The sequence below is a fragment of the Protopterus annectens genome, chromosome 15.part0, assembly GCF_019279795.1.
Source record: "Protopterus annectens isolate FY-2018-M chromosome 15.part0, PAN1.0, whole genome shotgun sequence".
NCBI classification, from domain to species: Eukaryota; Metazoa; Chordata; order Ceratodontiformes; family Protopteridae; genus Protopterus; species Protopterus annectens.
In genome coordinates, this window is record NC_056749.1 from 850,146,174 (window position 1) to 850,218,262 (window position 72,089).

Sequence of the window (72,089 nt, forward strand, 5' to 3'; positions counted from 1 at the left end):
GATATGCTGACATGCATACTTAGTTCTACTCCATACTTCACCATAACATTCCTGCAAAGCATTATTTCCTACAGTAACAAATGATTTGCTAATATCACCTAACATAAGTTTTATATCCTCCCTTTTACTTATAACATTATCCTCAATTTCTTTCGCAACCAGTAATAATTCTTGACATCCCTCCCCTTTAATACCATATATCATTTCTTCCATAATATCCCTCAATCCTTTCTTCTATTCTCCACTGCATTATTCCCATAAAAAAATACATTCTGTGTAATTTTGTGTGATGGGTGTCAATGCTTTTATTTAATTCTTCAGAGCTTTCTTCCATATAAATGTTAATATATCTACATTAAGAAAATTTTCCTTTAACCATTCACTCAGTACATTTACAAAATTCTATCTTTGCCAATCTATTAATTTCTTCTATAGTCCATACTCCATAAGATATGGGTCTGATGCTGATTCAGCATTTACTTTCCTAAATATTTCATCCAATTCTCTAATACTAACTTCTTTTTTAAATTCCTTCTTAACTCATTCTGGATTTTTTTTACTTTACATTCTATATTATTTTCCTTTTACCCTCTTATACATATTTCCGTATTCTGTCCTATAATACTCATAATTTGCTCTAGTGTTCTTTTTACCTTTAATTTGACTTTTTTCATTTTCCTCATTATACTAATATCCTCCTTTACTAGTTTACTCAGATATGCAGATACCACCTCTCTTCTCACTTTTAAGTACTATCTCTACCTAAACAGTAATGCCTTACTTGATTTTTTATATATTTCTTTTTCTATACCGTAATACTGGTCTATATTAGATAAACGAAAGTTTATCTAATCGAACGCTCACATGAGCGAAAATCTAAGAACTCAAAACTGGAAATATGGGGGGCTGTGCCCCCACATCCCCCGCTAAATATATATTCCAACTCTGATATTGCACTACAGTGAGGAAAGGGAAAATATTCCCATCTTCACTGTATCGCGATTTCACAATTGTGGTTTCAAGTAATGCAATTTTTGCTCATGTGAGCATTTATTTAGATAAACATTAGTTTATCTAATGTACACCCCATAATACTCTCTTGTATTATTCTCTAAACTCTCTAAAACACTTCTATAAAATTTCCCATACTTCACTTTCTTTTACTTCATCCTACCACTGAAAAAAAAAAACACTTTTCAACTTTTTTTAAACTCAGTCTACCACATGGACCCGCTTTTATAGAAGTCTTTCATGGTTATATGATACTTCCATGATTGCTAGAATTCCATCTCTCCAAGTTCATCCCGTAATTTCTCCTTTTTTTCTTTTTATTCCCTTTTCTGTTTTAATACCCTCCCTTTTTTCCATCACCTCCATCCATATTGCTAAGCGGTCTGAAAAACCCATAACAACTCTATCCTACCCCCAGGCCTTCCAATCATACAAAATAATCAATTTCAGATCCAAGTGCCATATTTCTACAAATTCATTGACTTTTGCTCCACGCAGCTAATTTACCACATTTTATCACACCCTGAATTTTTTACATGTTGCCCATTCTTTTTATATCTTCCCCTTAAATCACACTTAAAGTCCCTGCAGTTATAATGTTCATGTTAACCACCCTGTAGTCTCATATTTGCTGAATAGGGTCCAGTTCCAAAAGTCTTGCTGTCAGTGTAAGTGACCATTTGCACTGAGAGCAAGCTGAGAGCAGATTTTTTTGGAATCTGGCCCCCAGTATGAGCCTGTTATAGATAGGTCTTGCAGCGAAGTAAGTAATTTACGCTGAGAGCAAGTCGTTCAGAATCAGAACAGACTTACATAGAGAGCAACTCTTTTGGAATCTGGCTAAGATCCACTCTTTTCTTGCTAGTTATATATGAATATAATACTATAAATCTATAAACATGTCCGCAAAACTTAATCTTCCCATCTTTAGCAGTGCTATATCTAGTATTTCCACTGTTTTGTTTTTTGTTTTTGTTTTTGTTTTTCTTTACACAACACAGCCACTCCAAAACAACTTCACTTCCTAAATTTCATATTATATTTCTGTCACACAGTTTTTCTGTTTGCAATCTTTCTTCACATATCAGGAATCTTACAGTCTCTAAAAATTACATGTATATCAAATTTAGCACACCATTCCAGTATCTCTATCTTTCTTACAGTGTTAATAATGCTTTTCACATTTACTGAAATTGCTGTTTTTTCTTCAGTTTCTTCAGTTTCAAATGTTAAGTCACAAAAGAAGTATAAAAGAACAAAATTATTGAGCTTTAAAACCCATAACAATTATTACATTTTCCCATATATAATGTCTATCTGTTACAGTATCATTTTGTTTTTTATCCTCACAATTGGTCTTCTTTTTAAAAACAGTTTTTGTTACAATTTGTTGTAGCTCTCCTTTTTTGCCTGCTGTCACTGTTGTATAACTTTTAACTGCTGCATTCTCTGCTGCCACACTACCCGGTTTCTTTTCCACATTACCATCCACAGAACTTCCAAAAAAGTTATCTGCCGTCTCACCTCATGAAGCAGCAAAACTGTCCCCTGGATCATCCTGCTCTGTTACTTTTAACAGAACTTCATCTCCAAGCCCTCCTGATGCATTTTCTGTTATCTGCACCACTCCAACAGACTCACCTACTTCCTTCTGTATTGAGACAGCTAAGTGCTGCTTGTTTGTATCATCTACCACAAAGGAATCTTTATTTATACTTTGATATTCCATATTGAACCTTTTTTCTCCAGATTCTTATTTTCTGTTGGCAATCTCTACATTGCTTCTCTCTCCTCCATGCTGCTTATTCCCTTAGGCCTCTTCCTTGCTGCTGTAGGAGTCCTCTGGTGCCATTTTGCAGCTCAAAAGAGTAAGGGAAGTTCCCCTGTGCCCTGGCCAAATTTCCAATAGCAGTATAAATACCACCCTAGATCTCCCCTGAAAAGAAGCCACTAGCCAGTGAGACTAAACAGTTACCAAAGGATAATTAAAAAATTAATACAATAAAATAAAATAATAAAAAAAAGAGACTACCACTTCTATGGAAAAGGCTCCCCGTCAATGTGATGCAGAGTTCCTCCCTAACTCAATTCAAGTTTATCTTGGACAGCTGGATAGAAAACCAGAAATTCCCCCCTTGTTTGGCACCTATGTCTCTAATGGGCACAGGCAGCCTGTTAATGGTTCATCTTCCAAGTCCTTGGTTACACTACCAAGGGTAACAGAACTTGTCAGAGATTTAAAATGCATGGCTTGGCTTAGAAAAGGCCCCAGTGGTTGTTAACCTAGTACAAACCTATGACCTTAGCTGAATGTCTCATGAAACGTAACTCATCTCCTTTTAATACATACTCTGCTCTTTTTGTAGTCTGGATTTGTCCACTTTGTGCATACTTTCATATATTGCTGTACTAGTCTATCTGGCAATTTTAAATTTCCCTTGAAAACACATTTCTCTAGCAGTTTCAAACATTATATTGCAGCTGTTTCACTGGAAAAGTATTGAAAAACATTTAAATGCATACAATATTGGTAACTTAACACCCCACTTCCCATGTACTGTTAGAGTTTTAGACAGAGCCATTTACCTAATAGAAACACTCTTAGTCATTTCCATTTAAAGTAGTATATATATATATATATATATATATATATATATATATATATATATGTACACTTTTTAATTTCGAAATACCAGATTCTCGACTTTCAAAATACCAAAAAAGTCGAGATTTTGGAATCTTGAAATTAAAAAGTGAACAAATAAAAAAAAAAAAAAAAGCTAAAATAATGTTTTTGCATGGGAGCAAGCCCCCCACACCCCCCTACTTAAATATACCAACTCCAGGATCCTGCTACAGTGAAGAGAACAGTGATGCTCCTGTTCCACTTACCATTGTCTTCACTGTAGCACGATCTCGGAGTTGGTATATTAAAGTAGGGGGGGGGGCAGGGGGGCTTGCCCCCTGCAAAAACATTATTTTAGCTGTTTTTTTTTCTTTTTGGTTCGCTTTTGAGATTACAAAATCCCGATGTTTTGAGTTCGGTATCTCAAAACTTGAGATTTAGGTATTTTGAAATTACTGCTTTTAGTCAAATTACATTTGGTCGAAAATTATTTCAGGCAGCCCACTTCACTGAAAGCTCATTAGATTGAAAGCTCATTTGATCGAATTCCATTTGGTTGAAAATGGAATATAGCCCCTCTCCCACTGTAGTGCGACCCTGGAGTGAGAATATAAAGTAAGGGGGGTGTGGGAGTCACAGCCCCCCACATTGGGGGTATCGGGGGGCATAGCCCCCCACATTTTGTAACTAGTTTTTACTGCTGTTATATGTTTTAATGTATTTTTAATGGATAAACATGTATATATTAGTGCATACACTATGCCCCCCATACCTTCCCTTACTTTATATTCTCACTTCAGGGTCGCACTGCAGTGGCAGGGGCTATATTTAATTTTCCACCAAATGGAATTCGACCAAATGGGTTTTCATTGAATTACATTTACGGTGAAGTGGGCTGCCTGAAATCATTTTCGACCAAATATAATTCGACTAAAAGCAGTAGATCCATATATATATATATATATATATATATATATATACATACATATATATATATATATATATATATATATATATATATATATATATATATATATATATATATATATATATATATATATATATATATATATATATATATATATATATAAATATATATATATATATATATATATATATATATATATATAAATATATATATATATGTTAGTAAATTTAAGTTAATTTACCTGTGCGCTTCCCCCATAGACAGTGTTATATACAATTTTGAATGGTACCTTATATTTTACTTTATTGTTTGATGTATTAAATATGTATATATTTATGTGTGTGTATATATACATATATATATATATATATATATATATATTTATATATATATATATATATATATATATATATATATATATATATATATATACATATACATATATATATATATATATATATGGGTTCCATACACTAGATCGAATTTTCACTAATTCAAAATAGTGCATGGAATGCTCACTGCAGCGAAAGTGCACTTAATCGAAAGTGCACTTATGCGAAGTTCAGTACAACGAACGGGTGTTGTATTGAACTTCCGTGGAGTACTCACGGACCTTAGGGTTAGGGCACAGGTCATAGTAAGGGGATAGCCTGTAGTCCGTGATGACTGCAGCGCAGTGAAGGACATAGCGATGTCCTCCACTATGGTGTGGTAGTCACAAACCTTAGGGTTAGGCAATGGGTTAGGGTAAGGGGATAGCTTTACTACCTATCCACTTACCCTATCCCATGCTCTAACCCTAAGGTCCATGACTATCGCACCATAGTGGAGGACTTGGCTTGTTTTTTTTATGTCCTCTACTGTGCTGCGGTGTTTTTGGTGAAGTGCACTTACGCAATAGTTCACTTTCATTAAAGTGAACTTTCGCAGAAATGAGGCTTGCTATTACAAGTTCGAAGTAGTGAACTTTCGTTCTTGTAATAGGAATCCATATATATGTATATATATATATATATATATATATATATATATATATATATATATATATATATATATTATTTTATTTTACATTTGTTTACTGGGAAAGTCCAAATGTCCAACTGGACACAAGTCCTTTTTCAGCGGAGGCCCAGGGAGAAAAGCTCCACATAAAAGTATGCTAATACAACACAGATGCAATTAAAATATACCAAACACAGTAGCTCACAGTTAAATATGCAATGTGAGACATATGGCATAAGTAAACATAGTACTATATATAATTTGTGTTTATATGTACAGTTATTATGATTGAATCCAATATAGTATCAGCATTAGGAACAAGTAGGTTAGTCAGGAGCCATACATGGACATATTCAGTTTTTGGATAGGTGAGTTTTTAGTAAAGGATTAAATTGAGATGAGGTTGTGGTGGATATTATACTGGGAGGTAATGTATTCCAGCTTTTAGCTATAGAGTTGGAGGGATTCCCCAGCCTGATTATTGGCAGTGGAGACTTTTATCAGGGATTTATTATTGGATCGTAAAGTTCTTGTACTGGAGTATGGTTGTAGTAGATTTTGCAGGGCATGTATCTTTTCTTTCTGATGGAGTAATTTGTGGCCCATGATTAGTTGGGTGTAAAGTAGGAGTTGAGGAAACTCAAGCCAGTTAAGCTGCCTGAGGGTTCTACAGTGATGAGACCTGGAGTTTGAGTTGGTTGCAAATCTAGCCATTTTATTATAACATGTTTCAAGTTTTGCAAGGTCAGATTCCCTAAGGTTTGTCAGAATAGGTGATATGTACAGTAGGGTTGATCAAGTGTGTTTGAGCTATTGTGGCTTTTGTGTTGTTTGTGAGGTAAAGTTTATTCCTATACAGCGTATCTGTTTGTGGACTTTTTTATGGTTTGAGATATGTGGAAATCAAATCTCATGTTATTTTCTATTTCAACTCCAAACAGCATATATGGACAGTGGGAGAGACTCTGGTTTTGTTGACAGATTTGATAATGAATGAATGAATGAAGAGGGGACTGTTGCAGGTTTGGTTGGGCGAAATAGCATAAGTTTCATTTTGCTGGGGTTCAGGATGAGGTGGGAGTTTGTTAGCCAGGTTTTGATTGCAACAAAAGAGTTTTGGGTGAGCGCTTGTAATTCTTGGATAGTAGGGGCAGCACAAATTACTGTGGAGCCATCGACGTACTGAATTAGGGATGCTTGTGGGACTGAGATGTGGAGGTTATTGGTGAATAATGAGAAAAGGAGGGAACCTGGTATGGAGCCCTGGGGAACACCTCTGGTGGTAGGTAGAAGGGGTGATAGATCTCCTTGCCATTGAACTGCTTGCTGGCATCCAGTCAAATAGTCTTGGAACCAATCAAGTGCAGATTGAGAAAAGTTTAATGAAGAAAGTGTGGTTAAGAGTTTGCTGTGGGAGACCATATCGAAGGCTTTCAATAGGTTTAAGAAAAAACAGAGGATACATATTTGTGATTATTTCTGTGTTGGTTATATATTATGGGTCTCTCTGGATAGCAGAAACACTTCATATCATGAGGATCAGTTCTATGTTCATAGGTTAGTACTAAGCTGACTGCTCTTGCGAGCCATTTTAAGCCTAGCCAATTATCCCTTGTGAGACTCAAACCCTGCACCTTGTGTTTGTAAGGCAAACACCTTAACCATTAGGCCACCCTCCCACCAGGCAAGTCAGAACTGTGAAAAAAGGTGTATTATAAACACAGTGCAGACCAGATGCCTACCCACAGACTGGCAAACCTGACAATCCCAGATAGGGAATATACCATTTTCCCTGGGGATTATGTGATTTTGGAGTTAGAATATATATAAGCAGAAGGTGTGAGGGTACAAACAATGCTTTCTTTCTATTTTTTTTTTTTTTTTAATTTTGCATTAGCCAAGATTAATTCTCGGTGCAAGGGTAGTAGTGTGTCGACATGCATGACGTTGATCTCTGTGTTTCATCTTGATCTCTTCCTCTCTGAAGTACATGAGTCTATTGGGCTTGGTAGACTCAGAATGTACCCCACACCCTTTCTCCCCCATAAAGTGTTAGCTTATATATATATATATATATATATATATATATATATATATATATAAATGTATGTAGAAATATGTGTATACTGTAAGGGGTAACTAAGTGATACACAAAGATTCAATCCTTGCGCTTAAATTTTCCAAGGTTCAGCTCATCAACAAATGTAGTTCCTCCATTGGAAATCACTTTTGGTGACTTGTGCTTTAAGTGATTCCCTTTTAGGGGGGAATTTCCCCCTTCTTGGAGTTGGTGTAAATATTGAATTGGTATACTTAAGCTTTGGGGGTATGGGGGATCACCCCCACATTGGGGATGTTGGGGGGTCTTGACCCCAGTAAAAAAAACCATTTAAATGCTTTATACAATGTATTTATTTATTTATTTACTTACTTATTTTATATATATATATATATATATATATATATTTGCAAATGCAGTTTGAGGATTCAGTGGATTCACTTTTGTTGGACTCGATGTTAAAAATTATGGTAGCTTTGCATAAACAGATCAATAGAGCTATCAAAATAATATTTCTATTTGTATTGTCATTAATTTTTTTACTACATTTAATGTTAATTATAATGTTAATTTTTATTATTATTTTGTAAAATTTAATTAATCTGTTTTAAAAAATAATATTACTAATATAAAAACTTTAATTTCCCTTATTATTTTTATTTTTATGTGGTATAAAAACAATATTATTGATTGCTCAAAACAAAATTTTTAAAAGTGTAGACGTTATTTAGCATTTTTTATATTGCTTATACTGTTTCATACTATGGAAGAATGTTCACTCGAAATAATATTATTGCCCACTGTCTGTGTTAGTCACATTAAGTAATTTTTTGTTTGTTTATTTTTTTACAGTGGTAACATTTTTCAGTGGTGTGGTTAAATGTTGAATAGCTCCATATACATATGCCATAGGTATATAATTTGTCAATGAGTCTCTAGGTAACTATTTATGGGCTCTGTCTTTGGATGGAAAATATAATTTTAGATTTTAATAGCCTAAAGTCTGTGGAATTTAAGTGATTACAGACTGATTCGTAATATAATTTCTATTACATTTAAGTGCCCTAAAATGCAGTTGTTTTTACCCAGTGATTGCTTTTATACATTAAAGGATAAACAGGTCTAGATTTACAGTTGAATATTGTATTAAAATAGGAAGTCCTATTGCTTTCACAAAATGAAAAGTTTTGGCAATTTAATTAATGCTGCTAAGGTTCATTTTTTTTAAAGAAAACTCCAGTTCTAGAATTATTGGAGGCTTATGATTTGCAGTTGACAGTTAAATACTAAAGTTAAGCCATACATATTTTTTGTACATTTTATCAGTAACTAGAAATAACGGAAATGGGAAATATCAAATTTTGCAATTTGAAGTGCAGTAAATAACAGCTTAAACTCTTCCATCGCTATGTTAACTACATCTAAAACTTTTTTTTTTCAGTTTTAAAAGGGGATTTAACATCAGTGATAATGTACTACTAAACTTGTAGAAAAAAAATAATGTAGATTTCTAATCTTTGTAACTTAAAAACAAGTTTTGTGAAAATTTGCACACTTGCACATGTACAGAATAACTCAGCTATAATCATTTATTTTTATTTAATCACAATATTTTTAAGCATAGTTTTACGATGCATGATATTTCTTCTTTTTTATGAATGAGAATGTTCATGCAGCTGTCTACAAAATTTATAGCATTTAAATTTTCTGTTTAATTTGTTAGCTTATTTTTTTGAGCTTCCACATAATTACATTGAATAATTTTGGTTATCCTATTGGTGGCTGTAGCTTGACCTCTCAAGTTTAAACTAACTGAGCTTCAACTAACCGGCATTCAGACTTTCTCCATAGGAAATCACAGTCAGTGTGTCATGCAAGATGTGATTCCATTTTTGGATAAATTCCTCCTTCAATGAGTAAGTGCAACCTCAGAGTGGGTATATATAAGTTCATGGCGGTGTTGCAAGGGGGTTTGTCACTCTGGAAAAACATTTTAAAATGTGTTTTTTGCCAAGATGTTTTTGGAAAATTCAGTGCCAGGATTCCAGTCTTTGGTGCATTTGCTTTCAACCCCTCATAGTGGAAGAAATGTTTTTTTTTTAATATAGTAACCCTTAAATAAGATGTTACTTTAATTCAAGTATTTATGTGTTGTGCCATATTTATAATTTTCATGCATGGGATTAGTTACTATACACACTTTCACCCAACAAAACATAAATTATAGTCCCATAGCTGTGAGGAAAGAGATAGATGTCTAAATAACTATGATTGCAAAACATAACAGCTGAAATGTATCAAACCTTGACATATGTCTCTGGCAGTGAACTTCTTATGCATACTGAACAATTTAAACGTTATTAATTTGTCTGGAAAAAGAAAGGAAATACATAGGGATGCTACTTTTTTATTTTTGATATTGGTATGTAAAGCACTAAACACCATAAATGTTTTTAGTCAGCAAAGCTAGATTTCACAGTTTTAAAACATCTTTTGTTTGTTAGGTCATTTTTGACTGTAGTGCCCTTCCAACTTATTCATATTAAGTCAATTCCTTTGCTTCCGCCAGATGCAGGTGATCAAACTGTAAACTTTTTTTTCCATGTTTACTGGGTTAACTTTCTCACAGATTGAACAATCAGTGTGCTTCCTGTGCTTTAATTCATTAAGCAATATATTCACTGCCCAGTATATGGGACATTGGCAGTGTTCCAGTTCTTGGTCATTGCTTTTTTAGCCACCAGCATTATCAGGAATAGCAACTTCCTTTGGGTTAAATAAGTTCTTGCAGAGTAGGAATAAAGATTCAGTCATAGGGGTGGTCTGCCCAGAATATATGTTTCCAAGTTCCCTGTCTTCCTTGACCAGACCATCCACATTACACAGGAATCCTAGGAACATATGAGCTATATGAGATGGCATATACAAGTACGTCTAGAAACACTTCCATGCAAATATTTGAAGCTTCCAACTTTTGTAGAATATCAGGACAATTAGCTCCTTGAGCTCTGTGTTTGCTATCTCCATTAGCTGCTTTACTAGTAGGACACTAGCTCTACTGAGTACCAACGGATCTGTCAGCCCAGGTTTATGTGGAGGCCCTGTGGGGAAGACATTTAATTTATGAACTGCAAGAGTCTAACATTCATCTTTGAGTCAGAGTTCTCCTGGTTTCTGTTCCAACCCATCCAGCCATTATGAGTCTTAGTCCGATCTCAAAACTTTATTACTGACTCTTTCCTTCTCAGTTTTTTTTTTAAGTCTCTTTTTCAGGTCTCCCAGTATGCAAACTGTCTATGGAGAGGACACATTCATTCCAGGGACTCATAGCCTGACAGCTAAATAGGTTTCTTACAACCATTTTGGATTGCATGACGAGAAATAGTATCTCAACTTTTCCTAACAGTATTGTTGCCAGTTGTCTGTGGAGATCTTCCTTTGGGAACTTTAAGAAGAATTAGGTGATGGCTTTCCATCTAGCAATAAATGCCCCTGACTGTAACTAGAGCAGAAAGCTCATCTGAATGGCAGATAGGTATCATGCTAGGTCTGGGAGCCCATGCCCTCCACATTCTGTTAATAATAATCTCTGTCAAGTTGCTCTTGGTTTTGCTCCATTTCAGGTAATATTTAGAGTAATATTTTTTGTTTTAGACAGAAAGCAGGAGGGGATCTAATCTGAGAAAAAGAAGAGAATCTATCAAGTACTGCTTGAGGTCGTTAATCTAGATGTAATAATATCATTTTAAACTCAATAACCTCAGTTTTTATTTGTTCTAAAATTACATTTAATGATTTGTTGACTTATGATTAATAGTTGTTACAAATACAGCCAACCCCCTGATATGTAAACATGTTTGTTCTCCATACAGTGGAATATTGAAACTTGATCTGAGAAGGTAGGGAATCTCTACACATAAATACTTTCCATTTGTTTGTTTATTTATCTCACCTTATATCTTGAAAATTGCCGAACCTTCCAGTTAGAGAATGGGTTACCGGCGGTGGGGGGGGGTGTAAGAAAATAAGAACATCATTGTCGGTCTTTGACAGTATTTTATGACTAACTTGGGCAAGGGTACATCCCCAAGTTAGCAACCCCTATGGACTCAGCTAATGGTTCTATACATATCACAAATAAGGAGAGGAGAGGGGAGGCCCCTGCCTCATACCTCTGGAGAAGGAAAATGGAGTGGATAAGCCACATTTTGACTTTATTTTGGCTTGAGATCTCAGGTAAATTGAACATTTAACTCCATTAATATTTTCTCTTGACCAAAACTTTAGCAGGACCAACTTCTAAAAAAAACCAAGTCCACCGAATTAAATGTCTTCTTGGAGTCCAAACTGATCAGGATTAAATCTTTATTAAATTGCTTCTTTGCTTCCAATAAACAGGTAGCTTGGAAAATTATATGACAGGCTTGCCTGCCTTCTACAAATCTTGCCTCATCCTTATTTATTAGTGATTGTGTTCATTTTCTTAGCCTATCTGCCACAATTGCCATAAAGTGCTTGTAATCATACCTGCGGATGAAAGTGGCCTGCAAGAGGCAGCCATTATTTTTTCTTCCCTCCATCAGATACCAAAGGCATTATCACTTCCTTCCAAGAAGCAGAGGCTTCTCTAGAAGTTTACACAAGATCATAAATGCTTAATAATTTTTTTCTTCCCTCCGTCAGATACCAAAGGCGTTATCACTTCCTTCCAAGAATTAGAGGCTTCTCTAGAAGTTTACACAAGATTATAAATGCTTAATAATGCCTCTTATCTTTTTCTTCCACCCAGTTTCAGTGAAAAATAGGCAATCCATCTCACCCTGGCATTATTTCAGGAAGATGTCACCCTGTAGCTCCTCTATGGAAATGAGTGCTGTTTGGCTAAAGGACTCAGACTCCTGTAGATTTAACAGCTGTAAATTTTTCCAAATAAGCAGTAATGGCTGTTTTTTTTTTTCATTGTCATCTTGGGGAGATAAGAGATACAAATAAGTATAAAAGTTTATCAATTCCTAATGAATTTCCTGAAATTTTTTTAATAACCCATGCCTTTTGAGAGACATTAACTCACCCACAGCAGTGTTAACTCTTTCCTGAGTTGTGCTGTTGGCAGTTTCTGATAATGTGGGAGACTGTAAAGAAACAGTTAACTGGTTACTGGTGGTTCTATACTGCTTTTTGTTGCCATATCCTTCTCTCAAAAACTCCCATATTATATGCATTATTATTATATGCATTATTATTATATGTATTATTATTATATGTATTATTATATGTTTTATTATTATATGCATTATTATTATATGCATTATTATTATATGTATTATTATATGTTTTATTATTATATGCATTATTATTATATGTATTATTATATGTTTTATTATTATATGCATTATTATTATATGCATTATTATTATATGCATTATTATTATATGTATTATTATATGTTTTATTATTATATGCATTATTATTATATGCATTATTATTATATGTATTATTATATGTTTTATTATTATATGTATTATTATATGTTTTATTATTATATGTATTATTATATGCATTATTATTATATGCATTATTATTATATGTATTATTATTATATGTATTATTATATGTTTTATTATTATATGCATTATTATTATATGCATTGTTATTATATGCATTTCTGCCATTTGCTCCTCCTCCTTATTTGTATCCACTTGCACATCTGCTGGGACCCCTCTGCTCCTCCTATTATTTTCAAATGTCAAGGAGTTTCTAAGTTGGTGCAAGTACTACCCCTTTCCAGTCGAATCTTGCCCTATGTAAGTTTTAGAAATCCTAGCTATGTTTCTTTCACATTGTTTCCCACCACTCTTACATCTGGGAGCCTTTCTTTTTATTTCTGGATTTCCTCATCCAGGATCATCCTACATGACTCATGAAAGGAGAGATATTTCAAATAAGAGAACAGAAAGCACCAACGTTTTTATAGGGTCATGCTAAAGGGACAACTAAGTTGCATAATTGTCTAAAACAGATGCATATGATGTTACCACTCCTCTTACATAAGAATGAGAAATTGTCTAAAACAAATGTGTGCGATGTTGCCACTCAGCTTGTTTAGTAGTTATCTTTAGAGGAGATGTACTTCCTATCTAATCTAAAAGAAGTCCCTCTTCTAGCCACTACATTAGTGTGCCAGATGGGGCATCTTCCTTCCTCTGAGATATCTACTAGACCAGGACTTCTCAGATAAGCAGCCGCATAACAGCCTACTAGTTGTATCCTGAGTCATCTGGGACCCTTAGAGACAATCAGGGCAATTCAATAAAGCTTACATGAAATTTTTTCCCATGTGTGCATCGCAGTGGGATACGCACATGGGACTGAAAAAATTTAGATTCAATAAACTCTGTGTAGCTGCGAGCAATCACACGCATGCACACACAACTCAAAAACCTTTCATGCAATGCAAATTTTGGCTTAAGTAGCTGAATTTTATGCAAATTAACCAGGTGGAGTGATCCAACAATCCGTAATGCATCCATGTAGACTCCGTGTCTGTGTTAGTAGGGTATGTGGAGATTTTCCACAAACAGGAGTCTACACGAAAAGAAGGGAATGTAAAAGTCCACAAATATGGACATAATTCCACTGAAAAGATAAGATCCCATACATAAATGTTTGATTAATACACCGTGTATGTCTGAAAACAGCAGAAATTATGTCAAATTAATGTAAATTTTTTTTAAAATTCCCACATGTTTGCACCACAAACATCCTTAATATAAAAAATATATATAATAGAACATATATTATACTGTACTCTAGACAAAAGTACTGTGAGACCTTGCATCGGGTCTGCATAACTGTGCTTTCGTATGGTTAAACAGCTTACTCGGCTATGAACCATGTAGTTTCTACGCTGTCAGCATGAATATTATGCAAATGAGAGGTAAATGCCATGTATGTGTTGATTCGGTAAAGGGATTGACCGTGTACAGATATCCACTTCTTGTAGGCTCATACATGGTGTTTATATTCCCACTGGATGTGGATGACATTGGGGGGTGTCATGTTACTTTTATATGTTTTTTGTGCTTAGTGCACATGTTGGCACACCACACCAGTTGCCACAAACAAGGCGTAGCTTAACTTGTTTGTGTGACCAGACCACCCATGTCTGAGTCATGAGGTTGACAGCTGTAAATGGAGACTGGATTTATTCAGTTAGCAATATACAGTTTTGCATAGCTATGCTGCACATAGAGCAGCATCATGCACTAAAATATGGCCTTTAAATCATGTCAATTACATCCTAGGCAGGTGAACTGCATCATAATTAGCCAATCCCACATGGTGGGCCTACAGCAGAACTGTATAAAGTATGCATTCACCCTACATTCTGATTTTCCCTCAATACTCTGAACCATTGGAGTAAAGACTTGGAACTTTTAACTGACACAATACTAGGGGCTGCTGCAGCTATTCTACATCTGTATGTGCTTGAGGCTGAAGTCAGTGCTGCTGGTGCTGCTGATAATAGGCCTAGGCCAAGGAGGAGAAGAGTGTTCAGGCTCAGGCTAACGTTCCAGGTGCAACATGAGCTGGAGATTGCGGAGCACTACATGGTGGACAGTGACATATTACATGAACTTAGTGAGCTCTGCCGCCCTCAACTCAGAGCCGGAGCTAACAGAGGGGAACCCATCCCAGTGGAAACTAAGGAATGTGTAGCCCTTAGGATACTAGCTACAGGTACTTTTCAAAGACCAACTGGGATCATGATGGTGATGTCACAGGAATCTGCGTCCAGGATACTCCACCAATTCCTGGATGCTATGTTCCCACATGCCACTGAGCACATACCATTTACCCTTTTCCCTGAGGTGAGGACCAGCAATATCCAACACTTCTACCATGTAGTACACTACCCTGAAGTACTGGGTGCCATAGACTGTACTCATGTACACATCAAGGTACCACCTGGTGAGCAGGGTAGAATCTACATTAACTGCAAGGGATATCATTCCATTAACTGCCAAGTCATATGCAATGCCCAGGGGATTATCATGAATGTGTGTGCTGGCTACCCTGGCAGTTATCATGACTCCCATATCTGGCACACATCATGGCTGTACCAGATGTTTGCTACAGGGCATCTTATAGGGCCATTTACTGGGGGATGCTGGTTATGCCCTGGAACTGTGAATGATGACACCCATCAGAAATGCACTCACACCCACCAAAGAATGCCATAATGAGGCACACGCACAAACTAGGAACATCATAGAGAATGTGTTTGGACTTCTGAAGTCACAGTTGCAGTGCCATCATATATGGTGGAGCCCTGCAGTATTCTGCATGTACATGTGCATAAATATTCACAATATATGCTATGCTACACAATCTAATCCTGTGGAAACAGCTGCAGCAGGATCAGAAAAATGAAGGGATACACAGCCCCCCCACCAGTGGCTTGGTCACCACAGTCACAGTCACAGGTAATGATGTCCCTGTAGGCATACATAGACATGCTCTGTAAGCCATGAATTTTGCTAAGAGACATGGCATAGCACATTCACTCACAACCTACAAACTGTGGAAAAACACCTTCCTCCTACTCATGTATACTTATTAAAATTGATGCCAGCCAACTCACACAACCTGTCCCTATCCATTTATTGGCTGTCTGCTGCTTACATCAGGCAGAGTCATCCCCGAATTACAGTTGTGTCAACCTAAACAGTATTCTAGTGGATTATTATGATATACCATTGTAGCTATGGACCTGGTAAATTATGCAAGTAACTATAGTGGGCTATTTGGACAGAAATTACATCCACATGAGATTACAGACACCCATTGTACTATCATGTCTCCATTTGTAATCAGTAGGTGTCATGCATGGAATATTCATGCAGTGCTACTGCAGCAGATCACTGGTACATCATTCAAGGGACATGTTAGAAAATGAGGCTAAATGATAGTCAGACAAGTGTGTAGCCAAGCATAAGGTGGCGTTTGTTCCCCAAACCCTCAAAATAAGTGTCCCCTTGTAACTGCCATAAGAATAACTCAGCTATGCTATATGAGCATTAGCCTTTGTTAGTATGACACACAGTCTCAGGACAGTAATATAGAATTTGGTCTTACATTGTATGTGTTAGGTAACTTAGTAATTGCAATGTACATATTTACGTAGGTGACCGTGTGATGAGTGATCCCCTTTGCGTCCAGCAGTTTCTGTGGCTCAAAAGACTCAGGTAGTGAGCTTGTGTGATGGTGTTCAGGGTTCTAACTCTGAGGTATGTAGATGTGCTATACTGATTACTTGTATAGACCGTGACTCTGTATGTACTATACTATTATTAACCTCTTTCTCATATTCAAAATAATTCCACCAGTGCTTGACCAGGTATACACCAAACAAATCCAAAAAAAAAAAACAAGTTAGTCCAAAAGGAAACCACAAGGCAGCATTTTAATCAATCAAAATAAAACAGAGAATGGTTAAACGCTTTCATCTGTCAAATCAGACATCTTCAGAACCACCCATATTAAACTCAAAGTTCTTCTTAAAAGCATTCAAAGAAACACACCCTTCAAAAACAACCATTGCATTTAAAGAAACATGCTTACAATAAATACATATGAAGAATTTAAGATAATTTGAAAATAGTTAAAAATAGTTAAAAACAATTACATTTCCAAAGCCCTTCTCTTTAATTCACTGGAAATAGAAATATTGTCATTTAACCCTGGTGGGTATGCAGCATCAAATTTAAGCTGCCATTTAATTTCCTTCCTAAGTAATTCATTTTCCAAATTTCCACCAGTATCATGAAAATCTGCTGTTCCAAAATTAAAAACACAAACTTATTAAAGTTTAAAAAATATAATGAATGTCGAGCAAGTACACTTTTATTATCCCTTCTTCTAATACTATAAATATGTTGATAAATCCTTTGTTTAAGGGAATTATTGGTTTTACCAACATAAAATGCATTGCATGAGCAACAGGCAGCTAAATAAATAATTATTTTTGTGTTGCAGTTTACAAATGTACCCACATTCCATGTTTTGATCTTACTGAGCACCTCACCATCTTTGTTAACATTAATATATGTACAATATGTACAATGTTCACATTTTCTTGTACTGGGAACCCCATATGTACACCCAGTATTTTCCAATATTGCCTTAAAATTACTTCTGTTTTTATAAGTAAAAGTTGTTCCAGAAATAAATAAGTGACAAATGTCACTACCAGCTTGTAATCAATTCCAGTTGTTAGAAATATTTTTTTCAAAACATCTAGCTTCTACCGTATAATGTATAACCATATTGTTGACTTTAAATGGTTCAATTTCCCAAGTAATGTCCAAACTTTGTAAATTAAATTGATGGCCAAGCCCAAACTTGATAATGGGAGCATATTTGTTTTGTCTACCCATCCAAATTTCATTGCTTATGGAGTCCAAGATGTCAGGTGGATACTCCCTCTCCTTAAACATGTCCTTCACAAAATTAAATTGTCTCAGGCAATCCCCATTATCAGATGTCAGTCTAGAAACCCAGATCAATTGGCTTCTCACAATGCCTGTTTTCCCATGCATAGGATGGCAACTAGTAAAATATATATAAGCATTACAAAATGTTGGTTTCCTATATATTCTAGTTTTTAAAGTACCATCACTTTGTTTAGAAAAATTGATGTCCAAATAGTTAATACTAGCTTTGTCTGCCACATAAGAAAATCTCAGAAAATCAGTACTTTCCTGCACGAAAGTAATAAATTTGTACAAATCATCTTGTGTCCCTGTCCAGATAAAAAACAAATCATCCAGGTATCTATAATAAGTCAAGCAAAACTTAAAAAATGCTGAACTAAACAATAAATGCAATTCCCACCATAACATAACAGCGTTGGCAAAGATGGGGGCACAAGAAGCACCCATAGTCACCCCCTTGCATTGTCTGTAATATCCTCCCTCAAAGTATAAAAAATTATTATTCAACACCAAATCCATAAAAGAAACCAACATTTATTGATTACCTGTTCAAAATCCACTACGGGATAATAAAATATTCTTAAACCATTCAAGACCCAGTTCCTGTGGTATAACAGTATATAAACTGTGTAACTAATAGCACCTCTTGGTGAACAATAACCATCTGTAATTTGTTTAACAGATCCCATGAGTCCTTAAGTATGTGTGTACTGGACTTGAACAAAAATTTCAATTTAGTGTCAATATATTTTGCCAGGGGGTTTGGTAAAGACCCTCTGGATGCCACAATCGGGTGGAGGGGTGGGTCTAGCTTGTTAGAATGGATTTTGGGTATGATGAAAATCTTTGAAATAACAGGTTTGTCAACATACAAAAATTCATACAAAGGTCTGGAAGTAGTATCAAAAAGCAACGATTCATCAAGAACCACTTTAACAGACCTTTAAGAAAGATTCATTTCATTCAAAGACATTTGGTTGTAAACCTCCTCATTATTAAGCAACCTCAGCATCTGCCCACAATAATCATGCGGTTCCATTATAACCAGACCACCCCCCTTGTCTGGTTTCATGTAACTTAAATTAGTGTTTTGTTTTAATTCATTTAACAAGTGAACTTCGTTTGCTGATAAATTAAAATATCTAGTTGTGTTTGTATTCAAAACTGTTCTAATGTCACGTTCACATTGTCTTTCAAAAACATTAATAAGGGGATGTTGTGGTGGGATTAAAGTACTACTATGTTTAAATTCATTCCTAATCATAGTAGGTTGCATATTTCCATTAAACATCACACTAAAGTTCATTTCCCTACAAAACAATCTTAGGTCCAACAAAATGTCTTCGGCATGGGTCTTAGAAGCAGGAATAAAGTTAAAACCTTTTAACAACAATTTGTGATGTTCTGGCCCAACAATCAAAGAAGAAAAATTGTAGATGGTGAAATTAAAAAAAGAAGTGATGTTGACAGTACTTGTTAGACAAGTCCAATGAGGAACTAGACACATCTACATCCGCCTCGTGGTATGGCGGTTGTTGTAATAATCGTTCCTGTACCCACTCCCCTTGTTGTTGCTGTTGTGTTGAGAATGCCCCACTAGCCTCTCCGAGCATCGTGGGGTTCGAGGTCCTAAAGGGACATTTCCTCACGGAACATCTTGGTCCATGTCATAATTAGTACCACCAATATCATTTCTGTATGTTTGTTGTACTTTGTGGGGGGGGGGGGGTACACATTTTTCCTTTTATAATCTTCATCATCCCTCATCAATTTCTTGTCTTTCCTGACCTTAACGTTAATTACATTGTGTTCCACAGTCTCAAAGGTGTGATTATACTTCGATTCATAGTCAGGAAACTGGACATCCACAGTAACAGAATTGACTAGTTTGTCAATGTGTTGTGTAAGTTCAACCATTTTTCTTTCGTTGTCCTTAATCAGCAACCTGGTGAGTTCAAGGCCAGTGCAGTCAAAAAATTCCAATAACTCTAAATGTAAAATAGAGTTAACTTCCAACCCCTGAGGGTATTTCCATAAACGCAAGCCTTTCGGCACATGCTGTCTACGTACACTCTCTTCTAAAAAATAATTGTCCAGCTGCAGACTTGTAAATCTGTACAACAAATAGTCAAGTTTTGAAATTTGCTAATGAATAGTCAAAGGTTCATTGTTAACAGCATTGTCTAAAGTGACACAAGTATTGTACTCAAACTTGGGGGTGATCTGGTTATAAAGGAACCACATGATTATTGTGGATGGATGCTGAGATTGTTAAATGATGAGGAGGTTTACAACCAATATTTTATTATCCCATAGTGGATTTAGTACAGCTGATCAAGAAATGTTTGTTTCTTTTATGGATTTGGTATTGAATAATAATTTTTTTATACTTTGAGGGAGAATATTACAGACAATGCAAGAGGCTGGCTATGGGTGCTTCTTGTGCCCCCTCTTTGCCAACGCTGTTATGTTATGGTGGGAATTGCATTTATTGTTTAGTTCAGCATTTTCTAAGTTTTGTTTGACTTATTATAGATACCTGGACGATTTGTTTTTTATCTGGACAGGGACACAAGATGATTTGTACAAATTTATTACTTTCGTGCAGGAAAGTACTGATTTTCTGTGATTTTCTTATGTGGCAGACAAAGCTAGTATTAACTATTTGGACATCAATTTTTCTAAACAAAGTGATGGCACTTTAAAAACTATAATATATAGGAAGCCAACATTTTGTAATGCTTATTTATATTTTACTAGTTGCCATCCTATGCACGGGAAAAAAGGCATTGTGAGAAGCCAATTGATGTAGATTTCTAGACTGACTTCTGATAATGGGGATTGCCTGAGAGAATTTAATTTTGTGAAGGATATGTTTAAGGAGTGAGGGTGTCCACCTGACCTCTTGGACTCCATAGGCAATGAAATTTGGATGGGTAGACGAAACAAATATGCTCCCATTATCAAGTTTGGGCTTGGCCATCAAGTTAATTTACAAAGTTTGGACATTACTAGGGAAAATTTAACTATTTAAGGTCAACAATATGGTTATGTATTATACGATAAAAGCAAGATGTTTTGAAAAAAGTATTCCTAACAACTGGAATTTATTACAAGCTGGTAGTGACATTTGTCACTTATTTGTTTCCAGACCGACTTTTACTTATAAAAACAGAAGTAATTTTAAGGCGATATTGAAACATTCTGGGTGCACATATGAGGTCCCCACTACAGGAAAATGCAAACATTGTGCATATTGTACATATATTAATGTTAACAAAGATGGTGAGGTGCTCAGTAAGATCAAAACATGGAATGTGGCTACATTTGTAAACTGCAACACAAAAATAATTATTTATTTAGCTACCTATTGCTCATGCAATGCATTTTATATTGGTAAAACCAATAATTCCCTTAAACAAATGATTTATCAACATATTTATAGTATCAGAAGAAGGGATAATTAAAGTGCACTTGCTCGAAATTCATTATATTGTTTAAACTTTAATAAGTTTGTGTTTTTAATTTTGGAACAGCAGGGTTTGCATGATACTGGTGGAGATTTGGAAAATGAATTAATTAGGAAGGAAATGAAATGGCAGCTTAAATTTGATGCTGCATACCTACCAGGGCTAAATGACAATATTTCTATTTCTTGTGAATTAAAGAGAAGGACTTTGATAATGTAATTGTTATAACTATTTTTAACTATTTTAACTATTTTTAAATTATCTTAATTCTTCACATGTATTTATTGTAAGCATGTTTCTTTAAATGCATTGGTTGTTTTTGAGGGGCGTGTTTCTTTGAATGTTTTTAAGCAGAACTTTGAGTTTAATATGGGTGGTTTTGAAGATGTCTGATTTGACAGATGAAAGCGTTTAACCATTCTCTGTTTTACTTGGATTTATTAAAACACTGCTTTGTGGTTTACTTTTGGACTGACTTGGTTTTCTTTGGATTTGTTTGGTGTATACCTGGTCAAGCACTTGTGGAATTATTTTGGTTATTGGCTTTTTTATCTTCAGTGCTTCATGATGTCCAATGGAAGCCTAACAGCTTATTCCTGAAACGCCCTTTTCTCAGGGTGACAGTGCTGTAATCTTACTTTGCTGCTGCAGCAACTGACACAGTCAGTGTTGGTGTTCAATACTAACATTTCGAAATTATGTGGCCAGCAATGTACTACTGACAACCCCGGTGAAGGAACTTCTTATTCTGCAGCTATATGTAATGCCACTACTTTTCGTGGGACTCAGGGGCAAAAAGGTAACAAAACAAATGTTACAGTGTCTAAGGTTGCTCACAGTATTTCTGATGACAACACAAGTGATGGTAGGGATGATGTTTCAACAGCACCCAAAGTGCATGCTTGGTTGGACAAGTTTGAGTACAATACTTGTGTCACTATAGACAATGCTGTTAATAATGAACCTTTGACTATTCGTGAGCAAATTTCAAAACTTGACCATTTTTTTGTACAGATTTAAAAGTCTGCAGCTGGACAATTTTTTTAGAAGAGAGTGTACGTAGACAGCATGTGTCGAAAGGCTTGCGTTTGTGTAAATACCCTCAGGGGTTGGAAGTTAACTTTATTTTACATTTAGAGTTACGGGAATTATTTGACCGCACTGGCCTTGAACTCACCAGGTTGCTTATTAAGGACAATGAAAGAAAAATGGTTGAACTTACACAACACATTGACAAACTAATAAATTCTGTTACTGTGGATGTTCAGTTTCCTGACTATAAATCGAAGTATAATCACACCTTTGAGACTGTGGAACACAATGTAATTAACGTTAAGGTCAGGAAAGACAAGAAATTGATGAGGGATGATGAAGATTATAAAAGGAAAAATGTGTACCCCCCCCCACAAAGTACAACAAACATACAGAAATGATACTGGTGGTACTAATTATGACATGGACCAAGATGTTCCGTGAGGAAATGTCCCTTTAGGACCTCGAACCCCACAATGCTCGGAGAGGCTAGTGGGGCATTCTCAACACAACAGCAACAACAAGGGGAGTGGGTACAGGAACGATTATTACAACAACCGCCATACCACGAGGTGGATGTAGATGTGTCTAGTTCCTCATTGGACTTGTCTAACAAGTACTGTCAACATCACTTCTTTTTTTAATTTCACCATCTACAATTTTTCTTCTTTGATTGTTGGGCCAGAACATCACAAATTGTTGTTAAAAGGTTTTAACTTTATTCCTGCTTCTAAGACCCATGCCGAAGAAATTTTGTTGGACCTAAGATTGTTTTGTAGGGAAATGAACTTTAGTGTGATGTTTAATGGAAATATGCAACCTACTATGATTAGGAATGAATTTAAACGTAGTAGTACTTTAATCCCACCACAACATCCCCTTATTAATGTTTTTGAAAGACAATGTGAACGTGATATTAGAACAGTTTTGAATACAAACACAACTAGATATTTTAATATATCAGCAAACGAAGTTCACTTGTTAAATGAATTAAAACAAAACACTAATTTAAGTTACATGAAACCAGACAAGGGGGGTGGTCTGGTTATAATGGAACCGCATGATTATTGTGGGCAGATGCTGAGGTTGCTTAATAATGAGGAGGTTTACAACCAAATGTCTTTGAATGAAATTAATCTTTCTTATAGGTCTGTTAAAGTGGTTCTTGATGAATCGTTGCTTTTTGATACTACTTCCAGACCTTTGTATGAATTTTTGTATGTTGCCAAACCTGTTATTTCAAAGATTTTCATCATACCCAAAATCCATTCTAACAAGCTAGACCCACACCTCCACCCGATTGTGGCATCCAGAGGGTCTTTACCAAACCCCCTGGCAAAATATATCAACACTAAATTGAAGTTATTGTTCAAGTCCAGTACACACATACTTAAGGACTCATGGGATCTGTTAAACAAATTACAGATGGTTATTGTTCGCCAAAAGGTGCTATTAGTTACATGTGATGTCCACAGTTTATATACTGTTATACCACAGGAACTGGGTCTTGAATGGTTTAAGAATATTTTATTATCCCATAGTGGATTTAGTTCAGCTGATCAAGAAATGTTGGTTTCTTTTATGGATTTGGTGTTGAATAATAATTTTTTTATACTTTGCGGGAGAATATTACAGACAATGCAAGGGGGTGACTATGGGTGCTTCTTGTGCCCCCCTTTTTGCCGATGCTGTTACGTTATGGTGGGAATTGCATTTATTGTTTAGTTCAGCATTTTCTAAGTTTTGCTTGACTTATAGATACCTGGACGATTTGTTTTTTATCTGGACAGGGACACAAGATGATTTGTACAAATTTATTACTTTTGTGCAGGAAAGTACTGATTTTCTGAGATTCTCTTATGTGGCAGACAAAACTAGTATTAACTATTTGGACATCAATTTTTCTAAACAAAGTGATGGCACTTTAAAAACTAGAATATATAGGAAGCCAACATTTTGTAATGCTTATTTATATTTTACTAGGTGCCATCCTATGCACGGGAAAAAAGGCATTGTGAGAAGTCAATTGATCCAGGTTTCTGGACTGACATCTGATAATGGGGATTGCCTGAGAGAATTTCATTTTGTGAAGGACATGTTTAAGGAGAGGGGGTATCCACCTAACCTCCTGAACTCCACAGGCAATGAAATTTGGTTGGGTAGACAAAACAAATATGCTCCCATTATCAAGTTTGGGCTTGGCCATAAGTTAATTTACAAAGTTTGGACATTACTAGGGAAATGGAACCATTTAAGGTCAACAATATGGTTATGCATTATACGGTAGAAGTTAGATGTTTTGAAAAAATAATTTCTAACAACTGGAATTTATTACAAGCTGGTAGTGACATTTGTCACTTATTTATTTCCAGAACGACTTGTACTTATAAAAACAGACGTAATTTTAAGGCGATATTGGAAAATACTGGGTGCACATATGGGGTCCCCACTACAAGAAAATGTGAACATTGTACATATTGTACATATATTAATGTTAACAAAGATGGTGAGGTGCTCTGTAAGATCAAAACATGGATGTGGGTACATTTGTAAACTGCAACACAAAAATAATTATTTATTTCGCTACCTATTGCTCATGCAATGCATTTTATGTTGGTAAAACCAATAATTCACTTAAACAAAGGATTTACCAACTTATTTATAGTATTAGAAGAAGGGATAATAAAAGTGCACTTGCTTGTTTAAATTTTAATAAGTTTGTGTTTTTAATTTTGGAACAGCAGGTTTTGCATGATACTGGTGGAGATTGGGAAAATGAATTATTTAGGAAGGAAATGAAATGGCAGCTTAAATTTGATGCTGCATACCTACCAGGGTTAAATGACAATATTTCTATTTCTAGTGAATTAAAGAGAAGGGCTTTAGAAATGTAATTGTTTTTAACTATTTTTAACTATTTTTAACTATTTTCAAATTATCTTAATTCTTCACATGTATTTATTGTAAGCATGTTTCTTTAAATGCATTGGTTGTTTTTAAGGGACGTGTTTCTTTGAATGTTTTTAAGTAGAACTTTGAGTGGTTCTGAAGAAGTCTGATTTGACAGACGAAAGCACTTAACCATTCTCTTTTTTACTTGGATTTATTAAAATGCTGCTTTGTTGTTTCCTTTTGGACTGACTTGGTTTTCTTTGGATCTCTTTCTCATATTAATTACACATTTGCTCGCTGCGCCACGTGTCTATAATGTATTTAATAAGTCTTAGCCAGCTTGCATGAAGTGCAGAAGTGCAGAAAAAGGGACAGAGGTCAGACTGCATAACACACAAAACTCAGGCTTGGAGTATAGCTAGGTGTGGGCTGGAGTCAATTTATGGAACAGTAAGTCTCCATTGTAAGCAATGCCTATCCCACCTGTGCACTGCTTAGCAATGCAGAAACAGGTACAAAAGTGTCAATGTGCATGCCTATACACTTTGTTGAGCAGAGAAAAATGCATTGTTCCTTGCCCTATTTATTTAAAAAAAAATATAGACATATATCTATCTATAGATATAAATATATATCTATATATCTATATATCTATATATATATATATATAGATTCGCTTCATAACACTGAAAGCTCAAAACACTGAAACTTCAAAATCTTGAAAACTCTAAACACTGAAAAGACATATCATACATATACTGAGTTTAAACAACATAAATCATAGCACTTTACACCAACTGTAAGCTGCACTCCCCCACACCCCCTGCTACTTATATATATCAACTCCAAGATTGCACTTCACTAAGTGCAATCTTGGAGTTGATATATTTAAGTAGCAGGGGGTGGTGGGTGGGTGCAGGGGGGCTTGCCCCCTGCTTACACTTGGTGTAAAGTGCTATGATTTATGTTGTTTAAACTCAGTATATGTATGATATGTGTTTCAATGTTTTGAGTTTCAGTGTTTTGCGTTCTCAATGTTTTGAAGTTTCAATGTTTTGGCCTTCTATATTATGAAGTTTTCTCATTTTCAGTGTTTTGATTTTCAGTGTTATGAAGTAAATCCATATATGTATACATATATATATATATATATATATATATATATATATATATATATATATATATATGGGATCTGTACAGATCGCCGAATGCACCTTCCACCAAAGCAGAAATCACTGAGCATACTTAACCGAAAGTGCTGTTCACCGAAGCAGCACTTTCGGATAAGTTTGCTCGTTGGGCTGGTTGTACTACTGTGCGGATAAGGGAAAATTCCCTTTTCTACAATTGTTACAACCTCTGCGAGTATGGCAGCTGCAGGTTCCTAAAGTCAACAGGATATCAGGCAAAGAAAGAGGACCAGCATACAAGGCACCTTAAATAATATGAAATACTTTATTAAAAGTATTCTGTTCTTAGAACACAGACCGGTTTCGGCACATACAAAATTTAGAGCCTTCTTCAGTGTGTGAAGTACATACAAAAAAGAACCTATATATAAATAATTCATGAGACATGTGATTAATTACATGTGTTCATTGAGACCTGGCTTAAAGAGCCCACCAAGTTTAATGATCCATTTTTTCTCCATGGAATCAAGCAAATCATGCCAACCTAATTTGTTTTGTCTAGATCTCAAGATTTTATCTATGATGGTAAAACTGAAACTGGCCTTTTGATGTATAAGGAAATGTTTGTATAAGGCATTGCTTTCTCTTTTATGCCTAATGTCACTGAGGTGCTCAGATATTCGAAGTTTCAAGGGTCTTGATGTTTGACCAACATAAAATGCAGGGCAAGCACATTTGGCCAAACAAATGACCCAATCTGAAGAACAATTACCAAAGAATTTAATATTAAATACTTCAGGAGTATTCTGGCTGGTGAAGCTGGTGGTTTTAAGTAGTTTGGTGCAATAAATGCAGTGTCCACAAGGAAAACATCCAATTATGGGGTCACCTGATAATGTTGTTTGAAGGGGTTTGTGGTTTTCACTTCAAAATATTTGAAGTGATTGAAAAAATATGATACATTTTTGCCTTTCCAAAAGAAAAAGGAGCATCTGTCACCAAGAATGTCATAAAGTCTGGGTTCACATGTTAATATGTTCCAATTGTGTTGCACAATATTAAGCAATGTGTTAGTGTTACGTCCATATGTTGTAATAAATCTAGGTGGTACAGAATTGGATTTGGACGTTGATTTGTAAAGAAGCAAATCTGACCTTTTCATCTTGTCCACAGTGTGTATAGTATGTAATAACTGGCCCCTTTTATAGCCACGATCATGCAATCTATGTAATAGATCATCCCTGGATTGTATATAAGTGTGCGGATCAGAACAAATGCGTCTGACATGCATGAATTGTGATTTAGGAATGTTTTTGCAAATGTGGGGAGGATGAAAGCTGGTGGCATGGAGCAGTGAGTTATTTTTGGGGAATTTGCAATGAATCTCTGTTGTCAGCGTATGGTCAGATGCACGGCAAACCAAAACCTCTAAGAAAATAATTTTATTTCTATCATAGCTGACAGAAAATTCAATTCCCCATTTATTTTCATTCAAATAAGTGGTAAATTCCAAAAGATATTCACTGTCAGCCCTCCATACCATCAGCAATCATCCAAATATCTACGCCAAACATCCATTTCCTCAATATAAATGTTGTGAGAATTGTCATAAATGACCTGTTCCTCAAAATAGGCCATGAATAAGTCAGCATATATGGGGGCAAAAGAAGCCCCCATAGCTGTTCCCTTGGTTTGCAAATAACATTTATCTTTATAAAATAACACATTTTTGGTCAATACATGTTCTGTCAGACACAACAACAGGGTGTTGAAACCTGGCTTGTATAGTTCAGTCTTGTTAAGCCAGTATTCCAGTGCCTCCAAACCGGCCCAATGTGGTATATTTGTATATAATGATTTTACTTCTAGTGTACAAAGTAACCAATTTGGCTCAAGCTGTGTGTCGGAGATGATCTGCAAAAATTCAGTCGTGTCTCTGATCCTTGAATGGACACATTGCAACAAGGGTTTTAAATATTTTGTTAGAAAAAGGGATAATGGTTCTGTTAGTGAATTTGTACCTGAGACAATAGGTCTGCCTGGGGGATGCTGCAGATCCTTGTGTATTTTAGGTAGAAATTATATGTACTGTGGACAGGGATTGGAAACGGTAAGTTGGGACTGTGTATTTTTGGTGATAATCCCCTCTTCAACAGTTGAATTAAGAAATAAATCAATCTGTTGTTTAAAAACTGAAACCGAAACCGGTCTGTGTTCTAAGAACCAAATACTTTTAATAAAGTATTTCATATTATTTAAGGTGCCTTGTATGCTGGTCCTCCTTCTTTGCTTAAAATTCCCTTTTCCCCACTGTAGAGTGACCTCAGAATGAGACTATTAAAGTAGGGGGGTGTGGGGGGGTGTAGCCCCCCACATTGGGGGTGCAGGGGAGCTTGCCCCCCCTGCATAGAAGTAGGTGTAATGTTGTTTTTTTTAAACATACTTTGCAGTAAGCGCTTTTCGGTGAAAGCGCTTTCAGTAAAGTACGTTTGGTGATAATGGATTCAGACTTTTGATCTTTCGATCAAAAGTCCTAGATCCATATATATATATATATATATATATATATATATATATATATATATATATATATATATATATATATATATATATATATATATATATATATATATATATATATATATATATATATATATATATATATATATATATATATATATATATATATATATATATATATATATATATATATATATATATATATATATATATATATATATATATATATATATATATATATATATATATATATATATATATATATATATGTGTAGATATATATATATATATATATATATATATATGGATCACCTTCCCCACAAATTTCAGGCAGCCCAATTGCCTGACAGTTCATTTGCCTGAAGTTCCTTTGTCCGACAATTAGAGAAATACAAATAAAAGGTATATGTCCTTTGGGTCTACTTTAAGCTCTCGGAAGCAGTAAAACCCGAATCCGAATCTCGCGACACAGAAAGAGCAAACCGTGAATACGTCGAATGAATGAAACCACGAAAGGGGAAATATCAAAATCGCATAGTTGGCCCATCTACGGTATAGCTCCGTAAGGTAAGTGTGCAATAGTTACGAATCTTAAGGTTAGGGAGGGGTTAAGGTAAGTGCATAGGTAGGTAGTGTATGTAAGATTTTGTGTAGGTAATGTATGTAAGGTTTTGTGTAGGGTTTTGTTAAGTGTATGTGTGTGGAATATTTAGTCTGTTTGGGTATATCTCCTTAGGGAAAGTGTGTGGTAGTTATGGACCTTAGGGTTAGGAAGGGGTTAAGTATAGTGCATAGACAGTTGTGTATGTGGGGTTAGTGTAGGGTTAGCAGTAGGATTTTGGTGCTTTAATTTAGGGTTAGAAGTAGGGATTTGGTTAGTGTATGTATGTTTTTTTTTATTGTATTTGGGTAGGTAGTGTGTTGCGGGTGGCGGGTTGGCAGACTATGACGGTTCGAGGTTTACATTTTCGAGCTTTAGTACGTTCGACGTATCCGCAGTTTGCTCTTTATTTGTTGCGCGATTTGGATTTGGGTTTTTCGTGTTTCATGGGTATATGTCCTTTTTCCCACAGTAGTGTAATCATGCAGTTAGAAAACATAGTAGGGGGGGTGTGGGGGGGGGCAATGCGCCCCACCTTCTTTGGTTATATATTGTCCAGTTTGTTTTTTTATTGTTCACTAAAACCAAAGTAGGTGGGGGGCTTTACCTCCCACACCCCCCAGTGTATCCATACACACACACGCACACACACACATACATCCCTGTCCTCGACCTACAGATATATATATATATATATATATATATATATATATATATATATATATATATATATATATATATATATATCTATCTATATGGGTCTCCTGAAAACACCAAAAGTCCACAATGCCAACAATGAGAACACCGATACCGGAAGATCGACAATGGAGATGATCAAAAGTTGAGAATCTCAATGCTGAGAACACCGACATGTTAAGGTAAGTGTGTGATATGGACGGATCTTAGGATAGGGTGTGGGTCAGGTAAGTGTGCGATAGTGATGGACTTTAGATTTAGGGGCTGGTTAAGTGAGTTAGCATTAAGGTGCGGGTAAGGTAAGTGTGTGATAGTGATGGACTTGAGGGTTAGGGGCAGATTAAGTGATTTGGGGTTAGGGTGCAGGTAAGGTAAGTGTGCGATAGTGACAGACATAAGGGTTAGGGGTGGATTAAGTGAATTAGTGTTAGGGTGCGGGTAAGGTAAGTGTGCGATAGTGATGGACCTTAAGGTTAGGGTTTGGGTTAAGGTTAGTGCATAGATAGTTGTGTATGTAAGGTTTAGTGTAGGTTTGTAAGGTTTTTGGTGTGCTTGTGTTGTGTGTGTGTGTTTTTCGGGAAAGGTATTTGTTTTATTGATTGTCAGGATTGTGGTTTGTTGGATATGTGAAGTTTCGTGTTTTTGAACTTTCGGTTTCTTTTGGTTTTGTCGTGTCGGTTATTTCATTGTCTGTGTTTTGGCATGTCGGTGTTATCAGGTAGACCCATATATATATATATATATATATATATATATATATATATATATATATATATATATATATATATATATATAGGTTCACTACATAATCTTGAAATTTTGAAATATCAAATTTCAAAATCTCGAGACTATGTAGCCGAAACCCTAAATGCCGAATTACCAGAAGCATGAAATTCAAAATCCCGAACATACAGCACACACATACACATACACGCAACTTCTCCTACAATCAAACATATCATCCTACACTACAGATAAGCAGGGGGGCAAGCCCACCTGCACCTCCCACACCCCCCTTCTTAGATATACTAACTCCGAGATCGCACAAAAAGATACGCACATTTTACAGTTCCTCACGCACACACATCACAGTCACAACACACACTGACACACACTAAAGCCCCTAACACACTTACACATATATACTTACCTGAACTTCCACCTATCCATCAACAAACCGCAACACCAGAAGCGCTACTTCAGTATCTCCGAACATCGGGATTTTGAATTTTGCACTTCTGGTCATTTGGTATTTAGGGGTTTCGGCTACATAGTCTCAAGATTTTGGAATTTGGTATTTCGAGATTATGTAGTGATCCCACACACACACACACACACACACACACACACATATATATATATATATATATACATATATATATATATATATATATGTGTGTGTGTGTGTGTGTGTGTGTGTGTGTGTGTGTGTGTGTGTGCGTGTGTGTGTGTCTGTGTGTTTATGTGTGAATGTCTGTAGTGCCCAAAAACACCAAATCATAGAGAGTAAAGCTGCACAAAGCCACATAGAATGTTGGCCAAAGGACCAAAAGTAAGGGCTCAGCTTTAGATAATGCACTTAAAAATGTGGAAGTGCATATAATAACATGTGTTGCATTTGGGGGACTATTGGGACATCTGAAGTTCAGGTTTTGGCAGTCTTTTTTCACTTCATTTGTAAATGATGCCACATCTGACAGCAAACCATAATTTAGTGTGAAACACACATAAATATGAGTCAAACCTGGGGACTTGCTGCAAACATCTGGACAGCTGAGATTTATAGTGCCCTAGTATTCAAGACCACATGTCTCCCAAAGTCTGCATATGGAAACCATGCAAATGTATGACACAGTATAAGAACATGCACATATATTGTGAAGCCATGCATTTGTATCTACCCCAGCAACAACACCTACATTCACTACAGCCCCCTATGTCTGCTGGATTTCACCACACATACATCAACAAATGAACAAGGTGTGGAATGTATAATGTTGTGTGCTCACTCATGGACAGGGCAAATTGATTGTGGCCAAAGGCTTGCCCATCCAAATGGAAACAGACACTTATGCTCAATACGTGTACTGTTGTCACATAGCTAGGCTACTAAATAGTTATCTGACTGCTAGGCTACTTGCTGAAGATGACAGTAAGATGCAATGTGATGCTGTAGGCCTCCCACTCTGTTCATCACAGGGCTTGGTTAGATCCTTTAGGATTAGTCCACCTACAGTGATTTATAAAACAGACTTTAATTGTGGTGCATGCATTAAGTACTGTGTTTTGTAGTCTATAAATGTTGATAGGTAGGGGTTTTAATCTGCCTCCATCTCACTTGATGTGTGTGTGTGTGTGTGTGTGTGTGTGTGTGTGTGTGTGTGTGTGTGTGTGTGTGTGTGTGTGTGTGTGTGTGTCTGTGTGCATCTCACTATAGAACAAGTGTGAATTCCGCACTGCCTTCCAAGGTGGCATAGGTTTACACTGTTTTGAGCCTTGTAGTTGATTCAGGCCTGCACAAGGCCTGCTAAAGCCATCTTCTATAAGATTACCTACAGTCATGTTGCTGTCAGGCTTGAGCTGTGGTGTGTGCATTAAGTACTATGTTCTGTAGTTTGTAAATGTAGATAAGTAGGGATACTAATCTTATGTCAGCCCACTTGGTGTGTATGTGTGTGGGTGCATCTTCATACAGAATAAGTGTGAATCCCACAATTGGATGGTTTTGCACTGCTGGGCCTTGCAGTTGATGCAGGCCTCCAAACTGTTGTCCTGTGTAAGGCCTGCTGATGTCATGTAGTATAAGATTACCTAAAGTGACATTAATACCTGATGTGAGCTGTGGTGCATGTAGAAGAGTACTGTGTTCTGTAAACCTAGATAAGTAGGGGTTCTATTCTCACTGTAGCCAACTTTGTATGTGTTGTCCAGTGTTCTGTATATGTAGTGGCACTATTTTTACTGCGATCAACTTGGTGTGTGTGTGTGTGTGTGTGTGTGTGTGTGTGTGTGTGTGTGTGTGTGTGTGTGTGTGTGTGTGTGGATGTTACTGAGAATGTTTTACATCTGCCTGTGGGATGCTGTCTACTTCTCTTCAACAGATATATCTAATGTCATTATCAATAGATTATAACTTGTGTATACGTCAAAAAAGGCCATAGTTACTTAGCGGCTTGACAGATGCATACATGTAAGATGTTATTAAATTTATGGTGTCATTCTAAGGTAAAAAAGTACCTGACAGTGTCGGATAATATGGTGGACTGAGTACGCTGCTTTGCCAGGCATATGGCACTTGCCTGAACCAAAATCCTGTTATTAGGCAGGATTGCAATCAGACTACCAAATGTGACAATATACAAATCCAGCAAAGTAAGGATCATGCTGTTAAACCCTTGGGGATCACAGTGTAAAACCCACCACCCTCTGTAGGTACTCTTTGCAGTGAAGATGTGGATGTCTGTGCAAGTACTTTGGCCTTGCAAGGCTACAACACCTGTCAAACAAACAGACAGCAAATGAAAGTTCTGTGAACTAATGTAGGACTACAGTTATGTTTTCCAGGAACTAAATGTACAGTATGAAATACATAGGACATGGTGGAGAGACAGGAACATCTCACAAAGGTGGACAGTCCTCTGCAGTAGGCCTCACATCCATGTCAAGCAGAGCACCTCCATTACCCTGTTGAAGGGCAGGCTGCATGAATTGCTGTGAAAATGTTATCTAACATGGATCACTTCTACTGCAGACCTTTCTAGATAAATCTTGGACTTCCATGTCATCTGTCATTGAACATTATATTGTGATGCAAGAGCTATGCCTCTAATCAACATCAGGTCACTACCCTGGTCACATCCTATGAACCTCAGAACCCAAGGCATAATACATGCAAAACTGAACTGATTGGTCTAGTTGCTATTCAAGGCATCAACCTGGAAAAAGCTACAACAAGCTTACAGACCCTTGCATCATCTGAGAAAAGACTGTGGATCACCAAACAGGCTGTGGCCTGCTTCTTATCTTGGGATTGGTGCTAACATTTTGTATCTTGCGAGAAAAGAAGCAAAGGATCATTGTAACCCAGCAGAGTGAAGCTGGGGTGAGGCCAGCACTAATAGTAGCCATTCATATGACTCCCCTTTTTTCATCATTCTTGACAAGCTAAGTCTTTGTTTTCAGTAAGCACTGCTTGAGTTGTGTTTAACTTCAGAATATTTTAAATACTTCATCCTTAAATTCTCAGGTCTATGTATTAGTTTCCCCTTAAGTGTTTGGTAGTGCTCTGTACAGACTCAGACATCTTGAGTGACATTTTTCCTGTAGAAGTACAACTGAATTTTCTCCAATACCTAGATGCACACAGGACAACTAGCCTGCAGTGACAAGCACTGTCCCCAAACTTGCAAACCAGATACATGTGACATTGATTGATATTCTCACTACAACTGTCTAATTAATAAAATCGGGTCTGTTGCCATGGATATGAACTTTCCCACTGTGTCCATCATCACCTTGGTGGATATGGGCATCGTTAGGCAATGTAGAAATTGCCTTATGTTTATGGACAACCAGTTAATTCTCAAACATGCTGAAATGGTATGTGAGAGATGTATTTATACAAAGTCACTGGAGGCAAAGCTCTCACATAAAGGTACTCCTAATGTTAATAAGGTAGTCAGTAGTACACATACTGCTTTCATCACACACAAGTCAAAGCAGACATATGCTGAGGTACTTAAATGTAACCTTCCTAAACAACAAAGACCTAGATGAAGTACAAATAACAAAAACCCTCAGCAGCCCCTAATGCACTCTTTCAAAATAACACCCACATCAACACATAGAGCTACATCTCAAGCAGACTCATCCACTGAGCCCATCCGGCAAGCCACCACACAATCAAACATGCTAGTCATTTGAGACTCCATTGTGAGACACACTGATGTGCCTCTCACCAGGCTGAGTAAGGTGAAAGTCACAGTCAGTTGCTTATTCAGGGGCTAGGATCTGCCACATTATGCACACATTGGACCACAAGTACCAATATGACTCAGTCATAGTTCATGTGGGAATACATGTCCTGAGACATGCCTCCCTAGACTATATTAAGAGAGACATCATGGAGCTCTTGGAATATGTGTCCTAGGCCGGTATGAGCCTAACATTGAGCAGTATTTCACCTTCTTCAAGTTTGATGCCACAATACGAACAAAGATGATTGACTTTAATAATTGGCTTCATTTCTGGTGGCATTCTAAAGGGGTGCAATATTTGTCAGCATGGAAGGAGATGGTCAACAGACCATGCTGCTTTGGCAAGGATGGTCTGCACCTATCTCCTCTAGGCTTTTGAATATTAGCTAAAATATTGTGTTCCCCCTTAATGACTTTTTAAGCAATGCCAAACTGAAACTCAAAACCAAGGAAATCTGAAGGTATTACTGCTCAATGCTAGGAGTCTAAACAAAAAAACTCCACTTCCTAAAATATGTCTTCACCCTAGAGAATGCTGATGTTGTGTGGTCACTGAAACATGGTTTAAAGCTGTGGAGACTACATCAACAGTGCAAGGTTATAATGCCTTCCACACATTTAGACCAGCTACTTCACAGGCAAGGACTAAAGGTGGAGGTGTCTCTATCTAGTCACCTCAGTAATGTGTATAGTGTGTCATGTAAATGCGTACTGCTCTAGTATCATAAAGTAGTTAGATAGGGGTTTGAATCCTGCACTTGCCAACTGTATGAGAGTGTGTGTGTGGGTGTGTCTCCCTGGAGAAGAGCAAGCTTTTTCTTTGGGTTGGGAGGGTGGCCTAATGGTTAAGGTGTTTGCCTTGCAAGCACAAGGTGCAGGGTTTGAGTCTCACAAGTGATAATTGGCTAGGCTTAAAATGGCTCGCAAGGGCAGTTAGCTTAGTACTAATCTATGAACCTATGAACCTATTTACATCAGAACTAAATATACTTCAAAGCTGACCAAACAGGACAATACACTTGAGCTGTTCTATGTTCAAATCACGAGAGGAAAACTCCAATACTGCTTCCTTGCAAGCTATTGGCCCTCTCTATGAGCCAGGAAATCTGTACCATGTATTTAAACTTATTAGAAACACTAATCATCCAACCCAATAACATATTCATGGGTGACTTTAATTACCACATTATTAACTGGGAATCCTATACAATACCATGCGTACAGGCACAGAGATCCCTGGATTGTGTAAACACAAACTCCCTAGACCATATAGCCAATACACCAAACAGGGGTGCAACCATACTGGATCTGGTCCTCATTAATATGGAGTGTGATGTACACCCCTACTGTAATGTCTTCCCAGGTAAGGTCAGACCACAAAATGGTCTCCTTTGAATTTAAATAAATGGACCCTAGCTGAACATGGAATATTTAGGAACTACTCTAAGGCTAACCTCCTGTTATTAAGTGATAACCTGGCAAATTGTTCAAGCTCCCATAAACCATAAGAACACTGCGGCCTATGCAGAAGTGTTCATAGAAACCCTGCACAAGCATGTTAATTGCTGCATAGATGCAGCTGTACCCACTGGGAAGAAGTACAGAACTAACTCAAAATCAAGTCACCTTTGTGGAGTCACAAAATCAATATGCTGTATAACAGAAGGAAGAAAATCATCGCAAAATGTAGGAGTTGCAGCACACAGCAAGGTAAAAGCACTCTCATCAAACTAAACAAAAGACTCAGAGGACAAATAAAGTCTACCAAAGCCAAATTTGATGTAAGTTTGGCCTCCCAAGCCAAGGATAACCATAAAGCAATCTTTAGCTATGTCTGCATCCTCAAAGACAATAAACAATTGCTTTCAGAGCTCACTGTAAATGGAGCCACCTATAATGAGCCAGAAGATATAGCAAACCCCCTGGTTGATAAATTCAGCTCTAACTTTATCCTCTCTCCCCCTCAACCTTTCCTCAAGAAATATCATCAGATATAACTCCTCATACTACCACTAGGGAACAGGTCCTTAATGCCCTCTCTAAGACAAAGAACACTGCTTATAGTGCCTACATATTCTAACTGTTTCTTACTGAAATTGGTACACCTTATTTGCTGTAGCATAGACTAGATCCAGGCCTGCTGAATCTAGCTTTATTTGTATGCTTGTTGTTTGTTTATTTCCCTGAAACACTAATTCCACCTAAAATGCGGCATTTAGCACTTCTGTGGATCCCTAGTGATATCTGCATTGCTTACTGTACTTATTTCCTTGTTTCACTTGAAAGAAAGTTACTGTTTGTCATTTTTGCATTTAAGTTACCTGTAACACATTGCATTTAAGTTACCTGGCACTTGCTCACTAAAGCAATTATATAAGTCATCTCTAAAAAATTAAAAGCACTACACCCTCACAAACTCCCCTTGAGTACCTTGTTCCCCATTGGCCCTTTTTTTCAATTATAAAGGAATTCCCAATACTATTCTAGCATGTCCAAAGGTCAGTTGTCAATCTCCTCTCCAGTCCAGCTGGTGAATCTGGGAATCTTGAGGCAATGTTACAACTGCCTCATGTACACAGACAACCCTCTCCTCCTCCCAACAAATTCCAACACATGTGAGAGATGCAACCATATAGCCAAACTGGAGGCTAAGCTCTCTCAACTCAGTACTGGCGTAACCAGTCAGGAGGAGAAGGAAACCACACTCACTACAATTCCAGTCTCACATAGACCTACCATGACAACAAACCAAACACATAAACACACAAAAACATACTCGGAGGCTCTAAATAAAAATCTGCCTAAGCAGCAGAGACCTCCAAAGCAGACACCCAAGCAACCGCTACCCCAAAACAAAACACGTGCAACACATAGCTCACAAAGCCAGTGTGCCAAACAGTCACAGCCCTTAAGGCTAAACAACACACCTGATACACTTGGAGAAGGTCATGGTGAGCTGCCTGTCTGGCGCTAGGATCCGCCACATAACACAAGCACTCAGGTCACTCCAAGGCAAGTACAAATATGACTCAGTTATTGTCCATGCTGGTGTGAATGACCTGAGATGTACCTCCCTGGACTACATGAAAAGAGACATAGAGGAGCTCTCTGAGCATGTAGCCCAGGCCGGTATGACCCTGACCTTGAGTAGCATCTTACCCTCACCAAGAATGATGCCACAATATGAAGACAAGATGATCAATTTCAACAATTGGCTTAAGTGTTGGTGTCATTCAAAGGGGATCCAATGCCTGTCAGTCTGGGATGACATGCTCGACAAGCCACAATGCTTCGCTAGGGACGGCTTGCACCTGTCACCCCTGGGCTTTCGGATATTGGCAAAGGCTCTTGCCACCCCATATTGCCTTTTTAGGCAAGGCTCAAAAGACAAACCCACCTCCATAGGTATCACAAGGGATAAGAAACTAAGAGTAATGCTACTCAATGCCAGAAGTCTAAACCTCAAGATGCACGCACTCGAAACTCTCCTTAGCATGGAGAACATCGATATCTGTGCAGTAACAGAAACCTGGTTCAAGGCTCCTGAGAGCACCCCAGCACTACCAGGTTATACCTCATACCATGCTTTTTGGCCCCAAAACTTGGACCGAACCACAAAAGGAGGGGGAGTATCAATATTCGTCAAAGATACCCACACCTCCATGTTGGTGGCACAGCACGAAGCATCAGAGACTATCCATGTGCAACCAACAGTGGGTAAAACTGCCTTCCAGTTTATAGCCTGCTACAGACCACCCTCCCAAACACAGGAACCCCACTCGGCCTTCCTGAGAATACTGGAAAATATGAAGGTCTCTCCAAACACCATTATATTGGGTGACTTCAACTACCCAAACATAGACTGGGAGCATTACTCTAGCTCCAACACCCTAGCCCAAAGGTTCCTAGAATTTATAAACTCAAATGCTATGGAACAACTTGTTACCACTCCCACAAGAGGGAAAACATACTGGACCTGATCATCACCAACATGGGGACACTATGCTCCAGACCAGAAGTGTATCCCTCACTGGTAAGATCAGACCATAAACTAATCTCACTGGATATTCACATCCCGACCCCACCCCTGCCCAGAAAACCACAGTGAAAAACTTCTCTAAAGCAAATTTCACACGCCTCAAAACTGAGGCGAATCCTTCAAAGCCCCGGCCTGTGGAAAATACGGCCCAGACCGCAGAATCCTTTATAAACGCATTCTATGAACACCTTCAGGAATGCATGGATCATGCAATCCCAAATAAAACCAAGACCCAATCCTCCAAAGGCAGACGTCCTGTCTGGTGGACCCCAGCCATAAACAAACTATACAATAGAAGGAGGAAGCTACTACATGATAGAGCAAAATCCCAAAAAGGGAAGGCATCTCTGATCAGTATTAGCAAAAACTATGGGCACTCATAAAATCATCTAAGGCCAGCTTCGAGAGAAAAATTGCACAGGACACTAAGGATAATCACAAGGCTTTCTTTAGTTATGTTAGGAACCTGGGTGGGAATTCCCAGATATGCTCAGAATTAGCCCAAAATGACAAAAAATACACCGAGCCCACAGACATTGCCAACATCCTAGCTGACAGGTGCAGTGCAAACTCCTCCCTCCCCACCAAAAGGGCAAATATATATCCCAACAGAGTGCTGCCCCTGACATCTCAGATGCTCAGGTAAGAGCCGCCCTCCAAAGCAAAAACACAGCATCAATGGGACCAGATGGTGTCCCGGGCTGCGTCCTACATGAACTCCAAGAAGAGCTAAACCCAAACATAAAACTACTGTTCAATCTTAGCCTTACTACAGGATATGTACCCAAAGAGTGGCGTACAGCAACAGTGGTCCCTCTCCACAAAGGTGGTGCCTCAACGGATCCTGGAAACTATCGCCCCATAAGCCTGACTAGCTTGGTCTGCAAATCTATGGAAAGAATCATCATGGACCTCATAAATAAAGATATTGGGGACCTACAGACACTGGATCCTACCCAGTTTGGCTTTGTTAAGGGCAGATCCTGCCTCTTAAACCTGATCAATTTCTTTGAAACAGTCACCAATGCCATTGACGAGGGGAAGGTGGTCCACACAGCCTACCTGGACCTCGCAAAAGCCTTCAGTACAATACCCCACTCGGGCATTATAGATAAGCTCACCAGCTTAAATATAAACCCCTATGTCACTAGATGGGTTGCAAACTGGCTCAAAGACAGAACCCACATGGTTAGAATTGCTGGATCCATGTCAGACTCCAAACCAGTTACAAGTGGCATCCCACAAGGCTCAGTCCTGGGGCCTCTCTTGTTCGGTATATATTTCTCGGCGGTACAGGCCAACACGGAAGGACTGTGGCTGACCAAGTTCGCAGATGACTGCAAACTGGGCACCATAATTAACTCTCCAGCCAACACAAGCATCCTCCAAAAGGGCCTCATAGAAACAGACAACTGGTGCCAGAGCCATGGCCTCAAGCTAAACACCAAAAAGTGTATAGTCATCCCCTTTGGCAAAAACAAAGTGCCCACAAATTACCACATAGGTGGTAATCCATTAAGTACAGAAGAAGTCATTAGGGACCTGGGGACCCAAGTTGATAGCAATCTCTCATTTGACAACCACGTGGCCAAATTGGTTAGAAAAACATTTTATATAGCCCACCTAATCATGAAGGGATTCACATCTAGATCAGGAGAGGTCATCGTGCCTCTTTACTCATCCCTCATCAGGCCCATAATTGAGTACAATGCCCCTTTTGGGATGTACCTTACCAGACACCTGCAGCAACTGGAAAGACCCCAAAAGTACCTCACCAAGAGGATCAAAGGGCTCAAACAGATGCCATATGCTGCCCGGTTAAAGAAACTCCAGCTCTACTCAGTGGCATACAGCCTGCAAAGAGGCGATCTGTGCCTGATGTATAAAGCCATGTCCAACCCGGAATTAATGGACATGCTACACCTCAGAAAATCCAAATCCCATCGAGCTACGCGCTCGAGAGACTTGAACCTCAGCAGTGAAATAAATAGGACATTCTGGAGGGACAGATTCATAACCCAGAGGCTCCCTTCACTCTGGAATAAAATCCCAGTCCAGGTTAGGCAGAGTCCCACATTGACTCTCTTCAAGAGGAATCTTGATGAGTGGATGGGCGATCGTAGGTTTGCCCTGGCTATCACTTCTGTGTCACTGTTAGACAGAGGCACAGTATACTAACCTCAAAAAAAGGCATAGCAAAATTAATTTAAAATGGGTGGCGAAAGCCAAACACATTCTGGCTAGGCTTATAAATGCCCTAGGGCAGATAGCCTAGTATGAACCTATGAACCTATCAGTGGTCCCATACAATATGCCAGAATGCCTTCTAAGTAGCATGAAACATGACCTATCATTATGTCTGGAATTACTATTTAACTGTAGCCTCCAAACAGGCTTTGTGCCTCATGAATGGAGAACAGAACAGTCATCTCTCTGCACAAAGGTGGCCCATTTACCGACCCTAGAAACTACAGAGCCATAAGTCTCAATGCTCTTATATGTAAAGCCATGGAAAGAATTATCATGGAAATGATCAATAAGGTTATAGTAACATCCAGACACTGGACCCAACCCAGTTTGGTTTCATCAAGGGATGATCATGCCTACTCAACCTTGTGGACTTCTTTGAGAAGGTAACCAAAGCAATGGCTGTGGAAACAATGGTTCACACTACCTACCTTGTCCTGATAAGGCATTTGGCACTATACCACGATCAGGCATTGTTGAAAAACTTAAGAGATCTGGTACAAACACATGTCACCCAGTGGATAGCCAATTGGCTCACAGACAGGACTTAGGAAGTTAGACTTGGGTGTCCACCTCTGTAAAGAGGCCAGTCACAAGTGGATTCCATCAGGAATCATTCCTTGGACTGCTCCTTTTTGCCATTTACTTTGCTGAATCAAAGCCAATGTCAATGGTCTTTGCCTGACTAAATTTGCAGATGATTACAAATTAGGAGCTGTCAGTGAATCCCACACTGACACAAATGTTCTCCAGGAGGGGCTGACACAGACATACAACTGGTGTCAGAGCCATGGATAAAAACTAAATGCCAAGAAATGCATAACACTATCATATGGGAAGTCATCCACCCCTGGTAACTATCATATTGACAACATACCTATAACAGTTGACCCAGTAGTCAGGGACTTAGGGGCACACAAAGATAACAATCTAGCCTTTGACTGTCACATGCCTACAGTATTGAGGAAACATTCTATGTTGCACAGCTTATAAACAAAGGTATGGCATCTAATTCCAAGAAAGTCATTGTTCCACTGTATTCAGCATTCATCAGACCTATCTTTGAATACAATGCCCATTTGGTATGTACCTAACCAGTCATATTCAATAATTGGAATGTCCACAGAGGTCCTCACTTAACCAGTACAGGGCATAAGTAAAATAACCTATGCAGACCATATCAAGGCCCTATCCCTGTATTCTGTCTCCTACAGGCTTTTGAGGGGAGATCTATGGATGGCATACAGGGCATTGTCAGACCCCACTCTGGACCTCCGGCATATCCACAAAACAAACAGCACCAGAATTACCTCTACTAAAGACTTACACCTTGCCTGTGATATACATAGGACCTGCTGGAGATACAGGTATGTGTCCCAGAGACTACCCCCTCTATGGAACAGGCCCCCATCCATGTGAAGCAGAGTTCCTCCCTAAAATGTAAGTGCAACTTGGACAATTGGATGGGGAATGGGAAACTCATCCTTGGTTTGGCACTTATATCTCTAATGGACACAGGCAAACTTAAATGGTTCATCTCCCAGGCCCCTGCTTGTAACTGGTTCAGCTCTCAAACCCCTGCTTACACTTATCAAGGGTATCAGAACTTGTCAGAGATATGGGATGCATAGCTAGGCTTAAAAAAAGCCCTTGTGTTTGTTAACCTAGTAAACACCTATGAACCTATACTGTATTATTGGTCTGATGACATTTGTCTTGTGTACTGAAATTCAGTCATGTGCTCTGACAGTGATCGGCTAATTATAAATGTGTACCCATAAGTGTGTGTTATACAATCCTGAAAGAGAAACATAGATATTTACATGAGATACATTTCATTGTGTGACTCCACAGCCCTTATAACAGTCTCAGTTTTGGGGTAGACAAATTATTATGGTATCCACAGTATAAATGGCAAAGTACAATATCTGCAAATGACCAGTACATGTAGCATGTCAACAGCAACAACAGATGAAAGGAATTCATACTAATGTAAATAGTCACCCTGTGCATCAGACACATAGCTGTATTTCCCTGCATCTATGAGAAAAATGATAGCGATGTGGCACAGTTATCATCACTTGCACAGGGTATTGTGTGGGGCTGCAGGAAGCCTAGGCTGATCCAAAAGGCTTGCAAGCATGTGTGTGAGCAAGCAAGGGGAGTAGGCAAGATGGACCATGGAAATGCTGTGTGCGTGTCTGTAGGTGCCCTCAATGTGACATTGGTGCGTGAGTGTCTGCATGAACACAGCCAAGCTCAGTGGTAGCCCTATGTGTCTGTATGTTGGACAGCTCTGAGCCATACATGGTAGAGCTGACAGTTCATCATCGCCGCCCCTGAACCTGAGAACTGGATCTGCCAGGAGTAGCACTGGCACCTCCATGCCCAAGGTCAGATGCTATTCTACTACCTGAAGGTGACTGATGTCTGCTGGGCATGTATCCTCCACAAGAACACCCAGAACCATCAGCTCATGGCTTGCTATGTCTTGGTGTGGACAGCACACTCCCCTCTGGAGCACTGGATGTACTGTCACTATGGGAGTGTGACTGGGCATGGCCACATTGACTCTCAGCAGATGTAGTTGCTGACCTATGCCCAAGAGGCCTACACTGAACTCCAATCAGACATCCCCTCACAGACAATGTGCGATCTATGACAGATAGTGTGTGATCTCCCTCAGAACTACCTCTTTCCACTGTGTCAGTCAACCGATCCAGGGTATCACAACACAGTGGAGGGAGTCACGGATGTCCGACTGTGCTGCATCTATGACCCTGAACATTCATTAATAGTTCCTTTCTCAACATGGCTGTGCCTCCATGATGGACCTAAACATATGCCAAGTGACATGTGATGAGACACCTGCAACAGGTGGTGCAGGGACAGCAGGCCTCCTATGAACACCCCTATCAATGCACCTGTGTGGTACCTCACCAACAAACTGGCTATGGCCAGTGCAGTGGTGGCTGGTGACTTCAAATCAAAAGGTGCTGCAGGAGACAGCTGAATGGTAGGGGCCAGCTGAAAGGGGTGTGACCAACTAGAAAGGGGCAGAGCTATGCTCAAAACCACAAAAACTGGGAATTTAATTAAATATGCTGCACTGGGTGCCAAACCTTCATTATGATATTCCAATCAAGACAAAATGAAGTGGAGAAGAAAAAATATTTCAATGCATTGGCTACATGACAGCTTACTTAATATCTAGATGGAAATAAAAAGGTTGTGAGGCATGAAAAAATAAATTACTTTTTAAATACATTACTGGAATGCCAGACAAAATCAAGTATAAAAAACAAGCAGCACTCAAAGCAAACCACTTCTCCTTGCAATGCAGTTCTAATTATAATTTATATTCAGCTTTATAAAATACCAAGTCACATGCTGAAAGTAGCAATCTCTGTGATGCCCCCACTTGTAGAAATGTTTCTTATTCAAAAAAGACCTGCTGCCTGACAACTATCTACTTGTTTCATGGGGAAAACTTAATCAAAGTAAATAATGAACAGCAAACAAGAAACATGCTCAAGATAAATTGCTTAAAGGATTACTGCACAGGTTATGGAGCACACATGGTAGATTGGCACATTCTGTCTAGTTTACAGGTAATGCCTGTAAAGATGACTGCAAGTCTCAAACAAATGCAATGAGCTTCTGAAAATACTGTAATCCTGTCCTTTATTACAAATACTGTCATATGCCTTTCAAGTATCCAAGGCTTATACACTATCTAGTAATGTAAATATTCTCTGCATGGCAACAACAAAAATACTTTCAGTTTTGATAATTCTTTAACAGTATGCTTACTTGCATCTTACAATCTTAGACAAGCTCACCTGATGGTCATTAAAGCATTGTTGCTTAAACACAAAGCAAGAGGCACTGCAGCAACATGCATTTCCTGAATAATAAGAAACATAAATCAACAGTATAAAAATATGACAGAAAACCAGAACATTCTGCAAACTCAAGGACAGCTGAAAAGCCACTGTAGTACTTGTGTCTACCTTGGATGGGGGATAGTCTGCACATTTACACTGCATAACTGCTCCTTGCCTTGCTTCGACACATCCAGAGCCGCTACATGGGGGAGTGGGATACAACAAGTATGTCACAATTTGAAAAGTCTGTGGCTGACGGTGATGGCCCTGACACATTTGTCATACTTCTCAACCTCAGAGCAGTGGTTGTTCTGAGCACATGACCAAGCCATCTTGAATTAGCAGAAGCCTTTCTTTACCTTTGTGGCAGGATTGTGTTGATTGGCTGCTGGCTGGTGGAGGTTGGATGGTCTAGAGCTTGGAGTAAGCACTCATTGGTTCTTTTGAGCTTTTTTTTTTAAAAAGTTGTTTAAGGTTGTATCATCTGGTATTTAAGCCCTAACTTTGAGGGGATTTCTGTCTATACACACTGAGTTGAGTGGAGGAGGGGCATTGACTACAACTCTGATCTGAGATATATAACAATAAGTATCCTGTTTTTTTTTTTTTTTTTTTGCTTATTTTTACTAGTTATTGCTTCTAGCAATTTATATATAGCACTTTTTTATTGCCTCTGCATACTTTTTACTGTATTGTATTGCTATTAACTAATCTGCATGATTAAACTAAAATTGTCTGCCTTAGAGGGCCTGATACATAAGGTTTTACTGTCACACTGTTTGTAAAGCATTTTAGCTAGTTTCACTATGTGAAAGGTATTAACAGGAAATTTTCTCTACTTGTTAAGCACCTATTTGTTTGTTCTAATTTCCTGCCAAGGAATGTATCATATAACTGATTTGTTTGCAGTTAAAAGCATTCTGTAGAGTCTCCTTGCTCCTTTATCTGTTTAAAACTTTCATTTTGTGGCTCACTGTGTGCTGTTCTTCTGCTGTGATAAACATTTCTGTAGTGTTTGCTGTCTAACATAGTGTAGGCTAGTAGCTGTAGTATTGTTTTCCTTTCTCCCTCCCTGTTGGTGTCTTGCTGTTATACTTAGTAGCTTTGCAGTTGCCCACTCCTCCTGTAAATTTGATAAGGGATACTCCTCTCAGTCTAGTGCCATTAGCTCATTCTACCTAATACAGAGAGAACATTTAAGAAGGCCAACCCACTTAGTTTTCAAACCTTGAATTATCTTCTGCTTCACCTCTCTCCCTTTCCTTTACAAAAATAAGAAAAAAAAAACTTTGCTAGAATCTCCCTGTAACTGTAACAAAAAAATGATGCTTGTTTCCTGCCTTTCCTGTAATTAGTCTAGTCCAGATACAGATTTGCTATATCCAGGACTGTTTGTAAGCTTCTGAGCCCCATAAACCTGTCTGTGTTGGAGGGAAGCCTGCTGGATTATCAGTGGGAGTGGTAAGCACTAGGTAACCTATCTACCACATAAGGAGTGGTTCTTGCCCAGAAATTGCAGTTATTGGCTGTTTGGGCAGTTTTTCCATCTCTCTCAACTTTCTGATTTAAAAGCTCGCATTTGCACTTTCTTTCCTGTAACTAGTCTAGTCCAGACACAGATTTGCTGTATCCAAGACCATTTGTAAGCTCCTGAGGCCCCCAAGCCTTTCTGTGTTGGAGGGAAGCCTGCTAGCTTATCAGTGGAAGTGATAAGCAATTGGTAACCTATCTACCACATAAGGAGTGGTTTCTGGCCCAGAAATTGTAGTTATTGGCCGTTTGGGCAATTTTTCCATATCTCTCAACTTTCTGATTTAAAAGCCCGCATTTGCACTTTCTTTCCTGTAACTAGTCTAGTTCAGATACAGATACTTAGTTTTAGCACTTGAATTTGCTTATTCATGCTCAGCTCTTGTTCAGAACTTGTTGTTAGCACTAAATAAGCGACAAATTACTACAGCAACCTTCCTCATTACCTAGAGGAAAACAGTTTTTGTACTTACTTTCCTCACTTGCTTAGAGAAAAACAGTTCTTGTACTCACTTTCCTCACTTCTCTAGAGAAAAATAGTTTTTTATTCAGGCATGTCCAAGGGTCAGCTCCCAGTGTTCTCTCCTGTCTATCTGATGAATCTGGGCATCTTGGAGCAATGTAGCAATTGCCTCATGTACACAGACAACCCTCTCCTCCTACCACCCAACACTACAACCTATGAGAGATGCACTTATCTAGCCAAACTGGAGGTAAAGCTCTCTCCAACCAAGACTGAACTTGACAGTCAAGAGGAGAAGGTAATCACTTGCACCACACTCATCACATAGTCCCACTAAACCTACACCACCAAAATCCACACATAGAAACATAAAAACATTTGCGGAGGCTCTCAATATTAATCTGCTCAAGCAAGACAGATCTCCAAAGCAGAAACACAAGCAACCTCCACCCCCCAACACAACCCAAATGACACATAGCCCACAGACTCAGTGTGCCACTCAACCACAACCCATAAGGAAAAACAATGTGCCCAACACAATAGTCATAGGTGACTCTTTAGTCAGGCACACTGATATCCCACTCACCAGGCTAAACAAGGATAAGGTTACTGTCAGCTGCCTGTCAGGTGCCAGCATCTGCCACATAACCCACGCACTCAGATTACTCCATAACAAATACAAATATGACTCTGTCATTGTCCATTTTGGTGTGAATGACGTGAGACATACCTCCCTGGACTACATGAAAAAAGACAAGGAATAGCTCTCTGATCTTGTAGCCTAGGCAAGTACGACACTAGCTCTGAGTAGCATCCTGCCATCACCCAGTATGATACTGCAGTACAAGGACAAAATGATTGACTTCAACAATTGGCTAAGCTTCTTCATTTTAAGGGGATCCAGTATCTGTCTGCCTGGGATGACATGGTTGACAGACCATGATGCTTTACAAGAGATGGCCTGCACCTGTCACCCCTGGGATTCCGAATACTGGCTAAGGCTCTTGCCATCTCTTTAGTGCCTTTTTTAGGCAAGGTCCAAATGACTAATTCACCACCGTAACAGCAACAGGCAAGCAAAAACTGAGGGTAATGTTATTCAATGCTAGAAGTCTAAATCTCAAAATGCACTCCCTCGAGGCACTCCTTAAAATGGAGAACATCGATATCTGCGCAGTGACTGAGACCTGGTTCAAGGCTCCAGAGAGCACCCCTGCATTTACCAGGCTATAGTTCATACCACACTTTTTGGTCATCTAACCTGGACCTGAACACCAAAGGTGGAGGTGTGTCCATATTCATTAAGGATATCCACACCTCCAGGCTAGTTGCTCAGCATAATGCATCCAAGGTTATTCAAGTGCAACTAACTCTGGACAAAACTGCAATCCAGATTGTAGCTTGCTACAGATCCCCCATCATGCCCCAGGATTCCCACTCCTCTTTTCATGATATACTAGAAAATATTAGGGTTCAAACAAATACCCTAATAATGGGTGATTTCAACTACCCCACCATTAACTGGGAAAACTATTCATGTTCCAACTCCTTCACTCAATGTTCTGGAATTCATAAATTCCAATGCCCTGGATCAACCTATCCACACCCCCACCAGGGGCAACAATACCTTGTCATTATCAACATGAGTGACAGGTGTTCCACACCTGAAGTCAACTCCTCATTGGTCAGACCCGACCATAAGCTAATCACACTAGATATCCACATCCTGCCCCCACCCCCATTAAGGAAACCATGGTAAAAAAATTCTCCAAAGCCAACTTCATGCTTCTTAAGACAGAAGTGGTGAACTTCATGACACTCAAGCAAATGGACAATACAGTTACGAGTGCTGACTCCTACACAAATGCACTCTATAAGCACTTACACAAGTGCCTGGATCATGCTATCCCAAACAGAACCAAGACGCTATCCTACAAAAAAAGGAAGGCAATCTGGGGGTCCCCTGCCATAAACAAACTCTACAGCAGAAGGAAGAAACTGTTGCAAAAGAGAGTAAAATCCCATGAGTGGAGAAGCTCCCTAGTCAGCTTCAGTAAGAAGCTGAGATCCCTAATAAGATCCTCCAAAGTAAGCTATGAAAACAAAATTGCCACTGATTCTAGGGACAACCACAAACCATTCTACTGCTATGTCAAGAATCTCAATGGCAACACCCAGATCTGCTCTGCGTTACAGCACAATGACACCAAAATTACAGAACCAACTGATATTGCCAACATCCTGGCAGATAGGTTCAGTGCTAACTGTACCCCCCTCACAACCCATAAAGGGCCCATATCTAGACAGGAAGAATGTAGAGTCCCTGTAATCACAACTATGCAGGTAAAAGCTGCACTCTCTAAAGCCTAAAACACAGAATCCATGGGACCGGACAACATCCCAGGCAGCATTTTACATGAACTTCAGAATGAACTGGCTCCCCACCTAAGCACCATGTTCAATTATAGCCTCACGTTAGGTTTGGCTTTGTGCCCACTGAATGGCACAGCAACAGGTATCCCACTCCACAAAGGGGGAACTACCACTGTTCCTGAGAACTATTGCCATATTAGCCTGATGAGCCTGGTCTGTAAGGTCATGGAACATATCATCATGGAACTCATAAACAAAGACACCGGTAACCTCCAAATTCTGGACCCCACCCAGTTTGTGTTTGTGAAAGGCAGATAATGCCTCCTAAACCTGATCTACTTCTTTGAGGCAGTCACCAAAGCCGTAGACAAGGGTAAGGTGGTTGACACAGCCTATCTTGACCTCACCAAGGCTTTCAACATCATCCCCCATTCTGGAATTATAGCTAAACTTACTAAACTAGGTATAAATCCCTATGTCACAAGATGGGATGCCAACTAACTCACTGACAGAACGCACACTGTAAAAGTTGCAGACTCTAAATCTGACTTCAAACCAGTGACAAGTGGAGTACCACAGGGTTCAGTCCTGGGACCTCTCCTGTTTGGTATCTACTTCTCTGAAGTACAGGGTAACACAGAAGGCCTTTGGCTAATGAACTTCACAGATGACTGCAAACTAGGAGCCATAGTCAAGTCACCAAATGATGTGGACATCCTACAGAAGAGCCTCACTGAGACAGATGCCTGGTGTCAGAGCCATGGCCCCAAGCTCAATGCCAAAATGTCCATTGTCATCCCCATTGGTAAAAACTCTGTAACCATGAACTACCATATAGGTGGCAGTCTACTTAATGCCGAATGTGTAATAAGAGACCTTGGGATCAAGGTGGACAGTAGTCTCTCTATTGATAATCACATCGCCACAGTAGTCAGGAAATCCTTCTATGTGGCACACCTCATCACAAAAGGGTTCTCATCCAGGAAAAAAGAGGTCATTGTTCCCCTCTACTCGAAACTCATTAGACCCATTTTTAAGTACAATGCGTCATTTGGAATGTACCTCACAAAACATCTGCAGCAGCTGGAAAGGCCACAGAAGTACCTCACAATGGGAATTACTGGCCTCAAACAGATACCCTACACTGACCGTCTCAAAAAACTCCAGCTTTACTCTGTAGCATATCACCTGCTCCGAGGTGATCTCTGCCTAACATATAAAGCTATGTCAAACCCAGAGCTGTTGGACATGCTACACCTAAAGAAATCCCAATCCCTCCAAGCTACACGCTCAAAGGACCTAAACCATGTCTTCACAATAAACAGGACATGCTGGAGAGAAAGATTCCTATCCCAGAGACTTCCCTTACTCTGGAACAAGCTACCCATCTATGTCAAGCAAAGTTCCTCATTAGCACTCTTCAAGAAAAATCTTGATGAGTGGATGGGAACTAGGAAATACACCCCGGGGATCACTTCTGTGGCTCTGCTCGACAGAGGCACAGGAAAATAACTTTCTTGTGTGGTGTAAGCCAGGGAACCTTGTTGGCTAGTCTTACTTAGGCCCTTGGGCAGATAGCCTAGTACCTACCTATGAACCTATAAAAAGCCATAAACAGAAGTGGGACGAAGGCCCAAAAATAAGGACAATTTTTAAATATTGCTCTCATAAACTTAGAAAGATAATATAATAGTAAGTCTTGCATTATTATGACTTTTCTGAAGGGTATGAAATCTGAAACTCAAATGTCTGTCATTATTTTCTAACTTCAATCTTTAATGATTTGACACTAATTTGCCAGAAAACCACAATTTTATGAAAAATGGACCTAAATTGTGATGCAAGAATATAAAATAGCCACACAATACAGCTAGGAACCTGCCAAAGAAGGGACACATGTTTAATATTAGTACTGTTAAGTTGAGCAGCTGACAAAATAAGAGAATATACATGCATTTCTGAAATAGATGTAATTTGTAACTCTGATTATTACAATTATTTATTAATTGTAAACATTCCACTTTTCTTCCAAAATTGTGATTTTGCAGAGGGATTATTAGGGGGACAGCAACATTTTGAGCCAAAATTGGGGACAGTTGAGAGGTTTGGAAATACCTAATTCTATAAAGCGATTTATTTGTGCGTACCTCTCAACCTCTTAATGCAGAAAATATGGGCAAGGTCAAATATATTGGGAGAACAAACAAACAGTACTATGAATTGCTCTTGTATAAACTTAGACAGTTGATAGAATAACAGGTCTTGCTTTACTATGCATTTTTCTGAAGGGTATGAAGTCTGAAAATCAATGTCTGTCATTATTAAGTGATTTCATTCCTAAATGATTTGCCAGAAAAACACAATTTTTATGAGGAATGAACCAAAAATAAGAAGCAAAAATCTATTCATTCTGTGAAAATCTGGACAGGTGAGAGGTATAGTTCAGCCGGGTGAATTGTGTGACAGAAATCCTACACGACGGACTTAGCTCCCTAGGTGTGGACAATAAGTACCCCCCCCCAAAAAAAAAAAAATAAAAAAATGAAGATCTAAGAGAAGTGATTGCTTCAATCTGGCTTCATCATTTGCAGTAGTATTCAGACTCAATCAGTGAAAATATTCCGTAAAAAAATTTGTGTTTGTAGACAGTTAATTTAACTGGTTCCTAATCTAACACATCCAACTAAGAACTAGGAGGGGGCGTACTTGTGCTGATCAGATAATCAATAAACAACTTCCTGATTGTATTAAATTATATTCCTTGTATAATACAGTACAGTTGTTAGAGGGCATTTTAAATTTACAGTTTTGAACATTTTTCCAGTAAACAATGAAACAAAATGTATGCACCAATAATGACAAAACTGCCCACTTCAGAATATTTCCATCATAAATGTCTACTCAATCTTCTACAATCCACCAGTATCAGTAAATGTGCACAATCTCTGCAGAAGTAAAAGTCATTTAAATAATTCCACATTAAAGAGGACTGTAACTAATGAAGAAGTTGCTGCTAACAAACAGCTTTATATTTCATTGTTTTATCTTTGCATCATGTTTCAAATAAAGCACCTATTGCCTTTGAGGAATAAATTGGCTATGTTACATGAAAAAATGATAAGCTAGTAATATTGCAATAGGGAATGGATGGCAAACTGATAACAGGTTCATAGTTACTAGGTATCTCTGCTAAAGAGGAAATTCTCAGGACTGCAGCATTCACCCCTTTTAAAAGTATAACACAATATAGTATCAGCAATGTATCTACATACTGTGGGAGTAGAACCCACAACCTTCTGCATCAAAAGCAAGTATTCAACCTGTTATGCTATTAAAAATGCAAGCAAACTCAGCATAAGCAGCACTAAACTTCTCTTCCCTTGAAGCACTCAGCTCCTTGTAAAATCCACTCGACACTCAACTGTATCTCTTAACTTTGCAGCAAAAGAAATCTGGAAAAAGCCAAATTTTATGGAGAGGGGAGGGACAACACAAGCCCAAAAACCAGGAACACAGTTTAAACATTGCTTGTATAATCTTAGAGAGTTGCTAGAACAAAATGTGGTACCACCATGCATTTCATTGCCAAGTCTTGAATCCAGGACCCTATACACTACAGTCAGAGAAACATACCACTATGCCAAATCAGCTGTTTCTTGAAAGATAGGAAGACTGAAACTTAAATGGCTGTCATTCACTGAATTCAGTTCTCATCATAGCTCTCAACTTCTTAGCACAAAAAACCTGGACAAAGCCAATAATGGGGGATTACAGCTCCAAAAATAGGGAATTTTTTTCAAATATTGATCTTATAAACTTGCTAGAATAAAAGGTTTTGTGTTACCATATATTTTCTGAAGAATATGAAGTCTGACGTCCCACTCACTAGACAGAATAAGGAAAAGGTTACTGTTAGCTGCCTGTTGGGTGCCAGGATCCACCACATAACACAAGCACTCAGGTCACTCCAGAACAAGTACAAATATGACTATGTCATTGTCCATATTGGTGTGAAGGATCTGCGCCGTACCTCCCTGGACTACATGAAAAGAGACATGGAAGAGCTCTTTGATCATGTAGCCCAGGCTGGTATGACTCTGACCCTGAGTAGCATCCTGCCCTCACCAAGATACCACTGTATAAAGAAAAAAATTCTTGATTTCAACATTTGGCTAAGTTTCTGGTGTCATTCAAAGGGGATTCAGTGTCTGTCTGTCTGGGATGACATGCTCAACAAGCCACGCTGCTTCGCTAGAGACGGTTTGCACCTGTCACCCTTAGGCTTTCAAATACTGGCCAAGGCTCTTGCCACCCCAATAGTGCCTTTGTTAGGCAAGGCTCAAAAGACAAACCCACCGCTGTAAGTAGCACAAGTAACAAAAAACTGAGGGTAATGCTACTCAATGCCAGAAGTCTAAACCTCAAAATGCATGCACTCAAGGCACCCCTCAGTATGAAGAAAATCAATATATGTGCAGTAAAAGAAACCTGGTTTAAGGCTCCCGAGAGCACCCCAGCACTACCAGGCTACAATTCATACTGTACATTTCGGCCACAGAACCCAAACCAAAATAGAAAAGGTGGGGCGTATCCATATTCATCAAGGATATCCACACCTCCAGGTTAGCAGCACAGCATGGATGCTACAGAGATCATCCACGTGCAACTAACAATAGGCAAAACTGCAATTCAAATTGTAGCTTGCTGCAGATCACCCACCATGTCCTAGGACCCCCATTCTGCATTTCTGGAAACATTGGGAAACATAAAGGTCCTACCAGACACCCTAATATTGGGTGATTTCAATTACCCAAACATTAACTGGGAGAACTACTCAAGTACTAACTCCCTTGCCCAACTTTTCCTAGTATTTATAAACTCAAATGCCCTGGTTCATCTGGTCAACACTCCCACCAGAAGTGACTACATATTGAACCTGGTCATCACCATCATGGGTGACCGGTGTTCCACACCAGAGGTCAAGCCCTCGCTGGTTAGATCTGACCATAAACAAATCACTTTGGATATCCATATTCTGCCCCCATCCCTGGACAAGAAAACCACAGTGAAAAACTTTTCAAAAGCAAACTTCACGTTACTTAAGACCGAGGTGGAAAGTTTCAAAGCCCCCATGCTGAAGGATAACACTGTCCAAGCTGCAAAATCCTTTACTAATGCATTCTATGGGCAGCTACAAGAATGCATTGATCATACCATCCCAAGCAAAACCAAGACTCACTCCCCCAAGAAAAGGAAACCAGTCTGGTGGACTACTGCCATAAACAAGCTATACAATAGAAGGAGGAAACTAGTACAGAAAAGAATAAAATCCCAAGAAGGGAAGAAATCCCTGATCATTATCAGCAAGAAACAACGATCTCTCATAAAATCATCCAAGGCGATCTTCGAAAGAAAAATTACCAAGGACTCCAAAGATAACTGCAAGGCATTCTTTAGCTATGTCAATAATCTAAGTGGCAATGCTCAGATCTGCTCAGTGTTAGTGCAGAATGTCACAAAATACACTGAACCGACCGAAATCACCAACATCCTGGCAGACAGGTTTAGCACAAACTTTACCCCCTTCTCACCCCAAAAGGGCCAATAACCATACCAGAAAAATGTAGAGTCCCTGAAATCACAGACACTCAGGTTAAAACAGCCCTCTCCAAAGCCAAAAACACAGCATCAATGGGACCAGACGGTGTCCCAGGCTGCATCCTACACAAGCTCAAAGACAAACTAACCCCTCACCTAAACACACTGTTCAAACTCAGCCTCTCCACAGGCTATGTACCCATAGAGTGGCACACAGCAACGGTTATTCCGCTCCACAAATGTGGAGCCACAACAGACCCTGGGAACTATCGCCCTATAAGCCTGACTAGCTTGGTCCGCAAGGCAATATAGCGCATCATCATGAAACTCATTAACAGAGACATTGGACACCTCCAAATACTGGACCCTACCCAGTTTGGCTTTGTTAAGGGCAAGTCATGCCTCCTAAACTTGGAGGACTTCATTGAGACAGTTACCAAGGCTATAGATAAGGGAAAGGTGGTACACACAGCCTACCTAGACCTCACTAAGGCCTTCAAGACCATTCCCCATTCTGGTATTATAAACAAGCTCACCAGCCTGAACATAAACCTGGGTGGTGCAGTGGTGCAGCGGTTAATGCTGTCACCTCACAGCAAGAGGTTCTCCAGTTTGATTCTCGTCTGGGCTGCCTTCTGTGTGGAGTTTGCATGTTCTCCCTGCATTCGCGTGGGTTTCCTCTTGGTACTCCGGTTTCCTCCCACATTCTAAAGACATGCTTCTGGAGCATTTCTCCCCGGGCCTCTGCTGAAAACAGGATTTGTGAAACCTAGTCGGACTTTCCCGGTCAACAAATGTTAAATAAATAAAATAAAAATAAATAAACCCCTATGTCACAAGATGGGTTGCCAACTGGCTCATGGACAGAACCCACATGGTGAGAGTTGCAGGAGCTAGGTCCGACTCTAAACCGGTTACAAGTGGCATTCCCCAGAGCTCAGTCCTAGGACCCCTCCTGTTCGGCATATACTTCTCAGAGGTGCAGGCAAGCACAGGAGGACTATGGCTGACCAAGTTCACAGACGACTGCAAACTAGGGGCTGTAATTGACTCACCAGCTGACACAGACATCCTCCAAAAGGATCTCACTGCGATGGATACCTGGTGACAAAATCATGGCCTCAAGCTAAATGCCAAAAAGTGCATAGTTATCCCCTTTGGAAAAAACAAAGTACCTACAAACTACCACATAGGTAGCAGTCCCCTAAATATGGAAGACATAATAAGGAATCTGGGGACCCAAGTAGATAGTAATCTCACCTTTGATAATCACATTGCCAAAGTGGTTAGAAAATCCTTCTACATGGCCCACCTAATCACAAAAGGGTTTGCATCCAGATCAAAAGAGGTCATTGTGCCCCTCTACTCATCACTCATGAGACCCATCATAGAGTACAACACCCCATTTGGGATGTACCTTACAAGACACCTGCAACAGCTGGAAAGACCACAGAAATACCTCACCAAGAGGATCACTGGCCTCAAACAGATGCCCTATGCAGCTCAACTGAAGGAACTCCAGTTGTACTCGGTTGCATACCACCTACTCAGAGGTGATCTCTGCCTGACATACAAGGCCATGTCCAACCCAGAATTGATGGACATGCTCCACCGAATGAAAACCTTATCCCCTTGAGTCACACGCTCTAGGAATCTAAACCTCACCACAACAATAAATAGGATGTGCTGGATGGATAGGTTCCTGTCCCAGAGACTTCCCATCCTTTGGAACAAGATCCCAATCTACATTAGGCAGAGCTGCTCACTAACACTCTTCAAAAGAAACCTTGACGAGTGGATGGGAAACAGAAAGTTTACCTCGGGGATCACTTCAGTGGCTCTGATGGACAGAGGCACAGGGAACTAATCTAAGGGGGCGGCGAAAGCCAACACATTCTGGCTAGGCTTATAAATGCCTTCAGGCAGATAGCCTAGTACCAACCTATGAACCTATGAACCTAAATTCAATTGCCTGTCATTATTTAGTGAATTCAATCCTTCGTTGATTACAAAAATCCAGAAAACCACAGATTTTACGAGGAACAGAACAGAGCAAAACAAAAATATGAGGCAAACATCTGGACAGTTTTCACAAGTGGTGGTGGATAGGGAAGGTACAGGGTTTGAGCCTGAGTAACTCTAGCTACCAGATATATTTAACTGGGGCATTTTACACACACACACACACACACACACACACACACAAACAAACTCCCTTCAGTAGCTAGCTATCCGTGCACGCATGTGGTTACAAACCGCATAGACTTCTGGGTATCTGTACACTGATGCTTTCTCTTCATAATCTGGATTGGTTAAACAGCAGTCTGGATTTACAGAAAAAAATGGAACTCACCCAGTGCACATGTGCAGTTTGAGTTCTGGGACTCGCAGCTAATTATTTTATTTTTAAAATACTTTCTTTCAATTTTACAGCTTGGGAGGGCTGTAATCCGATAGCATGAGCTGCCCCTGGGCCAGTGTCGACAGTCACTAAAACCACAGTAGCCACACTTCCCTGTTTGATGGCCTCACTTTCCAGACTTTTGTCTAATATCTGTGGCCTCAAAGGACTGGGAATGCAGATGCATACTAGCTGTGTATGGTGATAATGAGGGTGGCTGAGGGATATAAACCTCTGTGTCTGATTCAGACTCTGCAACCCCTAGCTATGCCTCAGTTTGGCCACCATCATCATCAGAGTTTGAAGAGACAGTGACATCAGGTGGTGTAGGGGACAAAGACCAACCTCCCTGGTCACCTGTGATAAAAAGGAAAAAATCAATACATTAATACCTGCACTACTATGCTCTGCACTACTATGGTAGAACCTGTGTTAAACTGTATACACTGCTCTCGATATTATACACTTGTACACTCACAGAGTAGGACAGCTAACCCCAATTTGTAATAATTTGGAAATAATTATTCAGAAAACAACAATCTTATGAGCACAAAATAAATGATGTACACTCTGGTCATTCTGCAAAAATCTGTACAATTGACAGTTATGGCAATCATTAAAGTCCTGACAATAGATTTCATGTCAATCACTATCATCATACCTACAAGGCAGAAATATGACTGTAAACTGTGGATATTCAGAAAATATCTGTACAGCTGACAGTTATGCAGACAGCACATCAATCCAGCCATCAGGCCTGGGATGACACTTTAAGAAGTAAAACATCAGAATTCAACCAGCAGACAAACCACATTAGTAGCCAGAAATCAAAACTAAGTGCAGAGAGAAGCACCAGACCTTATTTATGTCGCTGGAAGAAGTCATTGAGAGTCTTAAAACAGTACACAGCAGTCCAATTTAAAGTATCCAAAGGTAAAGTAGGTAGCAAACCACCAGCTCTCCTAAATTAACTACTGTGTTGAGTGACAACTCTGTATATATCACTCCCCCCAATGAGACCAGTAACCAGGTGAATACTAACCAAAGAAGGATGACTCCAGCTATGACTAGTACTGTTGAGCAACCAGTGGTTAGAAGAAAACTGTTGCTTCAAAGGGTCAGGGTTTTCTGACTCTGCCACAGCCTATCAAAACACGTGGGTTGGGTGACCGCTCATGCTCATGCAGTCGGGGACGAGGGAAGTGGAAGAAGAGCCACGAAGGAAAGGAGAACAACAGTTTGAAGAGAATGTGGCTCATGACAGACACTGTCTATTGTTTGCTGCCTACTTTACCTTTGGACATTTTAAATTGTGACTGCTGTGTTTCCATACTTGGATTTATTTTACCTGCTGCCTGCTGTTTGCTGCCTATTTTAACTGTGGATATTTTGCACGGTGACTACTGTGTTTCCACACTGGTGCTTCCATCTGCACTTTATCTAAGACATTGAGATATATCTACATCTCTGATATAAGAGTTTTTTGGTTACCAGCAGCAGGAACATGGCCTCTTCCAATTCCTGACGGTCCTGAAAAAAGTTGAAGGAGAGATAATAGCAGCAGCACCACATGTTAGAGTATAACAGGGGATAATACATCCAATAATCTCATAACTACAGTAACTGCAATGTTAAAAGGTATGTGGGTGATAATCTCTACATGAGCTTACAACTGCGGCTTACCTACTCCCACCAAAAAAAACACCTGATACCTATTTAAAACTATGTACACCTTGACAGGCAATGCAACTGTATTCTACTGCTGATTTAGCTAAGCATGCCTGGAAGCTCCTCTTGAGAGGAATGAGTGGCACCCATGTCCACAACATATTGACTGATGGATGTCTCGGAGCTGTCCTGACTAGCAAGGTTTGCCAGGAGTTCCTCTGTGGTTGTGAGAGGAGGTTCTGCTGCAGGCCCATCACCAGTCACCTGGCAATCCCTGTCCACTTCAGCTGACTGCCTCCTTGCTGCATGGATCATGTCTGTGGCATGGTGCCATACCTGCTCTTAGCTACAATTTTGATGACCCACGGCATTGATGTTATGCGCCAGTTCATCCAATAAGGCTGCACATTCTGACCTATTGTCCCTCCCTCGGGATAGCATTACTTGATAATGTTGTCACAATGCCTCAATGATGTGGTCATTTTCCACTTCAGAAACTGGTGGCCTGTGATGTGCATGCAGAATGTTTACTGAAATATAAATAAATAAGAACCCATATAAGGATCACATACATATGAGTAAACTGTGCAGAGATAAAGCAGTAAAGGAAGGCTATCAGTAATCTCCACTTAATTACTCATCTCATATTCAACAGAGGGCCAAAAATAAAAAGGGTGTGGATGCAGCTAGGATATTAGCAATAGTAGCATATTCCTGTTTGTGCCATGACAGATACACATGCTCGCACACCCAGCACAGCAATCCATTGTAGTGTGCCCCATAGCAGGAAATAACCCCTGCCCCACAAAAAAAATAGAAATATAAACAATAGTGCCAAGAAAACAGCAGTGTACTATTACAACTGCTATCAAAGGAAGTACCCAAGAGACCTGCATACCTAGTTATCAGACTGCATTATACCCTTGGCATACTCTACATCCTTTCTCCATCTAACAGGGCTGGAGATTCATGCCTTGTCATGAGTACAGTTCTAACAAAGGCTTACTGATGTAATCCACATTCTCCCTAAGTATATTCAAACATATGCATCATGCAGGAAAGAAAATGGATGCATGTCTTATAGAGAACAATACTCCTCTGTTGAGAGATACTACCGTACAAGAAATGTGTCAACAAGTTAGACATAAGACGTGACTCTCATCCACACTGGTTTGCTAGCTAGAAATTTGTCTTTAAGTGATGGTTCCCATTAGCAGCTGATTGCATCTGAACCAATCTGTGCTTTAGAAATGCTAAATGCAGCCTACACAGCTGATTTGCAGTATAATCAGCCAATTCCATGCAACTACTCAACAAGATATACCTCAATGTAGAATCCATCCCCTTTCTTATATGTTGGGATGAAACTTTGTGGGGAAAAGATTTGTCAGCACAGAGACAAAATTTGTAGCAGCTACCTTTCACATACAGATGTTTGCGCTACAGGCTGAAGCTAATGCTGCTGCTGCTGGCAATAGGCATAGACAGACAGGGTGAAGACTTTGAAGGACGACAATCTACATTATGCAGAGCTCCTCGCTAACCCTCTTCAAGAGAAACCTTGATGAGTGGATGGGAAACAGAAAGTTTACCCCAGGAATCACTTCAATGGCTCTGCTGGACAGAGGCACAGGGAACTAATCTAAGGGGGTGGCGAAAGCCAACACATTCCGGTTAGGCTTATATATGCCTTCAGGCAGATAACCTAGTACCTACCTATGAACCTATGAACCTAAGAGTAACTATGGGACCTATGGCAGCCTTGATTAACAGCCAGACCCTGATTGAGGGAACTGAACCCTATTGAAAATTAAGGTAAGTGTTTAAGGTAAGTATGTTAGCCAAGGGTATCATTAACAGAGTAAAAGGCAACATGCTTGGTGTGTCCTAGAACAAGGTAGGGGAGTTACATTAACCATTATGTCAACCAGTCCAACAACTGCCAAGTCATGTGTAATGTCATGGTAGTCATCTAGAACATGTGTACTGGTGACCCTTGCTTCTAGCATGACTCCCATATATGTGTGTTTCTTTTACACCTGTGCTGGTCTGGAATACCACTGCAAATCATTGCGGAGTGCAGTCTGGAATTACTGGGCCACATTTGAATTACATACTTCAAATTCCTCTGGGAATTCATGGTACTGCATAACCTGACATTCTAGGAATTTTTTAAGGTTGTAATAGCAATAGTTGAAATGTTTTCCTACTAGACCTTTGACCTCTATTATTTAGAAGGAGACATTTCATGTGTACTGCATTGGGTGGATAAATAGGTGATGTCACAGACAAACATATCACAATTTATAATGGTAATGTACACATACATGTATTTTAAATGCTAGACACAGCTGTATTTGAACCCAGGATCATGTGAACCCAAAAATGAAACATTTTCAAAGCATTTCACAGATTGAGCTACAAAGTGTGTGCTATAGCAGGTGTGTTTTTACATTTTGTACAGGTAATTGCACACTGAACTGCTGTTACATACTTCACTTACATCTATTATTATGTATATGGCATTATAGTGACTTATTTATCTACTAGATTCCTAGTTAAATTCCAGCTTTTCCATTAATATTTTAGCAGATTTGCTGCACCATACATCACGATGTGTAGCATCATGTAAACATGCTTCATGATGAGGAAATGACAATAACTATGTTTTGTTTACAACACCTATGCTAATTAACTGACTGTGTGGCTTGGCAGGGTAATGCACTATTGTTCAAATCATATGGTACTCGGTTCAATGTAGGGCATAGGTGATCTTTTTGAATGTGATTATTATGCTTTCACATACATGTAATAATACATTGCCATTTAGCCAGGGTCTATGGTGCTGTATCAGGACGCCAATAAAAATCTTAAGACTCCTGAACATCCCACTGCTGTGCCCAAAAGTGGACTCCTTCCCCCACAACAGCCATATCCGGAAACAATATCAGGCTCCAAGAAATAGTGAGCATTTCCCACCAATGGCCCTTTAAAAGGATACTTAAACTTTCAAAAACATGCTGCATTACTTAGCATTGTGCGAACATGAAACTCAAATGTTTAAGAGATGTTAAGCATTGCACACCTTTTCAAACTATAACAATAACTGATTTTAAAGTGAACAGATGTTTCAGTGATCTAAAACTGTAAAAGGTATCACTGCCCAGGACTCGAACCTGGGACTTAGCACACTGTAGGTCATCACTCAAACTCTCTCACCATAAGAGTAGTGCAGAGAACTCATGCACTCATTGTTAAAGGAGTTCATATGTAAAATTTCTGCACATATAAGGAATACTCAAAAGGCATGTGAGTCAGTTAAGTCTGTTCAGTGGCAAGAAGATTTTTATTGGGCCACGATTGATGTAAATTCCCTTTATACTAATATCAAGATAGAATGGGGCTTGGAGGCTGTTTGGCATGTGATGGGGGAGGGACCACATACTGCTTTTGTTGTTTGATTATTGGAATTTTAACTCACAATTATTTTTGTATGAAAATTAGGGTTTTTACAAAGGAAAGCAACAGCCATGGGAGCTCCATGTGCTCCATCATATGCTATTATTTATATGGGATAATTTGAAAACAAATTTATCTACAATACTGATTATTTTGTAAATAATGTATTATACAGATGTTATATAGATGATCTATTTTTCATTAGTAATGGTCCTGTATATAAGCTTAGTTTGTCTGTGGAGAAATTGAACAATGCCCATGGCTTAAAATTTTGTTTTCAGCAAAACAGTGTGGAAATTTAGTTTCTTGACATTCAATTTTATGTGGATGAATGTGGAATGATTCAGTTTAAGCCCTTCTATAAACCCACATCTACCAGCAATTTCTTGCATATGTCCAGTATGCATCTTCCATATCTCAGTGAGTCCTTGCCTTTTGGAGAATGTAAACATGTTTTGCATAATACATCTGCCAAAAGATTGAAAACTGAATTTGTACAGGAAGTAGTGGAGAGGTTAACCAAAAGAGGTTGCAGTGATGAGATTTTGGGTATGGCCATAGATAAAGTTTGTGGTGTGAATGTGTGGCATAAAAGGAAAGACTTGGGGGTTGGTTATAAACAACTCAAACAATTTGGATGATATGAAAAATATGAAGCTGTAAAGTTATTAGATGTGAACAAGGATAGTTATTTTGTTAGAAAGTATTGTCCCTTCTCCACTATTATGAGAAAATTAGTTTTGTAATCTTGGCATTTGGTCTCCTTGGATGAACAATTTAGCCAGTTATTTCCTAAAGGGGTTACATTTTCTTATGCAAGGTATTTAAATCTGAAGGAATTGCTTAAATTGAAACAGGATGGTTTTCATGGGGAAATGTACCCATGGGAACATTTCCTTGTTGTCAATGTAAAATTTTTAATAAAGTTAAAAATGTGTCGGGTACCTTTATAAATGGTAGAAAGTAAGTCTCCAGAGGACATTTGACTTGTAATTCATGTGAGGTGGTGTAGATTTTGGTTGTGGATGTAGTGGCGTAAAACGGTATAGGACAGATAAAAAGAATGGTAAAAGGGAGCGTGCTGAAGCACTTGGAGGATATACGTAACCATAACATGAATGATCCTGTTGCTGAACATTTTCATTCTGCACATGGTGGGTCTGATAAAACTCATATCTTGTATGTTGGGTCAGCCTGTTATGTATAGATGAGGTAATTTTGTGTCCAGGTTGTCGGACTTAGAAAGCTGGATGATTTTGAATTTCAGAACTCTATTCTAAGGGGCTAAATCTTGAAGTTAATTTGAACATTCAACTTTTTACAAGGATGTCATTTTGCAATTTTGTAACAGTACTGAATAGTGATTAAGATGCAAGATTTTTATAAAATGTTACAGCAATTTTATAAAATGTTACAGCATTTATTTAAGTTGAATGTTTAATTGCAATGGATTGTTCATTTAATTAAGTCAGGAGGAGGTGGCAGATATAAAGTAGCGGGTTTACATGTTTGTTATCAGCCTTTGAAGATGAAATGTCAAGGTACCCGGATGTGATGTAACATATGGAATAAATGCTATACCAGCAACTGCATTGCTTGTATATTATTTTGTTTTTTTTTCTATTCATTAGTGGTCTGTCAATGCCTTATATGCCAGGCCTGGATCTTTCCTCAACAGTCTGCCTGAAACAGAATACAGGGATAGAGCTCTGAGGTGTTCTGCATAGAATATGTTATTTATGTCCTGTATTCTTTTAGTGCAGAACCTGTTTGGATATTTCAGTTGCTGGAAGTGCCTGGTTAGCTACATACCAAAGGAGGCATTGTCCTCACTGATAGGTCTTATGAATGCCAAATACAGTGTAACAATGACCTCCTTGGACTTAGATGAAATACCATTATTTATAATTTGCGCAACATAGAATGATTTCCTTACTAGCATAAACACACGATGGTCAAAGACTACATTACTCTCTATGTGTGTTCTCAAGTCCCTCACTACTGGGATATTCCTTATAGGTGTGCTGTCAATATGATAGTTAACAGAGTTGGCTTACTTCCCAAAGGATACTGTTATGGATTTTTTGGCATGCAGTTTTAGTCCATGGCTCCGACACCAGTTATGTTTTCTGTCAGCACGTCTTGAAGAGCAATAGTGTCAGTGGAGGATTCTGGGACTGCTCCTAATTTGCAAGAATCTGCAAATTTGGTCAGCCAGAGACCCTTAACACTGGCTAGTACTTCAGAGAAGTAGATGCCAAAAAGGATCAGTCTCAGGATCAGTTTGTGAAGGACACCACTAGTAACTGTCTTCTTTGTAGAGGTAGCCTCCCCATTTCTAATATATTGGTTCCGGTCAGTGAGCCAGTTGGCTATCCACTGGTTTACATAAGTGTTTACAGAGAACCTCTTGAGTTGGTCAACAATGCCCAAGTGGGGTATTGTGTCAATGCCTTGACCAGGTCAAGATATGCAATGTGAACTGTTTTGTACTTGCCGTTGCTGTGGTGAGCTGCTCAAAGAAGTCTAGCAGGTTGCCTGGTTAGGTACATACCAAAGGGGGCATTGCACTCAGCGAGACGTCTGATGAATGTCAAATAAAGTGAGTCAATGACCTCCTTGGAGGTAGATGCCATACTTTTATTTATAAGTAGCACAGAATAGAACACATTTTCTCACTACTTCAGACATATGATGGTCAAAGATTAGATTGTTGCCTGTGTGTGTCCCTAAGTTCTTGACTACTGGGTTGATTCTTAGGTATACACAAAGAACATTATTTTTTGCAATGGAGACAACTCCTGTATGCACAAACTTAAGGAAATCAAACATTTAAGTGAAAAACAGGCTTAACATTTAAGGTTCTGTCCTGATCATAGGCACTACTCTTTTCAGCAACAAGTGATTTTGCATGACTTAGTGTAGGACTACCAGGAAGGCCCTCTGTTCAGCGTGTTTCATCATGTAAGATATCTAACATCATGTGCCATCAAGACCTTCAGTTACATATGTCCATACTTTAAGTCTCATGATTTAAGATTTAAGTCTCATGATTACTCAGAATGTAACAACAATAAAAAAATAACATTTATTATGTAAATCTGACTCTTCATTAATCTTAGAAAAGAAAAAAGCAACAAGGAACAAAAAACTCTGTTTAATGTCTTTCTTGTCTCTATTTTTGGTTTGCAAGCATGCTGTGAAAAATCGTACATTTTAAAACTCAGTTAAAGGCATAAGTATAACAAAGGAAACACACTAATATAACAGTAGGTGATGCCATGCAGTTCTAACTATTGCTGCTATTCAATACTCTTATCAAAAACCTTTAGCAAAATTAACGTTTTACTGTATCTGAGAAATGAAACTATAAACTTGCCAAAACAAACACAGAGAAAAGAAAAGGGGATGAAAAAACTTACAATTTGGAAGTAGCAAGTTTATTTATGTATTTTATTTTTTTCACATTACATAGTCTTGCCAAAAGCAGAAGATATTTCGGTCTAAGACGTAATTTTAGTCAGTTTGCAGGAAAGCCTTCCTAAGTCTTTAATCATTTGCATGTCGATACAAAACTGATGGCAATTTTTTTTTTGCATTATTTCAGATACTATATTTTGTTGTCTATTGTAAATGCTTTTCACTTTAATTTATTTAAAAGTGTCCTTGATTTTTTTGTTAATTATGTGGTGTAGGGATAGTTCGAAGAAGACTGACATTTTTATCTGATTTTTCTTTTTATTTGGCATGAATTTTATTATTTTATAATACCCCTCCAGATTCATTTTTGCATTGTACTCAAAGGTTCTATCCTGCAAAAACAGCTGATTTGGATCATTCCTAATAATTTTGTTCCATATTTCCAAATACTAATTGCTATATTGTCCACAATTCATGCACATGAAGTTTTCCCCTACATACACACACAGGCACACACATGCACACATGCTCACACAAACACACACACGCACACACACACAGTGAGAAGAGTGTGACTTCAATTACTTAGGTCCGCCTAACTCTGATATTCACCCCAACCTTAGATCAGTGATCCCTAAACAGATGCAAGTCAAAAAAAATTGTTTACTGAAATTAAAGTGAGACCCATCTCACTAACCAAGTCCATTCAGTTATATAATTACGCAGACATTTTTTCCTTGTTTTAAATCTTTTTTTCTGGTAGTTTCTTTTCTGCTGTGTAAATCTATTTACTACATCAGAGTGACAAGAAACTTGATGGATAAGCTAAATATCACTACAAAAGAATGAAATTTCTCACAGATGGCAGTTTGGTAGGCTGCTAGTGCGAGTAACTCAGGAACATTGGATAGTTACAGCTGAGAAGCAAGACAAAGAGAACCCGATTAATCCATTATTATATACTCTCTCCACTAGATGTCTCGGTTCTGATAGAGTCTGTTAAAATTAGAAAGTAGACATTATAACAGTTTGTTCTGCTGTGACTTAGCAATGACCATCTCCTAAAATCAGTGTAGATTTGGCATGAAACAGTGTGTGTATGGTCGATCAGGTGCAGATACAAATCCCGGGATTCATGAAGCTTGCACCAGGCACAGGCGCAGCGTCGGCGATCTAACACCAAATATGGCCGCTAAGCGATTCAGGTATGAGCTGTTTCCACATGCACTACCTGCATACGCCATGCCCACACAGCTCCTGGCGCATGTATGCTAATTACCCCATGCACAGCAGCATAGTATGCAAATGAAGGTATATAGCGATTCAGGAAGTGGTGCAGGCATAGTGTAAGCATGCAGAAATGTAAACCGAAAAAAAGGTTTACATTTTTCAAACATAAAATCGGAGCCATGACAGCAGACCAAACTCATGTATTATACTGTTAATATATGAGAGCACCCCAGCACTATCAGGTTTTACCTCATATCATGCGTTCCGGCCCCAAAATCCGGACAATACCAAGAAAGGAGGGGGGGTATCCATATTCATCAAGGACACCCACACCTCAAGACTGGTGGCAACGCACGATGCATCAGAGACCATCCAGGTACAATTAACCATAGGCAAGACTGCTCTGCAAATTGTAGCATGTTACAGGCCACCCTCACAAACTCAGGAACCTCACATGGCCATCCTGAAAACACTAGAGGGGATAAATGTATCACCAAACACCATCATACTAGGTGACTTCAATTACCCTAATATAGGCTGTGAACACTACTCAAGCCCAAACACCCTAGCCCAAAAGTTCCTGGAATTCATAAACTCAAATGCCATGGAACAACTAGTCACCATCCCCACAAGAGGAGAAAACATACTTGATCTCATCATCACGAACATGGGAGCACAAAGTTCAACACCGGAAGTATACCCCTCACTGGTGAGATCAGATCACAAACTAATCTCGCTGGAGGTCCTCATCCCACCCCACCTGAAATAAAAGACCACAGTAAAGAACTTCTCGAAAGGCCACATCACACTTCTAAAGACTCGTGTGGTCTCCCTTAAGGGCCCCGAGGCGGGGGAAAACAGTACTCAAGCCGCTGAATCACTTACAAATGCCTTCTACCAGCACCTGCAGGACTGCATGGATAAGGCAATCCCAAGCAAAACAAAGACTCTTTGTACCAAAGGCAAGCGTCCAGTCTGGGGGACCCCAGCCATAAACAAACTCTACAACAAAAGGAGGAAGCTACTACAAGACAGAGCAAAATCCTTAAAAGGTAAGACACCCTTGATCACTATAAGTAAAAACTAAGAGCTCTCATAAAATCATCCAAAGCAAATTTTGAGAGAAAAATAGCTAAAGACTCAAAAGACAATCATAAGGCCTTCTTTAGCTATGTTAGAAACCTGGGAGGAAACTCCCAGATATGCTCAGAACTAGTTCAAAATTATGTGAAGATTACTGATCCTACAGACATTGCCAACATACTGGCTGACAGGTTCAGTGCAAACTCCTCCCCCAAAAGGAGAGATATCTATACCAAGATTGCAGCCCCCAAACATCTCCAACGCCCAAGTGAGAACTGCTCTCCAAAGCAAAACACAGCATCCATGGGACCTGATGGTGTCCCGGTTGTGTGCTCCACGAACTCAACGAGGAATTAAACCCACAGCTAGGACAGCTGTTTAATCATAGTCTTACCTCTGGATGCACTCCAGGAGTGGCACACTGCAACTGTGGTCCCACTTCACAAAGGCGGTGCCTCCACCGACCCTGGAAATTACCGCCCATTAGCTTGACAAGCCTTATCTGCAAAGCCATGGAGAGGATCATAATGGACCTCATAAATAAAGACATAGGGAATTTGCAGACTTTGGATCCATCCCAGTTTGGCTTTGTCAAAGGCAGATCATGCCTTCTAAACTTGGTTGACTTTTTCGAAACAGTCACCAAAGCCATTGATGAGGGAAAGGCAGTCCATACAGCCTACCTCGATCTGGCGAAGGCCTTCGATACAATGCCCCACTCGGGTATCATTGAAAAACTCATCAGCTTAAATGTTAACCCATACATCACAAGATGGGTTGCAAACTGGCTGAGTGACAGAACCCACAGGGTCAGAGTTGCTGGCGCCATGTCAGACTCAAAGCCTGTCACAAGTGGTGTACCATAGGGCTCAGTCCTGGCCCACTCTTGTTTGGCATCTACTTTTCCGGTACAAGCAAACACAGGAGGGTTATGGCTGACAAAGTTTGCAGATGACTGCAAACTGGCCGCCATAGTAGAAAATGCATCTGACACAGATATCCTTCAGAAGGGTCTCACAGAAACGGATAACTGGTGCCAGAGCCATGGCCTAAAGTTAAATGCCAAAAAATGCATAGTCATACCCTTTGACAAAAACAAGGTTACCCCTAGCTACCAAATAGGTGGCAATCCACTGAGCACAGAAGAAGTTATCAGGGACCTGGGGACCCAGGTTGATAGTAGTCTGTCATTCGACACCCATGTAGCTAAAGTAGTTAGGAAGACCTTCTACATTGCCCACCTTATCATGAAGGGATTCTCATCTAGATCAAGGGAGGTCATAGTCTCCCTATACTCATCACTCATCAGACCAATAATTGAGTACAATGCCCCATTCGGAATGTATCTGACCCGACACTTGCAGCAGCTGGAGAGGCCACAAAAGTTCCTCACCAAAAGGATAAAGGGTCTCAAACATCTGTCCTATGCTGCCCGACTGAAAGAACTCCAGCTCTATTCAGTCGCTTACCGCTTGCTCAGAGGTGAACTTTGCCTAACATACAAGGCCATGTCAAACCCAGATTTGATGAATATACTTCACCTCAAAAAATCTAGATCTGTCAGAGCCACAAGGGCGGGAGACTTAAACCTCGACATGGCTATTAATAGGATGTGCTGGAGGGATAGATTCATCACCCAAAGACTCCCTATGCTGTGGAACAAAATCCCGGTATATGTGAGGCAGAGCACCTCGCTGGCCTTGTTCAAGAGAAATCTTGACCAATGGATGGGAGATCGCAGATATACCCCAGGGATTACCTCAGTGTCACTGCTCAACAGAGGCACTGCAAAATAATGGGTATAGTTCCCCATACTAAAGGGGTGGCGTAAGCCACAAAACTATGGGCTAGGCTTGTAAATGCCCTCGGGCAGATAGCCTAGTATGAACCTATGAACCTATATGCCAATGGCTAAATATAAAGCCATTGGCATAAATAAACATGCACAACATATAAAAAAAAAACATTTAATGTCATGTCCACACTAACGCAAAGTAAAATTGCAGGGCATCGGTGCGCAAATGGGATCATAATGAAAATATAATTATATGGAATAAAACTGCAATGTAACACATTTCATGAATTCCCCATAATATTCATTGGCACGCATGGTACACCACACCATGGTGCATGGGTTGCTAAGGGGCTGTGACAGTGTTCTGCAAGGTAACTAGGAATTAGTAGGCAATGCCATGCAAATGAGAGGAGTAATACTGAATCACAAAATCCCTGCTGGCGTAAGGATGTACCTCACAGCATAGCTGTACAACACCGAGGTGTGGCCTGGAGATAAAGATGACATCAAGAGAGGGATGCACCACCTTAGCTGTAAGCACATTGGAGCATTGCTAATCCGGTTTGCCTGTTGCTAAACAAAGCTGCAGGATAGGGTTGTGTTGAAGTAGCCATAGCTTTGCTTAACTGAGAGCACACAAGGTAACCGAATGTGCATGTGAACGTGGATGAAAACATGCTCGAAAGCCAGTAAACGACTGTGTGTGGTGCGCAGCAGAGCTGAAACAGGAAAGATACGGGAAAAAAATAAGGAAATCCTGCAGCATGGTAAATGGAGTACAAATGAGTAATTAACACCTAGGAACCCACAGTGGCCATTGACAACAGCTAACAAGGCTGCTAGCAGCTACCTGCAGAACAGGAAAGGGGAGGTGCTGTACTGCAAAGAAAAGAGACTTGGCACAGCAGAACAAAGCAAACTCGCAGTAGATCAGCTACATAACACATTTCCAAATGCAATCCTGGGTTGGGAAAGTGCAAAACAAGAAAGCTGGCAGCTGATTGCATGCCTGACAATGGGAGGGGAATCGGGTTGAAATGTGAAATAAAGGGCAATAGATGAATCATGGCATCCAAGTGTAATTCAACACCAAAGGCCCACAATAGCAGTATCCACTGCAAAACCCATAATTAAGATACCCTGCAGCTGGAATTGCACATACACACCCAATTACACCAGCAGCATCCATAGCACAATAGTATAAAGTGTGAAAGCACCTCACACACACTTGTGTATTCCCAGACACTCTGCTCCATTGGTGTATACAGATGGAGAACTATTAATATGTACATGTTAGGGGCTACCATAGCTTTGATTCACCAGCATGTGTTGGAGACTGAAGGTGGTGTGGAGGATGATGCTGACAACCATCTCAGGCACCAGAGGAGGAGAAGAGTGTTCAGACCCAGGGTAACCTGCCAGGGGCTACATGATCTGGAGATAGTAGAGTGTTACAG